Source organism: Periophthalmus magnuspinnatus, chromosome 16 (genome assembly GCF_009829125.3).
Source record: "Periophthalmus magnuspinnatus isolate fPerMag1 chromosome 16, fPerMag1.2.pri, whole genome shotgun sequence".
Taxonomy (NCBI): Eukaryota; Metazoa; Chordata; class Actinopteri; order Gobiiformes; family Gobiidae; genus Periophthalmus; species Periophthalmus magnuspinnatus.
In genome coordinates this window covers 2,815,656-2,877,597 of record NC_047141.1, presented here as the reverse complement: position 1 = coordinate 2,877,597, position 61,942 = coordinate 2,815,656, and the positions used below count along the sequence as shown (strand labels likewise).

Genomic DNA, 61,942 nt, shown 5'->3' with positions numbered 1-61,942 from the left:
ATACACAGCGGCTCCGTCAAAGCTGTGTAAAAAGCACCGCGCTGCATTGATCACTGGTCTGTGGCCCTCCGCTTTGAATATGTTTTGAGATGTGGCCCTCGATCAAAAAAGTTTGGACACCTCTGCCCTAGATGGAAGGAGTTACATTTAGTTCTGGTGTAGTTCCAGTGTAGACCCGGTTTAGACCTGGTTTGGACCTGGTTTAGTCCTGGTTTAGTCCTGGTTTAGACTTGGTTCAGTCCTGGTTCAGTCCTGGTTCAGTCCTGGTTTAATCCTGGTTTAGAACTGGTTTAGAACTGGTTTAGTCCAGGTTAAGATCTGGTTTAGGCCTGATTTAGTCCTAAATTAGACCTGGTTTACTCCTTGTATAGTTTTGGTTTAGTCCTGGATTAGACCTGGTTTAGTCCTGGTTTAGACCTGGTTTAGTCCTGGTTTAAACCTTGTTTAGTCCTGGTGTATTCCTGGTGTGGTCCAGGTTTAGACCTGGTTTTACACCTGGTTTAGTCCTAGTTTAGTCCTGATTTAGACTCAGTGTAGTCTTGGTTTAGTCCTGGTTTAGACCAGGTTTAGACCTGGTTTACTCCTGGTTTGGACCTGGTTTAGTCCCGGCGTAGACACGGTTTAGATCCGGTTTAGTCCTGGTTTAGTCCTGGTTTAGTCCTGGTTTAGTCCTGGTTTAGTCCTGGCATAGTCCTGGTTTAGACCTGGTTTAGTCCCGGCGTAGACACGGTTTAGATCCAGTTAAGCCCTGGTTTAGTCCTGGTTTCAACCTGGTTTAGTCCTGGTTTAGACCTGGTTTAGATCCGGTTTAGTCTTGGTTTAGTCCATTGTCAGAGGTGGGCAGTTACATTCACTCAGTTAATTTTACGTGAGTAGCTTTTTAAATAAATTGTACTTTTCTATCATTTGACTTTTACTCCTACTTGAGTAATATTTGATTGAAGTAACAGTAATCCTACTTGAGTACTACGTTTCACAAAGAGTCATTTCTTGGACCACTACTTTTCAGTACTTTTACTTGAGAAATATTGCAGTAACATTACTCTCCCGTCACAGAACTGCACAGATTAGTCTGTTCTTTGGGTCAGAAAATCTCAAAATACAATGTGTCCTACACTTTTTTGTTTTGTTTTTATCTCAAATGTTGCTGTGGACTATGAGACTGTGAGACTGTGAGACTGTGGACTGAGACTGTGGACTGAGACTGTGAACTATGAAACTGTGAGACAGGACTATGAAACTGTGAGACTGTGAGACTGAGATTGTGAGACTGTGACACTGTGGACTATGAGACTGTGAGACTGGACTGTAAGACTGTGGACTGTGAGACTGTGAGACTGTGGACTGTGGACTGTGGACTGTGGACTTTGAGACTGCAAGACTGTGGACTTAGACTGTAAGACTGTGAGACTGGTTGTAGACTCTGGCTGTTGTGTACTCCGTGATTGTGGACTCTGTGAACTCTGTCGATTCTCTGGTTATGGACTCTGGGCCTGTGGAGTCTGGACTCTGTGGTTGTGGACTCTGTTGCTGGACTCTGTGGACTCTATAGACTCTGTGGTTGTGGACTCTGTTGCTGGACTCTTTGGACTCTGTGGCTGGACTATGTGGACTCTGGTCTCTGTGCTTGTGGACTCTTGTGCACTCAGTGAAGTCTGTGGCTGGACTCTAGTCTCTGTGGACTCTGTGGACTCAGGGGTTGTGGTTTCTGTGGACTCTGTTGACTCAGGGGTTGTGGTTTCTGTGGACTCTGTGGCTAGACTCTGAGTCTGTGGTTATGGTCTCTGTGGCTTGGCGTTCTGTCTGTGGTTGTGGACTCTGCGGTTGTGGTCTCTGTGGCTGGACTCTGTGGACACTGTGGTTGTGGTCTTTGTGGCCTCTGTGTACTCTGTGGCTGGTCTCTGAGCCTCTGTGGACTATGTGGCCTCTGTGGCTTCTGTGGACTATGTGGACTCTGTGGCTGGACTCTGTGGACTCTGTGGCCTTTGTGGACTCTGTGGACTCTGTGGCTGGTCTCTGTGTCTGGCCTCTGTGGACTCTGTGGCCTCTGTGGACTCTGTGGCTGGTCTCTGTGGACTCTGTGGCCTCTGTGGACTCTGTGGCTGGACTCTGTGGTTGTGGTCTTTGCGGCCTCTGTGGCCTCTGTGGACTCTGTGGCTGGTCTCTGTAACCTCTGTGGACTCTGTGGCTGGTCTCTGTGGCCTCTGTGGCTGGTCTCTGTGGCTGGTCTCTGTGGACTCTGTGGCTAGTCTCTGTGGACTCTGTGGCCTCTGTGGACTCTGTGGCCTCTGTGGCTGGTCTCTGTAGCTGGACTCTGTGGCCTCTGATGCCTCTGTGGACTCTGTGGCCTCTGTGGACTCTGTGGCTGGTCTTTGTGGCCTCTGTGGTCTCTCTGGCTGGTCTCTGTGTCTGGCCTCTGTGGACTCTGTGGCCTCTGTAGACTCTGTGGCTGGTCTCTGTGGCCTCTGTGACTGGTCTATGTGGACTCTGTGGCTTGGCATTCTGTCTGTGGTTTTGGACTCTGTGGACTCTGTGGTTGTGGTCTCTGTAGACTCTGTGGCTGGACTCTGCGGTTGTGGTCTCTGTGTACCATGTGGTTGTGGACTCTGTGGCTGGACTCTGTGGACTCTGTGGCTGGACCCTGTGGTCTCTGTGAGACTGGCTGGACTCTGTGGCTGGACTCTATGGTTGTGGTCTTTGTGGCCTCTGTGGCCTCTGTGTACTCTGTGGCTGGTCTCTGTGGCCTCTGTGGACTATGTGGCCTCTGTGGCTTCTGTGGACTATGTGGACTCTGTGGCTGGACTCTGTGGACTCTGTGGCCTTTGTGGACTCTGTGGACTCTGTGGCTGGTCTCTGTGTCTGGCCTCTGTGGACTCTGTGGCCTCTGTGGACTCTGTGGCTGGTCTCTGTGGACTCTGTGGCCTCTGTGGACTCTGTGGCTGGACTCTGTGGTTGTGGTCTTTGCGGCCTCTGTGGCCTCTGTGGACTCTGTGGCTGGTCTCTGTAACCTCTGTGGACTCTGTGGCTGGTCTCTGTGGCCTCTGTGGCTGGTCTCTGTGGCTGGTCTCTGTGGACTCTGTGGCTAGTCTCTGTGGACTCTGTGGCCTCTGTGGACTCTGTGGCCTCTGTGGCTGGTCTCTGTAGCTGGACTCTGTGGCCTCTGATGCCTCTGTGGACTCTGTGGCCTCTGTGGACTCTGTGGCTGGTCTTTGTGGCCTCTGTGGTCTCTCTGGCTGGTCTCTGTGTCTGGCCTCTGTGGACTCTGTGGCCTCTGTAGACTCTGTGGCTGGTCTCTGTGGCCTCTGTGACTGGTCTATGTGGACTCTGTGGCTTGGCATTCTGTCTGTGGTTTTGGACTCTGTGGACTCTGTGGTTGTGGTCTCTGTAGACTCTGTGGCTGGACTCTGCGGTTGTGGTCTCTGTGTACCATGTGGTTGTGGACTCTGTGGCTGGACTCTGTGGACTCTGTGGCTGGACCCTGTGGTCTCTGTGAGACTGGCTGGACTCTGTGGCTGGACTCTATGGTTGTGGTCTTTGTGGCCTCTGTGGACTCTGTGGACTCTGTGGCTGGTCTCTGTGGCCTCTGTGGACTATGTGGCCTCTGTGGCTTCTGTGGACTATGTGGACTCTGTGGCTGGACTCTGTGGACTGTGTGGCCTTTGTGGACTCTGTGGCTGGTCTCTGTGTCTGGCCTCTGTGGCCTCTGTAGGCTCTGTGGCTGGTCTCTGTAACCTCTGTGGACTCTGTGGCTGGTCTCTGTGGCCTCTGAGGCTGGTCTCTGTGGACTCTGTGGCTAGTCTCTGTGGACTCTGTGGCCTTTGTGGACTCTGTGGCTGGTCTCTGTGTCTGGCCTCTGTGGACTCTATGGCCTCTGTAGACTCTGCGGCTGGTCTCTGTGGACTCTGTGGACTCTGTGTCCTCTGTGGACTCTGTGGCTGGACTCTGTGGACTCTGTGGTTGTGGTCTTTGTGGCCTCTGTGGCCTCTGTGGCTGGTCTCTGTGTCTGGCCTCTGTGGACTCTGTGGCCTCTGTAGACTCTGCGGCTGGTCTCTGTGGACTCTGTGGACTCTGTGGCCTCTGTGGACTCTGTGGCTGGACTCTGTGGACTCTGTGGTTGTGGTCTTTGTGGCCTTTGTGGACTCTGTGGCTGGTCTCTGTGGCCTCTGTGGACTCTGTGGCTGGTCTCTGTGTCTGGCCTCTGTGGACTCTGTGGCCTCTGTAGACTCTGTGGCTGGACTCTGCGGTTGTGGTCTCTGTGGACCCTGTGGTTGTGGACTCTGTGGCTGGACTCTGTGGACTCTGTGGCTGGACCCTGTGGTCTCTGTGAGACTGGCTGGACTCTGTGGCTGGACTCTATGGTTGTGGTCTTTGTGGCCTCTGTGGACTCTGGGCTTGGTCTCTGTGGCTGGTTTCTATGGCCTCTGTGGACGATGTGGCCTCTGTGGCTTCTGTGGACTATGTGGACTCTGTGGCTGGACTCTGTGGACTGTGTGGCCTTTGTGGACTCTGTGGCTGGTCTCTGTGTCTGGCCTCTGTGGCCTCTGTGGCCTCTGTAGGCTCTGTGGCTGGTCTCTGTAACCTCTGTGGACTCTGTGGCTGGTCTCTGTGGCCTCTGTGGACTCTGTGGCTAGTCTCTGTGGACTCTGTGGCCTTTGTGGACTCTGTGGCTGGTCTCTGTGTCTGGCCTCTGTGGACTCTGTGGCCTCTGTAGACTCTGCGGCTGGTCTCTGTGGCCTCTGTGGACTCTGTGGACTCTGTGGCTGGACTCTGTGGCCTCTGTGGACTCTGTGGCCTCTGTGGCTGGACTCTGTGGACTCTGTGGTTGTGGTCTTTGTGGCCTCTGTGGCCTCTGTGGCTGGTCTCTGTGGCCTCTGTGGCTGGTCTCTGTGTCTGGCCTCTGTGGACTCTGTGGCCTCTGTAGACTCTGCGGCTGGTCTCTGTGGACTCTCTGGCTGGACTCTGTGGCCTCTGTAGACTCTGTGGCTGGACTCTGTGGACTCTGTGGTTGTGGTCTTTGTGGCCTCTGTGGACTCAGTGGCTGGTCTCTGTGGCCTGTGTGGACTCTGTGGCTGGTCCCTGTGTCTGGCCTTTGTGGACTCTGTGGCCTCTGTGGACTCTGTGGCTGGTCTCTGTGGCCTCTGTGGACTCTGTGGCTGGTCTCTGTAGACTCTGTGGCTGGTCTCTGTGGTCTCTGTGGACTCTGTGGCTGGATTCTGTGGCCTCTGTGGCTGGTCTCTGTAGCTGGACTCTGTGGCCTCTGTGGTCTCTGTGGACTCTGTGGCCTCTGTGGCCTCTGTGGCTGGTCTCTGTGGCCTCTGTGGCTGGTCTCTGTGTCTGGCCTCTGTGGACTCTGTGGCCTCTGTAGACTCTGTGGCAGGTCTCTGTGGACTCTCTGGCTGGACTCTGTGGCCTCTGTGGACTCTGTGGCTGGACTCTGTGGACTCTGTGGTTGTGGTCTTTGTGGCCTCTGTGGACTCTGTGGCTGGTCTCTGTGGCCTCTGTGGACTCTGTGGCTGGTCCCTGTGTCTGGCCTCTGTGGACTCTGTGGCCTCTGTGGACTCTGTGGCCTCTGTGGCTGGTCTCTGTAGACTCTGTGGCTGGTCTCTGTGGCTGGTCTCTGTGGACTCTGTGGTCTCTGTGGACTCTGTGGCCTCTGTGGCTGGACTCTGTGGACTCTGTGGCCTCTGTGGCTGGTCTCTGTAGCTGGACTCTGTGGCCTCTGTGGTCTCTGTGGACTCTGTGGCCTCTGTGGACTCTGTGGCTGGACTCTGTGGTTGTGGTCTTTGTGGACTCTGTGGCTGGTCTCTGTGTCTGGCCTCTGTGGACTCTGTGGCTGGACTCTGTGGACTCTGTAGACTCTGTGGCTGGTCTCTGTGGCTGGTCTCTGTGAACTCTGTGGTCTCTGTGGAGTCTGTGGCCTCTGTGGACTCTGTGGCCTCTGTGGCTGGTCTCTGTAGCTGGACTCTGTGGCCTCTGATGCCTCTGTGGACTCTGTGGCCTCTGTGGACTCTGTGGCTGGTCTTTGTGGCCTCTGTGGTCTCTCTGGCTGGTCTCTGTGTCTGGCCTCTGTGGACTCTGTGGCCTCTGTAGACTCTGTGGCTGGTCTCTGTGGCCTCTGTGGACTCTGTGACTGGTCTCTGTGGACTCTGTTTCTTGGCATTCTGTCTGTGGTTTTGGACTCTGTGGACTCTGTGGTTGTGGTCTCTGTAGACTCTGTGGCTGGACTCTGCGGTTGTGGTCTCTGTGTACCCTGTGGTTGTGGACTCTGTGGCTGGACTCTGTGGACTCTGTGGCTGGACCCTGTGGTCTCTGTGAGACTGGCTGGACTCTGTGGCTGGACTCTATGGTTGTGGTCTTTGTGGTCTCTGTGGACTCTGTGGCTGGTCTCTGTGGCCTCTGTGGACTATGTGGCCTCTGTGGCTTCTGTGGACTATGTGGACTCTGTGGCTGGACTCTGTGGACTGTGTGGCCTTTGTGGACTCTGTGGCTGGTCTCTGTGTCTGGCCTCTGTGGCCTCTGTAGGCTCTGTGGCTGGTCTCTGTAACCTCTGTGGACTCTGTGGCTGGTCTCTGTGGCCTCTGTGGACTCTGTGGCTAGTCTCTGTGGACTCTGTGGCCTTTGTGGACTCTGTGGCTGGTCTCTGTGTCTGGCCTCTGTGGACTCTGTGGCCTCTGTAGACTCTGTGGACTCTGTGGCTGGACTCTGTGGCCTCTGTGGCTGGACTCTGTGGACTCTGTGGTTGTGGTCTTTGTGGCCTCTGTGGCCTCTGTGGCTGGTCTCTGTGGCCTCTGTGGCTGGTCTCTGTGTCTGGCCTCTGTGGACTCTGTGGCCTCTGTAGACTCTGCGGCTGGTCTCTGTGGACTCTCTGGCTGGACTCTGTGGCCTCTGTGGCCTCTGTAGACTCTGTGGCTGGACTCTGTGGACTCTGTGGTTGTGGTCTTTGTGGCCTCTGTGGACTCAGTGGCTGGTCTCTGTGGCCTGTGTGGACTCTGTGGCTGGTCCCTGTGTCTGGCCTCTGTGGACTCTGTGGCCTCTGTGGACTCTGTGGCCTCTGTGGACTCTGTGGCTGGTCTCTGTGGCCTCTGTGGACTCTGTGGCTGGTCCCTGTGTCTGGCCTCTGTGGACTCTGTGGCCTCTGTGGCTGGTCTCTGTAGACTCTGTGGCTGGTCTCTGTGGCTGGTCTCTGTGGACTCTGTGGTCTCTGTGGACTCTGTGGCTGGACTCTGTGGCCTCTGTGGCTGGTCTCTGTAGCTGGACTCTGTGGCCTCTGTGGTCTCTGTGGCCTCTGTGGCCTCTGTGGCTGGTCTCTGTGGCCTCTGTGGCTGGTCTCTGTGTCTGGCCTCTGTGGACTCTGTGGCCTCTGTAGACTCTGTGGCTGGTCTCTGTGGACTCTCTGGCTGGACTCTGTGGCCTCTGTGGACTCTGTGGCTGGACTCTGTGGACTCTGTGGTTGTGGTCTTTGTGGCCTCTGTGGACTCTGTGGCTGGTCTCTGTGGCCTCTGTGGACTCTGTGGCTGGTCCCTGTGTCTGGCCTCTGTGGACTCTGTGGCCTCTGTGGACTCTGTGGCCTCTGTGGCTGGTCTCTGTAGACTCTGTGGCTGGTCTCTGTGGCTGGTCTCTGTGGACTCTGTGGTCTCTGTGGACTCTGTGGCCTCTGTGGCCTCTGTGGACTCTGTGGCTGGACTCTGTGGCCTCTGTGGCTGGTCTCTGTAGCTGGACTCTGTGGCCTCTGTGGTCTCTGTGGACTCTGTGGCCTCTGTTGACTCTGTGGCTGGACTCTGTGGTTGTGGTCTTTGTGGACTCTGTGGCTGGTCTCTGTGTCTGGCCTCTGTGGACTCTGTGGCCTCTGTGGACTCTGTGGCTGGACTCTGTGGACTCTGTAGACTCTGTGGCTGGTCTCTGTGGCTGGTCTCTGTGGACTCTGTGGTCTCTGTGGAGTCTGTGGCCTCTGTGGACTCTGTGGCCTCTGTGGCTGGTCTCTGTAGCTGGACTCTGTGGCCTCTGATGCCTCTGTGGACTCTGTGGACTCTGTGGCTGGTCTTTGTGGCCTCTGTGGTCTCTCTGGCTGGTCTCTGTGTCTGGCCTCTGTGGACTCTGTGGCCTCTGTAGACTCTGTGGCTGGTCTCTGTGGCCTCTGTGGACTCTGTGACTGGTCTCTGTGGACTCTGTGGCTTGGCATTCTGTCTGTGGTTTTGGACTCTGTGGACTCTGTGGTTGTGGTCTCTGTAGACTCTGTGGCTGGACTCTGCGGTTGTGGTCTCTGTGTACCCTGTGGTTGTGGACTCTGTGGCTGGACTCTGTGGACTCTGTGGCTGGACCCTGTGGTCTCTGTGAGACTGGCTGGACTCTGTGGCTGGACTCTATGGTTGTGGTCTTTGTGGCCTCTGTGGACTCTGTGGCTGGTCTCTGTGGCCTCTGTGGACTATGTGGCCTCTGTGGCTTCTGTGGACTATGTGGACTCTGTGGCTGGACTCTGTGGACTGTGTGGCCTTTGTGGACTCTGTGGCTGGTCTCTGTGTCTGGCCTCTGTGGCCTCTGTAGGCTCTGTGGCTGGTCTCTGTAACCTCTGTGGACTCTGTGGCTGGTCTCTGTGGCCTCTGAGGCTGGTCTCTGTGGACTCTGTGGCTAGTCTCTGTGGACTCTGTGGCCTTTGTGGACTCTGTGGCTGGTCTCTGTGTCTGGCCTCTGTGGACTCTGTGGCCTCTGTAGACTCTGCGGCTGGTCTCTGTGGACTCTGTGGCCTCTGTGGACTCTGTGGCCTCTGTGGACTCTGTGGCTGGACTCTGTGGACTCTGTGGTTGTGGTCTTTGTGGCCTCTGTGGCCTCTGTGGCTGGTCTCTGTGGCCTCTGTGGACTCTGTGGCTGGTCTCTGTGTCTGGCCTCTGTGGACTCTGTGGCCTCTGTAGACTCTGCGGCTGGTCTCTGTGGACTCTGTGGCCTCTGTGGACTCTGTGGCCTCTGTGGACTCTGTGGCTGGACTCTGTGGACTCTGTGGTTGTGGTCTTTGTGGCCTTTGTGGACTCTGTGGCTGGTCTCTGTGGACTCTGTGGACTCTGTGGCTGGTCTCTGTGTCTGGCCTCTGTGGACTCTGTGGCCTCTGTGGACTCTGTGGCTTCTGTAGACTCTGTGGACTCTGTGGCTGGTCTCTGTGGACTCTGTGGCCTCTGTGGACTCTGTGGCTTCTGTAGACTCTGTGGCTGGTCTCTGTGGACTCTGTGGACTCTGTGGCCTCTGTGGCCTCTGTGGACTCTGTGGCTTCTGTAGACTCTGTGGACTCTGTGGCTGGTCTCTGTGGCTGATCTCTGTGGCTGGTCTCTGTGGCCTCTGTGTACTCTGTGGCCTCTGTGGACTCTGTGGTTGTGGTCTTTGTGGCCTCTGTGGCCTCTGTGGCTGGTCTCTGCGGCCTCTGTGGACTCTGTGGCCTCTGTGGCTTGGCTCTGAGTCTGTGGGATGTGACTGGCTTTAAGACCCGGTGGCTGCACAAACCGGGAGCCAGTCGGACCATTAGCCGATGCAGCGCAGTCCCAAAGCGCACAACGAACTCTCTCCTCCACGAAGTTCAGCGGCTCCTGTTTCGAAGCAAATCCCGCTGCCTCCATCTGACCCTGGACCCGGGACCGGACGAGCCGCAGCCAGACCGCGGACAGAACCAGAGCCCACGTGTTTTTTGTGTGTTTTGAATCTCCTAGTCATTTTTGGCACGCGTAAAGGCGAAACGTGCCCTGGATAGATGGGGTGAGGGGGATACACACAGAGGGAGACTTTTTTTTTCCAACTTCAAACGCGGATTTACTGGAAAACCTTATCTCATCTCTCATAAGTTCTTATTCCCTTCAAGTGTTCTTACTTTTCCCAAGTTCCCACGCGGTTTCTTGGAGTAAAACGGGATGTACCTCTTGCCAAGACACTAAGGATTTGAGGATCGTAGTGGAAGTGGTTGGCCGGCTCTCCGTGTTTTCTCATGCGGTGGAGGAGTCACTTTTCCCGCAGGACGCTCGGACCAGCCGCCCCTCATAGACCCAGCTTTGTTCGGACCCTCCACGAAAACAACGCACCGTTCTGGCCGCTCGTTTGCACACCACTTGGCCGTGCGCCTTTTGGGAATAGCGCATTGGATACTGACGCAAGTTTGGATGAATATATTGCGAACAAATTTATGGAATCTGAAAACAGTTTTTAAAGTTTTTAGAGAATATTTTTGCGTGGGATGCTCATAAGAACTCACACCCGGACTTGGAAATACACAGGTGGGATATGAATTTGTTTGTTTTGAGAAATACTTCAGATCGGGACAGGCGCCAGTAATCTGTCAGTTACGTGGAATTCTAAAGGGAAATATCCACGTTGAAGGTAGGCTACATATCCCCGATAATCCCGCTATATTTAGGCTAAACAGAACTGAAACTGAGCGCATAGTAAACACTGAAGCCCACAGTGAAGCCCCGTGTAACTCTGAGTTTTAAATCAGCGCATAGTAAACACTGAAGCCCCGTGTAACTCTGAGTTTTAAATCAGCGCACAGTAAACACTCAAGCCCCGTGTAGCTCTGCGTTTTAAATCCGCGCTTTAGTAAACACTGAAGCCCACACTGGAGCCCACACTGAAGCCCCGTGCAGCTCTGAGTTTTAAGTGCTCGTAAAACTGCGTAAAACCTGCTTTCCTTTTACGAGCGTTTTAATCTGTCTACAAACTGTTGAGTGCACGTCTGAGGGAGAAAAAGAACGAAACGCGGTCGTTCTCGGTTCGTTGGTTAATACTTGGCTGTTTGGTGAACGCTCCCTGGCGCAGATTCGGCTCTTGGCTCCGGTCGTTCTCCAGCGCGCCCCCGGGTTGGATCAAAAGTGTCCGATTGCAGCACATTCTCGCCGCATGTTGTAATAATGCGCCTGGCCTGCGCCGCTGGAGGATCTGCGGCTCTGCGGCTCTGGACTGAGCCACAGCGCGGCCACAGCGGCCGGACTGTGGCTCTGAGAGGACACACAGAGGACAGAGAGGACAGAGAGACAAAAGAGGAGAGAGAGAGGACACAGAGAGAGGACACGCAGAGAGGACACGCAGAGAGGACAGAGAGAGAAAGGAGAGAGAGAGGACACAGAGAGAGGACACGCAGAGAGGACAGAGAGAAAGGAGAGAGAGAGGACACAGAGAGAGGACACAGAGAGAGGACACGCAGAGAGGACACGCAGAGAGGACAGAGAGAGAAAGGACGCAGAGAGGACACAGAGAGAGGGAGGATACACAGAGAGGACAGAGAGAGGGCACAGAGAGAGCAGACATACAGAGGACAGTGAGGACAGAGAGAGGACACACAGAGAGCGGACACAGAAAGGACACACAGAGAAGGGACAGAGAGAGGACACAGAGAAGACACAGCAGCCAGACTATGACTCTGAGAGGACACACAGAGAAAGGACACAAAGAGAGGACACAGAGAGGGGACATAGAGAAGACACAGAGAGAAGGGAAAGAGAGAGGACACACAGAGAGAGGACACAGAGAGGACAGAGCGGCCGGACTGTGACTCTTAAAAGGACACAAAGAGGACACATGAGAGGACACAGAGAAGACACACAGAAGACACACAGAGAGAAGACACAGAGAGGGCACAGAGAGAGGACAGAGAGGACACATAGAGAGAGGACACATGAGAGGACACATGAGAGGACACATGAGAGGGGAGGCAGGGTCTGTTTAAAACTTTTAAAAACATTAGTGTTACTCTGAATGCCAGAGCCACCACACTGTTATGTTGTACAGAGAAACAGTAATAGTAATATACAGTACAGAGTAAAAGTACTCTTACTCGAGTAAAAGTCATAGTTCCTCTTCCCTCTGTGAGTATGAAGTGACTGGAGCTTTATGTAACAATATGAAATAATCTGAACATTTGCGTTTCAGTTCGCTGTAATCTAGTCTCAGCGCAAGAATCTGAAGACGACATGACTGCTCTTATAAAACTCTTTTCATTTCACACAGTTCATTAGTTTAATAACAGCACGTAGCCACAGCTGCCTGGGGGCATAGTGACAGGAACGTGGTTGTCAGTCTGTGCCCACAGTCCCTGGGAAGACCCCCAAACACAGTGACGTTTGGATTCTTGTAAAGCGCTGATGGATGTAGCGGCTGTGCACTGGCCCGAGCTGGGACCAGGCCAGACCAGTCCGTTTGATGAAACCTGCTCAGATCTACTGCTTTAAAAAGTCACAAAATGAACCGGATCATTTCTGTCTGACCTGGTCCATCACTAAAGAGCCAAACTAGACTTCTCCTCGTAGAATCAGCGGGAGCATCTGGCTGGACCTGGCTCTCGCTCTCCTGTTTTATTTACGCAACCTCATCCTCATTTTCACACTGTCCTCATTCTTTCACATTATCGTCTTTCTTCTAACTGATGTTTTGTGTTTCCTCTGTTCACAGTGAAGATGACTCCGAGTCTCCATCTCGTCCTGTTCGTTCTGGACCTCCTTGCTCTCTCTGCTGCCCTCTCCACCTGCAGCACACTGGACATGGACGAGTTTAAGAAGAAGCGTATCGAGGCCATCAAGGGTCAGATCCTGAGCAAACTGAAGCTGAGCCACCCCCCCGAGGAGTACCCCGAACCCGAGGAGGTGTCGAGGGATGTGGTGGCCATCTACAACAGCACCCGTGACCTGCTGCTGGAGAAGGCCAACGAGAGAGCGGCCACGTGTGAGAGGCAGAGGAGCGAGGAAGAGTACTACGCCAAAGAGGTTCACAAGATCGATATGCTGCCATTCTACCCCGCCGAGAGTGAGTACTGACACTTATATTTTCATTTACACCGGTACACGCCCACTAACGTACACGCCTACTCTGACGTACACGCCCACTGTGACACGCCCACCTTGACGTACACACTCACTGTGATGTACACACTTCCTTCTCCAGTTTTATTTTCTTAATCGGTGCTCAGAGTTGCATAGTCATTTTGATACCTTTTGGTTTCGGTTGCTTGTGTGATGTGCAGCTGCCCAGAGGGGGCGCTGACAGCTGGGCCTTCACAGTTTTAACAATGGTTTTACAGCCAGAGATCCGGTCCGAGGCCATGGTTCTCGACCGGAAAAGGTGGTTTGCTCTTTCCGGGTGGGTGGTGAGTCTCTGCCCCAAGTGGAGGAGTTCAAGTATCTCGGGGTCTTGTTCACGAGTGAGGGAAGGATGGAGCGGGAGATTGACAGTTGGATCGGTGCAGCGTCTGCAGTGATGCGGTTGCTGTATCGGTCCGTCGTGGTGAAGAAGGAGCTGAGCCGGAAGGCGAAGCTCTCGATTTACCGGTCAATCTACGTTCCTACCCTCACCTATGGTCATGAGCTCTGAGTAATGACCGAAAGGACAAGATCGCGGATACAAGCGGCCGAAATGGGTTTCCTCCGCAGGGTGGCCGGGCGCACCCTTAGAGATAGGGTGAGGAGCTCGGTCACACAGGAGGAGCTCGGAGTAGAGCCGCTGCTCCTACAAGTTGAGAGGAGCCAGCTGAGGTGGCTCAGGCATCTGCTCAGGATGCCTCCTGGACGCCTCCCTAGGGAGGTATTCTGGGCATGTCCCACCGGGAGGAGGCCCCGGGGAAGACCCAGGACACGCTGGAGGGACTATGTCTCTCGGCTGGCCTGGGAACGCCTTGGGGTCCCACCGGAGGAGCTGGAGGACGTGTCTGGGGTGAGGGAAGTCTGGGAGTCCCTGCTTAGACTGCTGCCCCCGCGACCTGGCCCCGGATAAGCAGAAGAAAATGGATGGATGGTTTTACAGGCACACCTGACCTGTCCAGAGCCTTGACCTGCAGATCGACACATAGAGGTGTTTCTTATGCATTATGGAGGTACAAATAAGGGTGTCATGGAACACTTTCTGATTGGATATCTGATGGATAATCATCTTGAAATGAAACACACATATTTTGAACTGTATTTAGAAGAGCAGTAGTGCTGGCAGCATGTAAAGGCACTTACCTTTTATATAAATGAGGCTGCTGGCACAGAATGGCAGTCTCTGCCAGGCAGCCCCAGGGCAGCTGTGGCAGCATTGGCAGCTCACCATCACGTGTGGAGAGTGTTTTATATGAAAATAAGTGTTATCACAGTGTTTCTGGCCTTGGATAAAGCTGAGAGTCAGAGGTAAAGTTATAGACTGGATGTGTCTGTATCTGAGTAATAATAAGTGACAAGAAAGTATAGTGACAGTATAGTGGGAGTATAGTGACAGTATAGTGGGAGTATAGTGACAGTATAGTGACAGTATAGTGAGTGTATAGTGGGAGTATAGTGACAGTGTAGTGAGAGTGTAGTGACAGCGTTTTGAGAGTATAGTGAGAGTATTGTGACAGTATAGTGGGAGTATATATATATATATATATTTATATATATATATATATATATATATATATATATATATATATATATATATATATATATATATATATATATCCACCCTGAGACCAAAGCGTTAATTATCAAGAGGCTGAAGACCAGATCCATTGCTGAGGTGGCTTACACCTTCAGTGTGTCTCAGCGTCAAGTACAAAGAATAAGAAAAAGATCTAAAAGGCTTGAGATGTTTTTGACAAGCCCAGGTCCGGCAGACCCCGCAAGACAACTGCTCGGGAGGTACATTTGTTGATTCGAAAATCTAAGGCCAGCCCCTTTTCTACTGCAGCAGAGCTCCACCAGGCCTGGTCACCTCAAGTCCCTGTGTCAACCAGAACAGTTTGTAGAATTCTGTGTCGAAATGGCCTCCATGGTCGAATCAGTGCACAGAAACCAGCACTAAACAAAAGGCAATTAAAAAAACGTGTGGCATTTGCCAAGGCCCACAGCCTGCTAAAAGGATGGACACTGGAAAAGTGGCAGAAGGTGGATTTCTCAGATGAATCCTCGGTTGAATTACATCACAGCCACCGCAAATATTGCAGGAGACCTACTGGAGCCCGCATGGATCCAAGATTCACCCAGAAAACAGTTTGGTGGCGGAAAAATCATGGTCTGGCGTTACATCCAGTATGGGGGTGTGCGGGACATTTGCAAGGTGGAAGGCAATATCAATAGCCTAAAATATCAAGAAGTATTAGCCACCTCTTACATTCCCAACCATAAAAGGGGTCAAATTTTGCAGCAGGATGGTGCTCCATCGCTTACTTCTATCTCTACATCAAAGTTCCTCAAGGCGAAGAAGATCAAGGTGCTCCGGGACTGGCCCAGTCACCAGACATGAACATCATTGAGCATGTCTGGGGTAGAATGAAAGAGGAAGCATGGAAGGCAAAACCAAACAATCTTGATGAACTCTGGGAGGCAGACTGCTTTCTTTGCTATTCCTGATGACTTCATCAACAAATTGTATGAATCATTGTCGAACCACATGGATGCAGTCCTTCAAGCTCATGGAAGTCATACAAGATATTTAATATGGATCTCACAGCACCACTACTTAATTCACTGATGTTATGCAACATATTTTTGCATTTGAAGTAAATTATTTGTTCAGTTTTCTGTAGGCGACAAAACTTTTGTCTTGCCAAAATCTGACCTTTCTGTGTTCATTAAATGATCAATCTTTCTTCAGTGAAGCAAATTTATTTTACTATATTGAGCATAATTTGGAGGGTTTTAGCTTTTATATGAGACATTTCTAAGACCAATCAATTAATTTAAAGTCAGGTTATAAGCTTTTGTTTCTACAAAATGGATAAGAGACAAGACTTTTGTCAGGGACTGTAGTAGCAGCAGCAGCAGTAGTAGTAGTAGTAGTAGTAGTAGTAGTAGTAGTAGTAGTAGCAGTAGCAGTAGTAGCATCAGTAGTAATAATATTAGTACACAGTCAAAATATCACTCAGGATGTATAAATGTAATAAGCATGTTGTGGCAGATGGAGCAGAGGATGCAGATGAGCACAAGAGGGGTTCAGATGATGCAGAGGAGAAGATGCAGAGGAGGGGGTCAGAGGAGAAGAGCAGAGGGTTAGAGAAGCGTATCGATAGAAGAGCAGAGGAGGGGGGTCAGAGGAGCAGAGGAGGGGGTCAGAGGAGCAGAGGGTCAAAAGATGCAGAGGAGGGGGTCAGAGGATGCAGAGGGTCAGAGGAGCAGAGGGGGGGTCAAAGGAACATAGGAGCAGAGGAGGGGGTCAGAGGAGCAGAGGGTCAGAGAATCAGTTCTTGTTGACTCCAGTTAAACAGTAGCCTGGTTTGTTTTGAGGCCCAGTGTGAAGCGCACACACTGAGGTCACCAGTGTTTGTCTTTGTTTTGGAAATTCCATCCCATCATGCTTTGCTGCACAGGGACTGAGTCCAGGAGGAAATGGGAAACTACTCAGGCGCCACTCAGCAAGTCACATTTTCTTTAGAGACGCTCACAGTATTTTCAAAATCCTGATTCAGCTCAGAGGGAGGGCATCTGACACACAGGGAGGGCATCTGACACACAGAGAGGGCCTGGTTTAGACCCGGTTTAGTCCCGCTTTGGTCCTGGTTTTGGCCCTGGTTTAGTCCTGCTTTGGTCCTGGTTTTGGCCCTGGTTTAGTCCTGCTTTGGTCCTGGTTTTGGCCCTGGTTTAGTCCTGCTTTGGTCCTGGTTTTGGTCCTGGTTTAGTCCTGCTTTGGTCCTGGTTTTGGTCCTGGTTTAGTCCTGCTTTGGTCCTGGTTTTGGTCCTGGTTTAGTCCTGCTTTGGTCCTGGTTTTGGTCCTGGTTTAGTCCTGCTTTGGTCCTGGTTTTGGTCCTGGTTTAGTCCTGCTTTGGTCCTGGCTTTGGCCCTGGTTTAGTCCTGCTTTGGTCCTGGTTTTGGCCCTGGTGTAGTCCTGCTTTGGTCCTGGTTTTGGCCCTGGTTTAGTCCTGCTTTGGTCCTGGTTTTGGTCCTGGTTTAGTCCTGCTTTGGTCCTGGTTTTGGTCCTGGTTTAGTCCTGCTTTGGTCCTGGTTTTGGTCCTGGTTTAGTCCTGCTTTGGTCCTGGTTTTGGTCCTGGTTTAGTCCTGCTTTGGTCCTGGTTTTGGTCCTGGTTTAGTCCTGCTTTGGTCCTGGTTTTGGTCCTGGTTTAGTCCTGCTTTAGTCCTGCTTTGGTCCTGGTTTAGTCCTGCTTTAGAATGGATAGAGCCACTGCACCAGAAAGATACGAACATTCATAACAGACAAATCAGTCACCTTCTTTCCTTGAAGTCGCTCCCGCTAGCGTTAGCAAGAGGTTTGATTGACAGCATTGCTAAGCGCCCGCTCCCTGCTAAACCAGGGTACAGGCGGGAAGGGGTGTTACCTTCAACAGCCTCACTCCTGATTGGCTCTTTGGTTGCTATGATACTCGCGGTAATACATAAATAACTGCTAGCCTAGAAAAGCTTCATTTGGAGCTGAAGCTGTGGTGACATCACACTCACTTAGTCCACTTCTTCACACAGTCTTTGTACTGAAGTTAAGAGAATTAAACATAAATAAAAAACTGACTTCACTAAAATGCATCTCAGTAACTCTGAAGCTATGGTTTTAGCCTCATTCTCACTGCTTCAGTCTCACTGGGTTTACAAACAGACTCTGTATTTAAAGGTGAATTGCATGACTTTCTGGAGCTTCAGCTTGACTAGAATGTACCTCTGTGTGACTGTGCCATCAAGTTTATCTCCATGGAGACAAGCAGGTGGTGACAGGTCAAGTTACAGATCTGTGGAAGGGCGAGCCAGCTATACTAAGAGCACAAAAAAATAAAATACCTGTAAATGAAAGAGAAAGAGTTTAAAGATGTGTGACCTGAAACAAACCTTGTTTAGTCCTGGTTTAGACCTGGTTTAGTCCTGATATAGACCTGGTTTAGACCTGGTTTAGTCCTGGTTTAGTCCTGGTTTAGTCCTGGTATAGGCCTGATGTAGACCCGGTTTAGTCCGGGATTAGTCCTGGTTTACACCTAGTTTAGTCCTGGTTTAGTCCTAGTTTAATCCTGGTTTAGTCCTGGTTCAGTCCTGGTTTAGTTCTGGTTTAATCCTGGTTTAGTCCTGGTTTAGTCCTTGTTTAGACCTGCTTTAGTCCTGGGCCTATCCTGGGCCCATGAAACAAAAACTGGCACAAAGTTCATCTTCTTCTGTCAGATTAAACAGTGATTTTTAAAAGTGTGTTCTACACTTTCATCAGACAGTGGAGCCATGATTTAGCTCCAGAGACGTGACCGCTGTCAGGTCAAAGGTCATTCCAGAGTAACCGTTGAAAACTTCAACATTTGTGGATCATAAGTTTAGACATTTCTTTCTAAAATAGTAGATCTGCCCTACCCTTCATCTGAAACTCTGAAACGGCCGTGTGAAACTCGTGTGATGAAGACTAAACCATCTTGATGAAGACTAAACCCACCTGATAAAGACTAAACCCATGTGATGAAGACTAAACCTGCGTGATGAAGCCTAAACCCGTGTGACGAAGACTAAACCTGCGTGATGAAGACTAAATTTGCGTGATGAAGACTAAACCCACTTGATGAAGACTAAACCCGTGTGATGAAGACTAAACCCACCTAATGTATAGTAAACTCGTGTGAAGGCAAAACCTGCCCGATGAAGACTAAACCCGTGTGATGAAGACTGAAACTGCATGATGAAGACTAAACCCACTTGATGAAGACTAAACCCACTTGATGAAGGCTAAACCCACTTGATGAAGACTAAACCCACTTGATGAAGACTAAACCCACTTGATGAAGACTAAACCCACCCGATGAAGACTAAACCCACCTTAAGAAGACTAAACCCGTGTGATGAAGACTGAAACTGCATGATGAAGACTAAACCCGTGTGATGAAGACTAAACCCGTGTGATGAAGACTAAACCCGTGTGATGAAGACTAAACCCGTGTGATGAAGACTAAACCCGCGTGATGAAGACTATAGTGGTTTTAAGCTCATCCTCGGAGCATCAGGGTGATCCGTTCCTCGGAGCCTGAGGGAATTTCCACTCTTCCCACAGAAAAACATTAGTCTGAAAAATGTGCTGATGTGTCCCGTTCATTTCACTGCACATGTAGTAAAGCATAGTGTTAGCATTAGCAACACGCACAAGCTAACGTTATGTGTCCATAGACTGTATCTATACAGGGACATAGCTAATCTGCTAGCCATTCCAAACAGGAAGTGAGCATCTGGCTTTATGTAAAAACTGTGTCCCCTCTCTCTGTACCTGCTGCTGTCAGACTCATTTTGGTCTTAAATGTTCGTATTAACCCTCTACATGATCCTGGGGTTTTGATTTCACTATTGTGTCTGTAAATCAAGATATGAACATTAATAACAGACACATCTTTATCTGGAATATTCCACTGTATGAGCTGAAGTCCTCTTGAGTTTGTTCAGTTACAGGTATTTTTATTGTGAGCATGCTCACCTCTCCACAGATCTGACCTGAAACCTGGTCTGGCAAGGTCATCTGCTTGTTACTATGGAAATACATAAATTTAATGCCACACTGCGGAACATTAAAGTCTAACATCTCCGTGGAGACGAGCAGAGTGGACCCGTCACCAGGTTAAACTTCAGTAGTGTAGTTTAACATGTAGTTTCTGTATTTGCTGTTTAAGTTTTACAAACTTGGAAACTTTAAACTAAATAATTTTTAAATAATAGGTGCACCTCCCCACACACCTGACTCGTAACTGGGCCTAGTATCAGCTTACTGGTCTCCAAGGAGATGGATACTCAATCCCACGGAACCTTCAGGCAAAGCAACAGCATCTCCATGGACACAAGCCGAAGTTACACAGTTGGGCTTTAATTTAAAGGTAAATCATGTAAATGTTCTGAGAGTCCTGTCCACCACCTGCTGTTCTCTAGATGTTTGATCACTTTGTCTGAAATGTTCCACAGTATGGCATTAAACCCTTTTATCTCCATGGAGACAAGCAGGTGACATGTCAGATCTGTGGAGAACCCCAGTAACCCCAAACAGAGAGATATGTTTAATACTGTGGAACATTTCAGGCAAAATGATAACATCTCCGTGGAAACATGTTACCTGGTGGAGCTTTTGACTCATGTTTTGTTGTGTTGCTGCCCCGGAGGTGCGAGGGCGTCCGGGCGTGAGTGAGCCACAGAGACACAGACACAGTGTGGCCTCTTTAGATATGAATCCAACTGGACTCAAGCCAAATGAACTGAGCCAAGTATTCACAGGTTATAAATAAGACTCAGGCATGTACGGCGAGCGCAGAGGGACAAAACTCAAACACACAAAAGACCCAGGCACGTACAGCGAGTGCAGAGGGACAAAACTCAAACAGGCAAAAGACCCAGGCAGGTACAGCGAGTGCAGAGGGACAAAACTCAAACAGGCAAAAGACCCAGGCAGGTACAGCGAGTGCAGAGGGACAAAAGTCAAACGCACAAAAGACCCAGGCAGGTATGGTAAGCGCAAAGGGACAAAACGCAAACAGGCAAAAGACTCAGGCAGGTACAGCGAACAGGCCAAAGGCTGAGGAAAAACACCGAGGCACGTACGGTGAGTGCAGAGTGACAAAACTCAAACACACAACAGACCTAGGCATGTACGGCAACACCAGAGGGACAAAACTCAAACAAACAGAACTTCACAGGGTCTCATTATGACTGTAGTTTGTGGGACACGTCCTGAATGTTTAGCTTTACATCAGGTAAGAGGCAGTTTGAAGAAACGTCACTGTGACGATACTGGTTCAAATGAGGATTGAGTTTCGATACCAGTTTTAGTATCGATTAGGATCTGAGTTTCGATACTATTTTCTTGAGTTCATCTTTGCATAAATTCTACACACGTCATTCGGAAGTCTCTGGCTCCTCACTGAGTCTCCGGCTCCTCACAGAGTCTATGGCTCCTAACAGAGTCTCCGGCTCCTCACCTAGCTTTCTGGCTCCTCACAGAGTCTCCAGCTCCTCACTAAGTCTCCGGCTCCTCACAGAGTCTATAGCTCCTCATAGAGTCTCTGGCTCCTCACCTAGCTTTCTGGCTCCTCACAGAGTCTCCAGCTCCTCACTAAGTCTCCGGCTCCTCACAGAGTCTATGGCTCCTCACTGAACTCTGGCTCCTCACAGAGTCTATGGCTCCTCACTGAGTCTCCAGCTCTTCACTAAGTCTCTGGCTTCTCACAGGATCTATGGCTCCTAACAGAGTCTATGGCTCCTCACCTAGCTTTCTGGCTCCTCACAGAGTCTCCAGCTCCTCACTAAGTCTCCAGCTCCTCACAGAGTCTATGGCTTCTCACTGAACTCTGGCTCCTCACAGAGTCTATGGCTCCTCACTGAACTCTGGCTCCTCACAGAGTCTATGGCTCCTCACTGAACTCTGGCTTCTCACAGAATCTATGGCTCCTCACTGAACTCCAGCTCCTCACTGAACTCCAGCTCCTCGCAGAGTCTATGGCTCCTTACTGAACTCCGGCTCCTCACAGAGTCTATGGCTCCTCACTGAGTCTCCAGCTCTTCACTAAGTCTCCGACTTCTCACAGAATCTATGGCTCCTCACTGAACTCCAGCTCCTTGCAGAGTCTATGGCTCCTCACTGAATTCCGGCTCCTCACAGAGTCTATGGCTCCTCACAGAGTATAACTCCTCATAGAGTCTCCGTCTCCTCACCTAGCTTTCCGGCTCCTCGCAGAGGCTATGTCCCCTCACTGAGTCTCTGGCTCCTCTCTGAGTCTCCTGCTCCTCACTGAGTCTCTGGCTCCTCATTGAATCAAAGCTCAGAGTCACTGGTCAGTGCACGCAGCTGATGCATTATGGAGACAGTCCTGGTGGCTTTTTTTTTCTTGTGTTATCTGGCAACCTCCTACTCCAGTCTGTTTTTCTCGTGTTATCTGGCAACCCCCTGCTCCAGTCTGTTTTCTCGTGTTATCTGGCAACCCCCTGCTCAAGTCTGTGTGAAACGGAGGTGTGGAGCTGGAGCATAGAGCGGCGCCAGGAAGTCCCAAGGGGCCAAAGACAGGGCCACAGGAAGCACAGGGAGAATGCCACACAGAGATATGAGCATGCTAGCATCACTATTAGCTTTGTGTGGCTAACTGTGTGTCGTGTTCTCAGGCTTCAGATCACGAGGTTCATTAAAATAAGCTCATGTTTTTGGATTTTAGGTTTGTCACTGTTGAAAGTTTTGATAAAAACACTGGCTTAGTTTAAAATGTTTGAACAGCTCAGTAATATTCATTATATGTAAATTTACATTCCACAGCTCCAAGATCGCTCTGGTTCCATTCACTTTTCCTGTAGAGTTTTTGAAACATTTTAATAGTTCAAAAGCATCACGGAAGGTAACTAGCTACGTGTTAACCAGCTATGTTCTAACCTGCTACGTGCTAACCAGCAACATGCTAACCAGCTCTGTTCTCATTAATACCCATAGCGCCGTAGTTTTAAATGAAGGTGCATTTGTTCCAAAAAGTTTGAATGCGTAAATGTTGAATTGTACACTCGCAAATAAAAAAAAAAAGAAAAGAAAAAACGTACACTTTCACAAAATAAAAATTCCAGGTGTAGCTTTTTTTTTAAATATATATTTGCAAAGTTTAATGCTTTAGTATGGGGCATTCCAGGTAGAGCAATAACATCTCCATGGAGACAAGCAGGTAGCAGACTCATTCCCAAAAATTGGGACAAAGCCAAGTTTAAACCAGGTCTAAACAAGGTCCAAACCAGGTCTAAACCAGGTCTAAACCAGGTCTAAACAAGGTCCAAACCAGGTCTAAACCAGGTCTAAACCAGAGCTAAACCAGGACAAAACCAAGACTAAACCAAGACTAAACTAGGCCTAAACCACATCTAAACCAGGTCTCGGTCTAAAGCAGGTCTAAACCAGGTCTAAACCAGGTCTAAACCAGGTTTAAACCAGGTCCAGGCCGTGTTCGCTCACAGTAGCTGGAGCTTGTGTTTGACGTGCTTTGTGCAGTGGGTGAGACTCTGGGGCCCAGTGAAGCAGTGGCACCGCGAGGCCCCTGCTCCACATGGAAAATTCCACCTCACTCCAGCGATTAGACCCATCCCTCCCCAGTCTCCAGCAAATAGACATATCCCACTCCATTACTGTCAGTAGAAGAGTACAGGTTCTGGCCAAGTTTGGATTTGAGCTTTAGTCCTGAAGTAGACCTGGTTTAGTCCTGATGTAGACCTGGCTTAGTCCTGACAGAGACCATGTTTAGTCCTGACGTGGACCCGGTTTATTCCTGACATGGTCCCAGTTTAGTCTTGACGTAGACCCGGTTTAGTCCTGACACAGGCCTGGTTTAGTCCCGACGTAGACCTAGTTTAGTCCTGATGTTGACCCGGTTTAGTTCTGGTTTAGCCCTGGTTTGGTCCCAATGTAGACCTGCCTTAGTCCTAACGTAGACCCTGTTTAGTCCCAATGTAGACCTGGTTTAGTCCTGATGTAGGCCCAGTTTAGTGCTAATGTAGACCTGGTTTAGTCCTAACGTAGACCTGGTTTAGTCCTGACACAGACCAGGTTTAGTTCTGACGTAAACCTGGTTTAGTCCTCGTGTAGATCCGGTTTAGTCCTTATATAGACCTGGTTCAGTCCTGGTTTAGACCTGGTTTAGTCCTGATGTAGACCCAGTTTAGTCCTGATGTAGACCCAGTTTAGTCCTGATGTAGACCCAGTTTAGTCCTTATGTAGACCTGGTTTAGTCCTGGTTTAGTCCTTATGTAGACTCGGTTTAGTCCTGGTTTAGTCCTCGTTTAGTACTTATGTAGAAACAGTTTAGTCCTATTTTAGTTCCATTTTAGTCCTGGTTTAGTTCTGATTTAGTCCTGGTTTAGTCCTGGTTTTGTTCTGAACAGAAGTATATATTGTACCCTGTGAAAAACATGGAGCCCCATGAAGCTGTAAAGCTTATTCAATGGGGTCTATCACCCTGTGCAAAACACACCATTTGATGGCTTGGCAGGTTGTTGTGTTTTACTTTTGCCATTAGAGTTTGACACACTGTCAACTGGACATATCATTGTAGGCATGAAGATGTTTGGCTGCTTGTCCAAGCCGCTTCTTCAGTTCTGGTCAGATTATTGCTGGACACTACCTTATATCTGTCCGAAAGGAGACCCTAACTACACTGAGACTGGAAACAGCTATTGTCTCCAGTTTCAACCTTAATGACCCTATTCACCCTTAATGGCCCTCCTATTGTTATTTTTGTTTGCTTTGGGTCTAAGGATGGAGTTATAGATGGGGGAGAGATTATGCCTAAGGCCCCCATTGCTGTTAAAGGATTGCCTTTCCTCACAAAAATGGCTTCTTTAACTCCCCTCTCTATACATTTCTTTTGTCTGGCTCAGATGTGTTTGTAGGTTTCAAATAGACCGGAATCTCAAACTGTCTGAAAATTCTCTGAAGTTTTTCAGACAGTGTAAGGAATAGTTACACCTTTCCTTCAAGGTTCAGATTCCCTGTTGTCCTGTTTTTTTCTCTCTTAGATCTATTGAAGGCCCATTTTGGATATCACCTGGCCAAGAGGGCTTTCTCCACATGTTGTTCCTCCTTCACTTTTCCCTGTGTTTGTGGCCACCACTTGAGCTCTGTGTTACAGAGTACAGATAACTCTGAGTTTGTGAATCAAACAGCAGGTATTGCTCAGTGTGTGTGGGCTTCCTGAAGACTTCTACCTGGAGACACACATCCTCCCCTATAGTTATTGCACATTCTAAGAAGGCCAGTTTTGTTCTCCTTGGCCTCTTCTCGTGTGAACTTGATGTTTGAATCTACGGCATTAATATGTGCAGTAAAGGGTTCCAGATCTTGAAATTTAATTTTAGTCTAGTTGTTATCCATGTATCAATACCTGTGTGTGGGTGGGACTACCTGGAAATGAGGCCAATGCCTCCTGTTCAAATAGTTCTATGTATAAATTAGCCATAATAGGAGAGACCGGTGAGCCCATGGCACAGCCGTGGATTCTCATGTAGAAGTTCCCGTTAAACTGGAAATATGCGCTATTTAGACAAATTTCCATCAGTTTGCAGATTTGGTCTGGTGTCAGTTTCGTTCTCTTTTAGCTTAGTATCCTGCAGTAGTCTCCTCTTTGCAGCCTCCACTGCCACAGCTGTGAGGATACAAGTGAAAAGAGAGGTCACAGCAAAGGAAACCATGGTCTCATCTCAGTCAAATTGGAGATGCTTGATTTTGCTCACAAATTCTGCGGTGTTCTCAATATGGTGCTCCATGTTGTTCACCAGAGGAGTCTGTGCTACATACAACCCCACTTCCAATGAAGTTAAAAAAATAAATAAAATACAGAATACAATGATTTGCAAATCCTTTTCAACCTATATTAAACTGAATAAACTACAAAGACATGATATTTAATGTTCAAACTGATAAACTTTATTGTTTTTATGCAAATATTCACTCATTTTCAATTTGATGCCTGCAACACGTTCCAATAAAGCTGGGACAGGGGCAACAAAACAATGAGAAAGTTGAGGAATTCTTAAAATACACCTGTTTGGAACATTCCACAGGTGAACAGGTTCATTGGAAACAGGTGAGTGTCATGATTGGGTATAAAAGGAGCATCCCCGAAGGGCTCAGTCATTCACAAGCAAGGATGGAGCAAGGTTCACCACTTTGTGAACAACTGCATGAGCAAATAGTCCAACAGTCTAAGAATAACATTTCTCAACGTACAATTGCAAGGAATTTAGGGATTTCATCATCTACAGCCCATAATATCCTCAAAAGATTCAGAGAATCTGGAGAAATCTCTACACGTAAGCAGCAAGGCTGAAAACCAACATTGAATGCCCGTGACCTTCGACCCCTCAGGTGGTACTGTATTAAAAACAGACATGAATGTGTAAAGGATATTACCACATGGGCTCAAGAATACTTCAAGAAACCATTGTCAGTTAACACAGTTCATTGCTACATCTCCAAGTGCAAGTTAAAACTGTACCATGCAAGGCAAAAGCCATATATCAACAACACCCAGAAACACCGCCAACTTTTCTGGGCCCGAGCTCACCTGAGATGGACTGACACAAAGTGGAAAAGTGTGCTGTGGTCTGACGAGTCCAGGTTTTTGGAAATCACATCGTGTCCTGTGGGCCAAAGAGGAAAAGGACCATCCGGACTGTTATCAGCACAAACTTCAAAAGCATGTGTGATGGTCCGGGGGCGTGTTAGTGCCTCTGTGATGGTCCGGGGGCGTGTTAGTGCCTCTGTGATGGTCCGGGGGCGTGTTAGTGCCTCTGTGATTGTCCGGGGGCGTGTTAGTGCCTCTGTGATGGTCCGGGGGTGTGTTAGTGCCTCTGTGATGGTCCGGGGGTGTGTTAGTGCCTCTGTGATGGTCCGGGGGTGTGTTAGTGTCTCTGTGATTGTCCGGGGGCGTGTTAGTGCCTCTGTGATGGTCCGGGGGTGTGTTAGTGCCTCTGTGATGGTCCGGGGGTGTGTTAGTGCCCATGGGGAACTTACACATCTGTGAAGACACCATTAATGCTGAAAGGTACATACAGGTTTTGGAGCAACATATGCGTATTTCAGCAATAGGTATTTCAGCAAGGCAATGCCAAGCCACATTCTGCACGTGTTACAATAGCGTGGCTTTCTACTAAAAGAGTGCAGGTACTAGACTGGCCTGCCTGCAGTCCAGACCTGTCTCCCATTGAAAATGTGTGGTGCATTATGAAGCACAAAATACGACAACGGAGACCCCGGACTGCTGAGCAACTGAAGTTGTACATTCAGTAAGAATGGGAAAGTTTTCCTCCTGTAAAGCTTCAACAATTAGTGTCCTCAGGTCCCAAAGATTTATTGATTGTTGTTAAAAAGAAAGGTGATGTAACACAGTGGTAAACATGCCCCTGTCCCAGCTTTATTAGAACGCGTTGCAAACATGGTTTAGACCTTATGTGGTCCTGGTTTACTTCTGGTTTAGTCCTGGTTTAGTCCTGGTTTAGTCCAGGTTTAGTCCTGGTTTAGTCCTGGTTTAGTGCTGTTTGGACCTGATTTAATCCAGGTTCAATCCCGGTCTTAGTCCTGGTTTAGTCCTGGTTTAGTCCTGGTTCAGTCCCGGTTTAGTCCTGGTTTAGTCCCGGTCCAGGTCTTGCTGACTGGACAGACTTGGGTCCCTCTGTAGCTCTGCACTTCCCCCAAATATTTACACTGAGCCACTGTGTGCACTTCACAGCACCCTGACAGAGAGAGGAGGAGGAGGAGGAGGAGGAGGAGGAGGAAAGGAAAGAAGGTGAAAATGAGATTAGAGGGAAAGAGATTCCTGGTTTAGTCCTGGTTTACTCCTCAGAGTGTGAGATGGTTCATGTGACTCTAACATGTGGGAGATGTTCTTTGGTGCTGGTCCATGGAGAGACTTGTTCACACAGAGCTGCTTTAAAGTCTATTCTCTGAGCCACAGGAGCCAGAGACCTGAGCCACAGGACACATGTGTGAAGTACTTCCTGGTTCTAGTCAGGACCTGAGCAGCAGTGTTCTGGATGCACTGTTCTGTCTTAAGGCTCGTTTGGAGAGGCCAGTGAGCAGGACGTTACAGTCGTCTAACCTACTGGAGACAAATGCAGGATAAGTCTCTCCAAGTCTGGTTTTGACAGTTTACCTTTGATTTTTGCAATGGTTTTAGGTGGTAAAAAGCTTCAGATGCTAATTTGATGTGGCTGTTAAAGTTCAAGTCTGAGTCCATTATTACCTCTAGATTTCTAGCCTGATTTGAAGGTTTTAGAGAGACTGGAGGTGACTGCTGACACTTTCTCTATGTTTCTGTGGCCAAAGATGATGACTTCAGTCTTGTCTGAGTTTATCTGGAGAAAGTTGTTTCACATCCACACACTGATCTGTTGGATGCAGTGAGTGAATCCACTGGTCCATATTCACCTGCTGCAGTGAGACATAGATCTGACTGTCGTCTGCAGAGTTGTGGTAGGACACATTATTGCTGTGTTTTAACTGGCCTAATGGCAGATGTAGAGATTGAACAACAGGGGTCCCACAATTGACCCCTGGGGCACCCCACAGGTCAGGGACATTTTATCTGAGACACATTTTCCAATTTCAACAAAGTGCTCCCTGTTTTACATAGGACTTTTTCATTATTTAATACTTTTAGAGTGTTCTTTTCTTTTTAGATTTTGAAAATGTTTGGACCCAGTTTAAAGGTGCACTGTGTAACTTTTCAGATGAGTGGTCCACTGCCTTCTTGTCCCCTTTAAGATGCTTTTGCACAGTGTTGCATCAAATGTATACTTTCTCATATACAATTTCTTATGTTTGTTTGACATGGGTTCTCACTGTGAGCCACCCCGCCTCTCCACAGATCTGGCTTGTAATTTGGGTCTGGTGGTGTTACCTGGTTGTCTCATAGAGATATTTCCATTTAATGCCATACTGTGGAAAATTCTGGCTTGGACTTTGTTTTTGTGAGATTTAGACTTGTTTCAGACCTGTTCACTTGTCTTTCAGTCCTGGTTTAGTCCTGGTTTAGTCCTTGTTTACTCCTTGTTTACTCCTGGTTTAGTTCGGGTTCAGTCCTGGTTTAGATCTGGTTTAGTCCTGGTCCAGTTCTGGTTTAGTTCTTTAATTTCTTTTCTCTGGGTCTTGTTTGGTTTTAATGAAAAGTGGCGTCTGAAGTCCGTCTCATGTTTTTTTTTCAAACCCCAACAGTGAGAGCTCTGTGAACGAGAGATTAGAGAGAGGAGAGAGGGGGGGATGGAGAGAGGGGAGGAGGAGAGAAGGAGGAGGAGAGAAGGAGGAGAAGACAGGGAGGAAGAGAGAAGGGGGGGGGGGAAGGAGAAAGGGAGGAGGCAGGAGAAAGAAGCAGTGATAGGGGAGAGGAGTAGAAGAGGAGGTAATGTTTTTAAATGAGTGCTGTTTTGACCTTTTGACACAGAACTTGAGTCCCTCAGTTGTATCTGTGTAAATGTTGTACTTTGTATTCTGTTCCCAAGTGGACTAAACCAGGACTAAACCAGGTCTTAACAGGACTAAACCAGGTCTTAACAGGACTAAACCAGGACTAAACCAGGACTAAACCAGGACTAAATCAGGACTAAACTAGAACTAAACCAGGACTAAACCAGGACTAAACTAGGACTAATCCTGGACTAGACCTGGTTTGGTCCTGGTTTATTCCTGATTAAACCAGGACTAAACCAAGACTGAAACAGTTTTGATACTCTTTGATACTTTGATAATGATTTTATATTGAGAACAACAGCGCCTCCTTCAGGTTCTGTGTCTTCTCCCACTGGTTCTGCGTCTCCTCCCTCCAGTTCTGTCTCCCTCTGGTTCTGTGTCTCCTCTTTCTGCTTCTGCGTCTCCTCCCTATGGTTCTGATTCCCTCTGGTTCTGTGTCTCCTCCCTCTGTTTGTGCATCTTGTCCCTCTGCATTTCCTCCCTGTGGTTCTGATTCCCTCTGTTTGTTTATCCCTCTGGTTCTGCATCTCCTCCCTCTGGTTCTGCGTCTCCTCCCTCTGGTTCTGCGTCTCCTCCCTCTGGTTCTGCGTCTCCTCCCTCTGGTTCTGCATCTCCTCCCTCTGGTTCTGTGTCTCCTCCCTCTGGTTCTGTCCCTTTAGAACCTCCAGCTGCTCGTCCCAAACTGTGGTGAGTGAGGAGGAGGAGGAAGAGGAGGACATGAGGAGGAGAGGAGGACTAGAAGGAGGAGGAGAGGAGGAGAGGAGGACAGGAGGAGGAGGAAAAGAGGAGGATGGAGGTAGGAGGAGGGGGAAGGAGGAGGAAGTCTGCTGGTTGTTAGCTTCACCGCTGTGGTCTCTGAGAGTTGTGAAAAGCTCTTATAAACTCATCATGGTGAATCATTAGGAGGCTCTGAGTGTAAAACTGTTGTGTTTTTCACCTTTTCAAGTTCAATATATAAAGTCATTTATTTGATTATTATTTTAAAAATGTGTCAACAACAACAACAGCAGCAACAACAACAGCCACACAACAGCAAAACAATAACAACAGCACAATAACACAACATCAGCACAACAATAACAACCACAACAACAGCACAACAATAACAACACAAGAACAAAACAATAACGACACGACATCAACTCAACAACAATAACAACAACAACGCCACAACATCAGCACAATAATAACACAACCGCAACAGGACAACAATAACAACACAACAACAACATGACAAAAACACAACACGACAACTACACAATCACAGTACAACAACAACAACAACACAACAACAGCACATCTGTGTTCACTCAAACGTGATATTTAGGGAGAGATCAATGAACCTGAACCTGAAAAAACAGGTACAGTCCCAAGCAAAACTAAACCAGGACTGAACCAGGACTAAACCGGGACTAAACCAGGACTGAACCAGGACTAAATCAGGACTGAACCAGGACTGAACCAGGATTAAACCAGGACTAAACCAGGACTAAACCAGGACTGAACCAGGAATAAATCAGAACTAAACCAGGACTGAATCAGGACTAAATCAGGACTAAATCAGGACTAAACCAGTTCTAAACCAGGACTAACGCAGGACTAAAGCAGAACTAAAGCCAGGACTAAAGCCCAGACTAAAACCCGGATTACAGCCCGGATTAAAGACAAAATAATCCGGGACTTGAACCAGGAATTAAATCAGGCCTGAACTAGGTCTAACTCAAGTCTAACCCAGGAGTAACCCAGGTCTTAACCTAGGTCTAAACCAATTCTAAACCTGGTCTGTGTGTATAGAGCTGTACTTGGGCCTGGTTTAAGTCTTGGTTGAAGTCCTGGTTTAGTCCATGTCTGAGTCCCGGTTTAGTCCAGGTCTGGGTCCTGGTTTAGTCCAGGTCTAACCCAGGTCTGTGTGGAGTGTACTGGGGCTGGTCTGATGTGGGTACGTGGCACTTTGTATCTGAAGAATTCCAGGCTGTGTGTTTGGAGCCGGAGCTGAAGGTGCCGTTTTCAGTGAGTGGAAAACATCACAGAAAAGATGAGTTTTTTATAATTCTACAAAAATAAACTGACTGATTCTTAAAACCTGAGGCAAAATGTAAAAATGTGCTTGCGATGAATCTAGTCCCTCATTCAAACATGGATTTTCGTTTTATTTGTATGTATATTTAAGCTTGACTGCTTCAGACCTGGTTCAGTTCATGTTTATCCCTGGTTCAGGACTTTTTAATTTGACAATGCAGCATATCCTATTGATTACACACAGGACCGGTCAAAAGTCTGGGCACATTTTCTCATTCGATGTTTTTTTCTTTATTTTTATAACTTTTTACATGTTATACAGAAGACATCAAATATATGAAGTAGCTTTCAGCAATTAGTATTTTAAAGTTCTTTTTTGTTGTAGCACTCTGGGATTCGGTTTAATGAAGAGTGCATTATAAATAAAATAATAATAATAATAATTATAATAATAATTATTATTATTATTATTATTGTTGTTATTATTATTATTAATATGATTAATATCATAAGTAAGAAATATAGTGTATTATGGAGTAAAGAAAAAAACTTTAAATTACATTACAAAAAATATTCCATACTCAAATCCTCAAAATCTCCAATATTTAGTAGAGTAACTTTACTTTTTTCAAAAGGGTCTATTGTCCCAGATCTCAGGGTCCGGAACGTGGCATCAAAATCGTGTTGGACGCCTGTAGTCAGACTCCTTTGTATTTGACAAGTGTCTGTCCAGGGTGTCCGCTGTCCAGTTTGTCCATTGTTCATCCGTCGCTGTCTGCGAGTGCCATCGGATGTTTTGTTGTCTCTTTGTGAACGCTGCAGAGGAGGTTGTGGGCGTGGCTTTAGTGTACAGTTCACGTGGTGGATCCTCAGACTCAGAACAATGAGAACAATAGCAGGGTCGTTAAGGGTTGAATAGGGTAGTTTCTTCTGAAACTGGAGACAGTAGATGTTTACAGTTTCAGTGTAGTTAGCTCCTCCCTTCAGACAAATATAAGGCAGTGTCCAGCAGTAATCTGACCAGAACTGAAGAAGCAGCTTGGATGAGCAGCAGAACGTCTTCTCTCTTACATTGATTTGTCCAGTTGACAGATTTAAACTTTGTCTTTTGCTATTTACATGGTTCAGTTCTTGCCAAACGACAACATTAAGGCAAAAACATCCAAAGGCACTCGTAGACCACAATGGACGGATGCCCTGGAAATGTCCTGGATGTGTGTCAAGTGTTTTTCTCTGACGTGTGTCCGCGATGTCTGCCTCAAATGCAGCCGGACAGTATTTTAATCTTCAAATCCAATTCACTCTCCTCTAAACTATAACTTTGAGATTCAGGGTTTAACATTATGGTTGCTAGGGAACAGATATGGATTAAAGTTGTTAAGTGATGATGTCACTTCTGGGTCCAACCAGAAACTTCAGCTGATTTTTATCTTTGTTTTTGTTCCATCAAACCATAGACAGTTGCCTTTCAAATAACACAAGAGGACCAGTGTGTACGTCTCACTAACTGCTGGGCACCGCTAAGGCTAGCTTGGCCTAGCCTAGTTTGGCCTAGCCTAGCTCCTTACCTCCACCTCTCTCATACACTTTAGTTTAGAACTTCACCCACTGATTCCAAGACCTCTGTTGTATTTTTTGGCTGAAGAACAGTTTTCTCCCCTCTGCCGTTCGATCATGAACACGTTTAATAATATTTATCACTGATTCAATAAGATTTAATACGATCAAATACAAATTTGAATGGACATAATCAGCAGTTTGTGAAGTACCACCTCCACAAACAGAATCTCCTGTTTTATTCTGCATGAAAAACTGCCAATCATGTTTAGATCTGCACAAACATGTTCTGAAATGTCTGTGTGTCAGATGCCCTCCCTGTGTGTCAGATTTTTTATACTTTATTTTTTGCTTTTATTTGATCATATTTAGTTTCAAATGATTTGTTTAAGTCAGACGTGTTCTTCAAACTGTCCTGTTCAGATTTTTAACCATGTTCCACAGTGAAGCTTTAAATCAGACCTGTCCAAACTGTTGTGTTCAGATGTTTATCCATGTTCTAGTTGTTTCTTCTCATTGAGCCTCTGAAGTTCTATTTGGAATGATTCATGTTTGAGTAATCTATAATCTATTTTCAAGACGCCATTTTGCTGATCTACCCCCGTTTTCTCCTCCTCCTCATTTCTAAATCGGTGATACTCGTAGGATTGAGCAGCGTCGTGTCGTCATATTGGTATAAATGAAAAAAAAAAAGTGCTGCTCTAGTGATATGTGCAGCTGTCCATAGGGGGCGCCGACAACATGTGACGCTTTGCTGTGATGACGTTTACAGTGACGTCAGGCCCCATTGGACACTGCAGTTTTCTAATGTGTCATCGGACTTGTTTCTTTTATTAAGTCGTTTTAGTTGAATATTGTGATTTCGGGGTCAGAAATGAGAACCATAGAGACACAAACACAATAGGACTGATTTAAGTCTATTAATTTGAACCACATCCCTGAAGTACACAGTTATTTTGTTCACTGAAATAAAAACAAGATGCCATTGTGAATGACGCCCTCAGAATTCCTCTTGGTGCAGTCACACTCATCCTGGTTTGGTCCTAGTTTGGTCCTGGTTTGGTCCTGGTTTCATCTTGGTTTGCTTCTGATTTGGTCCTGATTTGGTCCTGGTTTGGTCCTGATTTGTTCTTGGTTTGGTCCTGATTTGGTCCTGGCTTGGTCCTGGCTTGGTCCTGGTTTGGTTCTGGTTTGGTCCTGATTTGTTCCTGGTTTGGTCCTGGTTTGGTCCTGGTTTGGTGCTGGTTTGGTCCTGATTTGGTCCTGGTTTGGTCCTGGTTTGGTCCTGGTTTGGTCCTGGTTTGGTCCTGATTTGGTCCTGGTTTGGTCCTGATTTGGTCCTGGTTTGGTCTGGTTTGGTCCTGATTTGTTCCTGGTTTGGTCCTGATTTGGTCCTGGTTTGGTGCTGGTTTGGTCCTGATTTGGTCCTGGTTTGGTCCTGGTTTGGTGCTGGTTTGGTCCTGATTTGGTCCTGGTTTGGTCCTGATTTGGTCCTGGTTTGGTCTGGTTTGTTCCTGGTTTGGTCCTGGTTTGGTCCTGGTTTGGTGCTGGTTTGGTCCTGGTTTGGTCCTGGTTTGGTCCTGGTTTGGTCCTGGTTTGGTGCTGGTTTAGTGTCAGTTTAGTCCTCATAAAGACTTCGGTTCTGTTCTTTGGTTTAGAGTAAACCTGGTTTAGTTCTTGTTAAATCCTGGTTTATAATCTGGGACATTTTACAAAGCCAGTTTAGACCAGTTTTGGTCCTGGTTTAGAGCCAGTTTAGTTTTGGTCTTCATTTTGTCCCAGTTACTCCAAAAGTCTCTGTGTGAAATACTCTGCCATTAACCGTGGAGTCTCAAAACCCCACGAACTCCTCTAGTTTAGTCCTGGTTTAGTCCTGGTCTAGTCCAGGTTAGGTTCCTAGTTTAGTTCCAGTTTTGCTAGGCTACAGCAGTCTCTCTACTTCAAGGGCATACGACAGGTTTTCATGTTTTTTTATTTCTGAATTGGTTTGGTGAGATGGTACCTGCGTTGAATATTTATCAAAGCTTTACATCAGGAAGTAGCATCAGGTAGGACCACTGAACTGTAATACAGAATCTCTCTGACTGTCACTAACACAGAAAACCCCAAAATGTAGAGACCATGTAATCAATATAATCAGCATTTTTCTGTCAGTTTAAACCATAGACTGTATATATAAATGCTAGCCGGAATGCGGCAGCTAGCAGGTTAGCTATGTCCATTTATATATACAGTCTATGAACTAGACCAGGGGTGGGCCACAATGGGTTCTAAAATTTGACAGAGTGAGGCGACAGTGGCCCCCAACCCGAAGGTCGGAGGATCGAGTCCCGCTCGGACCAAGTTCTGTCGTTGTGTCCTTAGGCAAGACACTTCACCCACATTGCCTAGTATGAAAGTGGTGTGTGCTCGAATGATAGGTGGTGGTCGGAGGGGCCGATGGTGCAGATTGGCAGCCTCGCTTCCGTCAGTCTGCCCTGAAGGAACCAGGAAGTAACATTATAAACCTTTGTAAAAAATATATATATTAGAATAATAAAATAAATAAATATTCTACTCTTATTACTTTATCAACTTTATTACAATGTTAAATATAATGTCAATAATTCACCATAATTCAGCCCCTGATAATTATGATTGAATAAGTGGCCGCTGAGGTCCTGAGAACTGCCGAGGTCCTGAGGGACACCGAGGTCCTGAGGGCCGCTGAGGTCTCTGATGCTGTTGTTCAGATTCAGTTTTCTTCACTTACGCAAGAGCTGGACCTCAGAGTGAGAGAGGCCCACGCCAAGACGATTGTGTAACTGATACAGACCCAACACAGTTAGATCTTTAGACCTGGTTTAGACCTGGTTTAGACCTGGTTTAGTCCTGGTTTAGTCCTGGATTAAACCTGGCTTAGTCCTGGTTTAGTCCTGGTTTAGTCCTGATTTAGTCCTGGTTTAGTCCTAGTTTAGTTCTGGTTCAGTCCTGATTTATTGCTGGTTTATTCCTGTTTAGTCCTGGTTTAGTCCTGGTTTAATTCTGGTTTAGTCCTGGTTTAGTCCTGCTTTAGTCCTGGTTTAGTTCTGGTGTAGACTTATTTTTTTGGTCCTCAGTCATAGTTTCTCCTGTAATCCATTCTTCCTCTGTATGAAATTGCATTAAAATCCCCCCCTTTTCCTCTTCCCCTCCTCCTCCTCTCCTTCTCCTCCTCCCCTCACCCCCGAGCCCTGCACCCTTGAACCTGGCACCCCTGAGCCCGTCACCCCCCGAGCCCTGAGCCCACCGCCCCCCAAACCCAGCACCCTCGAGCCCTGTGCCCTGTGCCCGGTGTGATGCACACAGACAGAAAACTTTACATCTACACGATAAACGATCATATTGAAACTAATCAAGATACAGAGATTAACTGCACAAAATAAGTAGAAGAATGATCCTGTTCTGGTCTGGTCCTGGTCTGGCCCTGGTCTGGCCCTTGTCTGGCCCTGGCCTGGTCCTGGTCAGGTCCTGGTCTGGTTCTGGTCCTCGTCTAGTCCTGGTCTGGTTTGGCCCTGATCTTATAGGAGAAGAACCCAAAGTAGGTCAAATATTTCTTTCATTTTCTCACAATTGAATTTCAGCTCTCGTTCCTTCGCTCTATTCACTGTCCCTCCTCCTCTCCCTTCTCTCCCTCCCTCCCCCTCCCTCCCTCCCTCTCCCTCCCTCTCCTTCCTCTTCTCCCTCCTCCTCTCCCTCCTTCTCCTCACCTGGAGTGGTTTTAAATGTCATCCATACATGTTTGAGTAATCCAGCGATCTCTCCCGGGCCCTGTTAAAACCCTCACACGACAATTCTCCATAAATATACAAAAACATGGTACAAACTGTACACATCGACTGGACAAACCTGATGTGATGTGCAGTAGTTTTATTAGTTGGATGCAGCTGAGTGTGTTGTGATGGTGCTCTGAAGGGGGAGTGAGAGAGGCAGTTATAGCGGCTAATCTGCAACAAGAGAAATTTTTATCTGGAAATCTGAACGCGAAACCAAAGAGCCAATCAGGTAATGGCCCGGCCCTGATTTGTCTGTTATTGTGTGCTCAGTCGGGCCGGCTCAGTTAAACTTGACTCAGCTGGGTCGGCTCATTTGGGTCGGCTCATTTGGGATCCAGACACATAAATGGCTGTAGAAGTTTTGCCACAGCAGTTGTTTGAAATGTCTGAGCAATGTGTCCTTCAGGTCAGAGGTCATGGCTGCAGAGGTGCATTATGAGGTTGATTGTGTTACCTCGACGACAGAGCGTCCATTCACAGTCCAGACGACACATTAGTGCTGTTAATGGGCCCGACAGCTCAGGGTCTGTGCGACTCTGTTTACACAGTTAAACAAAGATGTAGCAGTCCTAAACCAGGACTAAACCAGGACCAAACCAGGACCAAACCAGGACTAAACCAGGACCAAACCAGAACTAAACCAGGACTGAACCAGGACTAAACCAGGACTAAACCAGGACTAAACCAGGACTAAACCAGAACCAAACCAGGACTAAACCAGGACTAAACCAGGACTAAACCAGGTCTGAACCAGGACTGAACCAGGACCAAACCAGGACCAAACCAGGACTAAACCAGGACTGAACCAGGACTAAACCAGGACTAAACCAGGACTAAACCAGAACCAAACCAGGACTAAACCAGGACTAAACCAGGACTAAACCAGGACTGAACCAGGACTAAACCAGGACTAAACCAGGACTAAACCAGAACCAAACCAGGACTAAACCAGGACTAAACCAGGACTAAACCAGGTCTGAACCAGGACTGAACCAGGACCAAACCAGGACCAAACCAGGACTAAACCAGGACTGAACCAGGACTAAACCAGGACTAAACCAGGACTAAACCAGAACCAAACCAGGACTAAACCAGGACTAAACCAGGACTAAACCAGGTCTGAACCAGGACTGAACCAGGACCAAACCAGGACCAAACCAGGACTGAACCAGGACTAAACCAGGACTAAACCAGAACCAAACCAGGACTAAACCAGGACTAAACCAGGACTAAACCAGGACCAAACCAGGACCGAACCAGGACCGAACCAGGACTAAACCAGGACCAAACCAGGACTAAACCAGGTCTAAACCAGGACTGAACCAGGACCAAACCAGGAGAGACAGCTGACTCATGACAGAGGGGTTCTCAAGCTATGCCCCCCGTCCACACTGGTGTACGGCTCTTAAACGGTAAACGGTCACATTTTTATACATCGCTTTTCCACCTTCAACGCTCAAAGCTTTTTACATCATGAAACCATTGGGACATTCGCACACGAGGGGGGTTAAGTTCTTAAGTTCCGCGCCGACAGTATTTATCTGTGGAGGCTTTAATCAAACCGCCAACCTGTGGGATCTGGCCGTTCTACCTGTGATGTTTATGTTCATAGCGGGATTTGACCCACTAACCTTCAGATCAGTGGACAAACGCTCTACTCACTGAGCCACTGTCGCCCTTACGGTGGTTCTTATGGTTCATGTTCCTTCATATAGAACAGAGGGCAGACATTTCGCGATTAAAAGAGCTTCAGTTTTCTTCATGCTACTCAGCGCTAACTCCTGAGCGTGAATCAAAATCAGTTAAAAGTCCCAAGAGGTAGAGCAGTACGACACAAACGGGTCAGTGCGAGGGGAGGAACAGCCCTCAGCACAAAAGTGTTCCTCCTCTGTACCCTCTCTTTTGTAGCATTTCACAGCCAGCCCCGGGGAGATCTCTAGATTACTGAAACATGCCTGGGTGACGTCTGAAACCTCTGCAGACGTGTTTCTGATGAAGAACATGTGAGAAACATAGAACGCCCCGTCTTTAACTCAGTGATATTTAAATGTGGGTTTGTGGGTCAGACGTCTGCAGACGACGGGGACTTTCCATCAGACTCAGTTTGGGGGAATCGTCAGAGTGAAGCCAACACAGAAAACATGATATAGTTTTTCTCCTCCCCCCTTTACCCGTCTGCTACATCCCTCCTTCTTTCATGACTATGTTTATAATGATGTCTCTCTGTATCTTTCACAAGTATAAGACACATAGACAAGTATACACCTATGGACCACTATGAACCTACTGGACTAAACCAGGACTAAACCAGGACTAAACAAGGACTAAACCAGGACTAAACCAGGACTAAACCAGGACTAAACCAGGACTAAACCAGGTCTAAACCAGGACTAAACCAGGTCTAAACCAGGACTAAACAAGGACTAAACAAGGTCTAAACCAGGACTAAACAAGGACTAAACAAGGACTAAACCAGGACTAAACCAGGACTAAACCAGGTCTAAACCAGGACTAAACCAGGTCTAAACCAGGACTAAACCAGGACTAAACAAGGACTAAACCAGGACTAAACCAGGTCTAAACCAGGACTAAACCAAGACTAAACCAGGACTAAACCAGGACTAAACCAGGTCTAAACCAGGACTAAACCAGGTCTAAACCAGGACTAAACAAGGACTAAACAAGGACTAAACCAGGACTAAACCAGGACTAAACCAGGTCTAAACCAGGACTAAACCAGGTCTAAACCAGGACTAAACCAGGACTAAACCAGGACTAAACCAGGACTAAACAAGGACTAAACCAGGACTAAACCAGGACTAAACCAAGACTAATCTAGGACTAAACCAGGACTAAACCAGGACTAAACCAGGACTAAACCTGGACTAAACCAGGACTAAACCAGGACTAAACCAGGACTAAACCAGGACTAAACCTGGACTAAACCAGGACTAAACCAGGACTAAACTAGGACTAAACCTGGACTAAACCAGGACTAAATCTGGACTAAACTAGGACTAAACCAGGACTAAACAGGACCACGGACCACTATGAACCTACTGGACTAAACCAGTACTAAACCAGGACTAAACCAGGACTAAACCAGTACTAAACCAGGACTAAACCAGGACTAAACCAGGACTAAACCAGGACTAAACCTGGACTAAACCAGGACTAAACCTGAACTAAACTAGGACTAAACCAGGACTAAACAGGACCATGGACCACTATGAACCTACTGGACTAAACCAGGACTAAACCAGGACTAAACTAGGACTAAACCAGGACTAAACCTGGACTAAACTAGGACTAAACCAGGACTAAACCTGGACTAAACTAGGACTAAACCAGGACTAAACAGGACCATGGACCACTATGAACCTACTGGACACTGAGGGATTACACAGATATAACACACATGGGAATAGAACACAAAGTACAGTGGTCCCTCGTTTATCGTGGGGGTTACGTTCTAAAAATAACCCAGAATAGGCGACTTTTCTCACATTTCTCTCTTGTTTAATTCATTAATAGTGACTCGTGTGTATTTCACAGGTCCTTTGTACAACATTTAATGAGGAAAATTGCAATATCTAAAGAAAGAGTGTTTTTATGATTGTTATGATTGTTATTGGTATCAGTATCGAGTATTGAGTCTATTTCTTAGTATCAAAATCGAGTTTGAAATTTTAGTCGAGTCCCAGAGTCTGATTCCGGAGTCTGATTCCTGAGTCCGATTCCTGAGTCCGATTCCTGAGTCCAATTCCTGAGTCTGATTTTTGAGTCTGATTTTTGAGTCTGATTTTTGAGTCCGATTCCTGAGTCCGATTCCTGAGTCCGATTCCTGAGTCCGATTCCTGAGTCCGATTCCTGAGTCTGATTCCTGAGTCTGGTCCTCGAGTCCTGCTGCGTAGGATTTTCTCAGCTCCTTCACAAATACCAGTCTCTGTCTGCAGTGAACTACAGATGGACTTCTTCTCGTGTTTTGTAGATTCTGTTTTGACTTTATTTCATTTTTCTCCTGAGAAAACTTTAAAGTACTTTATGTGTGTTTTCTGGCTGCGGGTTTCAAATCATCTCATAACTATGGACATGTGCTTTGGCTGAAATGTTCCACACTTTAGCTTTTGTATTAGGCCACTGGTGTCATTAATGTTGAATGTCTGAAGTGTTCAGTGCAGTAGCCTTATTTCAATTATTATACTACTACTACTACTACTACTGCTGCTATTAGTACTGCTACTACTACTGCTACTACTACTACTACTATTACTACTACTACTACTGCTGCTATTAGTACTGCTACTACTACTGCTACTACTACTACTACTACTACTGCTGCTACTACTACTACTACTACTGCTACTACTACTGCTACTACTAATACTACTACTACTACTGCTGCTATTAGTACTGCTACTACTATTACTACTGCTACTACTACTACTATTACTACTGCTACTACTACTACTACAATTACGGCTACTGCTATTACTACTCTATTGCTACTTCGGGGCGACAGTAGCTCAGTTGGTACAGTGTTTGTCCACTGATCCGAAGGTTGGAAGGTTCAAATCCCGCTCTCGACATCATTGCGGTCATCAGCGGTCAGATCCACTGATCCATAGGTTGGCGGTGCGATTCCAACTCACACAGTTGTGTCCTTGGGCAAGACACTTAACCCACCTTGCCCTCAGTGTCTGCGTACACTGGTGTGTGAATGTGTGTGTGAATGGGTGAGTGGTTCCTTGTTGTAAAGCTCTTTGAGTGCCTTGAAGGTAGAAAAGCGCTATAGAAAAATGTGACCATTTACCATTTACTACTGCTACAATTACTGCTACTGCTATGACTGCTACTACTAGCAGCAGAAGTACTGCAGTATCAGTAGTGTTTTGAATGTGTGCAGTGTTGTGTGTACAGTGGTCCATTCATAGCCCTCTGTGTAAACACGACTCTACGGTGGCCTGCAGGGGTCACTCTGACCAACAGGAAGTCCACCTGACAGCTGGAGTCGGTCTTTAGAATTTTAGTCATGAATTTGAGTTGTTTTGGTTGACTTACTTCAGAATCAGATCTGGATCGATACTGAAACTAGTATCGAAACTTGATACTCATTATCACCGGTATCGATACTAAGAAATTGTCTAAAGAAAGAGTGTTTTATCATCATAGTATCGGGATCAGTATTGAATACTGAGTCTATTCCTTAATATCGAAATCAATACTATTTATGCAATCTAGCGCCACCTGCAGCTCATAAATGGTCTCCTCTGGCACCTGAGCCGCTGCTGCTACCGGAGCTTTAAGAGGCTCAAAAATAGAGCGGAGTTTGAGCTGACGTAAAGAAAACATCAGACCAGGAATTTCCCAGTTCCTCCCAAATGTTCAATGTTGATGTTGGACTGAAGCAGGCGCAGAAGAAAGTGCTCTGGTTTAAATGTGACTAAAGAGGAGACGACGGGAGCCGCAGGAGCCACGGGAGAGCCACAGGAGCCAGAGGAGAGTCACAGGAGCCACAAGAGCCACAGGAGCCAGAGGAGCCAGAGGAGCCAGAGCCAGAGGAACCAGAGGAGAAGTGCCACAGGAGCCACGGGAGCAGAGCCAGAGGAGAGGAAATGTGACTAAAGAGAAGACAGGAGCCACAGGAGCCATAAGAGCCAGAGGAGAGGAGCCAGAAGAAAGGAGCCAGAAGAGAGGAAAGTGCTCTCGTTTAAATGTGACTAAAGAGGAGAGCAGAAGAGCCAAAGGAGCCAGGGGAGCCACAGGAGCCAGGGGAGCTACAGGAGCCAGAGGAGAGCCAGAGGAGAGCCAGAGGAGTCACAGGAGCCAGAGCAGCCAGAGGAGAGGAGCCAAAGGAGAGGAGTTGTGTGTTATCCCAGATGGACACCTCCCTGAGGAGGAGTTCATGTGCATAGTTCATTGTCGTAGTGTCTGTTTCACAGTGTTCAGATGACCACCTGAAAACCTTTCTACCTTAAAGCCCAACTACGTAACATGTGACCTTTGAGTCTGTAATGATTAAATATGTATTTTGGGGTGTCTGTTGTCGCCCTCTGGTATCTCTACCCAAAGACAGTTCTCCTGGAAGCCCTGACTCCTGTTTATATTTGGTTTTCTGTTTTGTCTGTGATGACAGTGACAGTGTCATGAGGGAGCTGAAGGGGTGCTCTGTCTATATTCAGTAGACAAATGACCTGTTTGTGTTCCTCTCTCCTCAGACGTGATTTCTCCGACTCTGTTAAACCCATATTACCGCCGGCTCTCCTTCGACGTGTCGTCCATGGAGAAGAACGCCTCAAACCTCGTCAAAGCAGAACTCAGGATCTTCAGACTCCAGAACCCAGGAGCCAGGGTCCCCGAGCAGCGCATAGAACTGTACCAGGTAGGACCGACGACAGGGCTAGCATGAGCCAACAACAGAGCTAGCATGAGCTAACACAACTGTACCAGGTAGGACCGACGACAGGGCTAGCATGAGCCGACAACAGAGCTAGCATGAGCCAACAACAGAGCTAGCATGAGCTAACACAACTGGACCAGGTAGGACCGACGACAGGGCTAGCATGAGCCGACAACAGAGCTAGCATGAGCCAACAACAGAGCTAGCATGAGCTAACACAACTGTACCAGGTAGGACCGGCAACAGAGCTAGCATGAGCCAACAAAAGAGCTAGCATGAGCTAACACAACTGTACCAGGTAAGACCGGCGACAGAGCTAACAGAACTGTACCAGGTAGGACCGATGACAGAGCTAGCATGAGCTGACGACAGACCTAGCATGAGCTGATAACAGAGCTAGCATGAGCTAACAGAACTGTACCAGGTAGGACTGATGACAGAGCTAGCATGAGTGGACTATATAGACTGTATGTATACATGCACATAGCTAACTCGCTTGCCGCCACATTCTGAATAGGATCAAGATATGAAGTCTGTGTAGACCCTCAGTCGTCCAGGTCTGATCCATAGCAAACAACGAAGTTAAATCTGTCAACTGGACTAATCTTGTAGGAGTGAAGACATTTCGCTGCTCATCCAAGTCGCTTCTTCAGTTCTGAGATCAAGATATGAACATTAATAACAAAAATTCAGGTGCCTTCTCTCCCTGAGGTCGCTCCTGCTAGAGTTAGCAACAGGTTTGATTGATAACATTGCTGCTGATTTAGCGTTACCTTCAACAGCCTCGCTTCAGATTAGCTCTTTGGTTGCTATGATACTCGCAATTGGAATTCCAAATATGGAACTGTGCTTCCAATTAGCCTCTATAACTGCTAGCCTTGATGAGCTTCATTTGAAGCCGAACGCCGTGGGTCACACTCACTCACACTCACTCAGTCCATTTCTTTACACAGTCTACGGCTGATCATCCAAATGATTCTAGTGAAGGTGTGTGGAGTTTAAAAACACAGTGGAGCACTTCCTGTATTACCACATTATGACATCACAAGTTGGAACAGAATGTTTTCAGTTTGAGAGAAGAACTCAGCCTTGCCAGCCTATGCAGGGTTTGTGTGTTAAACATGTGTGAATGAAACAAAACACAACTCCAGATCTGTTTATGATGAGGAAACATTAGAGCAGAGATCAGAGAGCAGTGCGTTATGGGACGTTTAATAAAGTGCAGGTATTTTTCACAGAGCAGCTGCTGTGTGGTCCCTCACACTCATGTACTGTGATGTTACAGTGTGGAGACGTTGTTTGCAGTACCACTCGGCCCTGCGTACTGCGTTTGACAGTTAGCATAAACAGCCTGTAAAGCACTCACCACGACATGCTAACGGCTAGCACTGATCTGTATCTGTGCGGATGGGGCGTCCCAGTACGAGGATTAGCACCTCATCTGGATCTACACCACAATGTTTAGGTCCCGTCTCCGGCGGGTCGAGGGCTGAGGGATGAGGGCCATTTTTTGTCAAGTGCTCAAAATATTATAGTTTTTAGTGTCAAAGAAAAAACATACAGTACTATCTCTAGACATGTTTCACTAAACACAGCTCAAGATTAGTGTTGTCACGATACTAAAATTTCAAACTTGATTTCGATACTAAGGAATAAGACTTGATACTGATTTTGATACCACGATAATATTCAGTAAAGGTTCATTTCTGTCAATGGGACAATGAGGATCTTGTTTCAATACTCGTTTTAATATCGATTAGAATCAGATTTTCGACACTTTTGACAGCTCTATTGTGGACATGCCAAACAAATGAACAGTAAATTTCCATCTAGACAGGTCACTACTGGAGGTTAAGAGCTTGAAGTGCAAACTGTTGTTGTGTCTCTGGGCAAGACACTTCAGTTTGTATCACAAATCACGTAGGCTGCAGATTCTGAAGTACCACCTCCATTTGTCCAGATCTAAATTAGTTTTGTTGTTTTGTTTTTCGTCTCAGATCCTGTCGCACAAAGCGCTAGCGTCTCCCACACAGAGATACATCGACAGTCGAGTGGTGCGGACACAGACCGAGGGCGAGTGGCTCTCCTTTGACGTCACCGAGGTCGTCAGCGAGTGGCTCAATCACAGAGGTGTGTCTAACCTGTCAACTACTGCACCTGTCAGAATGTTACCTCTGTAAACTACAAAGAAAAAAAGTAACTGCTAACTATGTTTTTATATTTTAAAATCTTCAAAGTCTTCTCTCTTTGCTTTGTCAAAATATTTAGGAGTTATTTGACTTTCCTTTGCTTATAACTTTGTATAACTCTATGTATCGTGCTTCATTGTGTCTCTTTTGTGTCTCTTTTGTGCAGACAGGAACAGTGGCTTTAAGCTCAGCCTGCACTGCCCCTGTTGCACCTTTGTTCCGTCCAATAACCTCATCATCCCCAACAAGAGCGAGGAGCTGGAGGCACGCTTCGCAGGTCTGGAGTCTGAGATATTTACACTATTCTACTGACAACTGTGTCTCAATTTTTCAGGATTCAAAATCAGCTCTTATGAGATTTTAATCATGTTATAACCATCTTCTGTCATCATTAGCTAGCTCAAAGTTGTATTGTGATTGATTCAGCCACCAGCCCTTCCCCACCTCACCTGGCCCCTTCTCTCTCCTAGCTCCTCCCTCCTCCCTTCACCTGGTCTCTCCCCTCACATGGCCCTTCCTCTGGCCCCTTCTGTCTCCTAGCTCCTTCCCCTGGCCCCTCCCCTGGCCCTTCCCTGGCCCTGCCTCTCTCTTAGCTCCTCCCACTTCTCCTCACCTGACCCCTCTGCTCACCTGAAAACACCTGTTTGAATGATCCAGACTCTTAACAAATTATTGATTTTCCTCAGGTATTGACGACAGCATTGTGCCTCGGGAGGACCTCAAAGTGTTTAAAAAGCGCAGACACAGTGCTCGGGCTCCTCACCTGCTCCTGATGCTCCTGCCCTCCTACAGACTGGAGTCCCAGACGCAGCATAAACCCTACAGGGCCAAGAGGGCTCTGGACGCAGCCTACTGCTCCAGGTACTACCCCCTGTATAACAAAACTGTCCAAGAGATCACCAGTCACCAGTCTGAGTTCATCTACATGCTGCCTCGAAGTGTTACTGACTAATTTTCTAAAGTCTGTGCTCAACAGTTTACTATCACAACTTGCTTGCATAGTTAACATGTCACTTCAATAGGAACATTCCCAAGAGCTTTGAAAACTGCGGTTATCAAGCCTCTCCTAAAGAAGAGCAGTCTTGATGCCACAATACTGAACAACTACCAACCAATCCCAAATCTGCCGTTTTTAGGCAAAGTTTTTGAAAAACTTTTCTACCAACAGCTTGTTAACTTTCTCCAAATGAACAACTCCTTTGATGTTTTCCAGTCAGGTTTTAGACCCACCACAGCACTGAGACTGCTCTTATCAAGGTGACGAATGACATCCACCTGAACACTGATGCAGGCAAAGTCTCAGCAAAGTCTTGATCCTGTTAGATCTGAGTGCTGCCTTTGACACTCATGGGATCCTCTTACAGAGACTAGAGGACTGGGAGGGCATCTCTGGTACTGCACTAAACTGGTTCAAGTCCTATTTAGAAAACAGGGAGTACTTTGTTGAAATTGTAAAATGTGTCTCACATAAAATGTCCCTGACCTGTCCCTGACCTACGCCCTTCGAGACAACTGTTGTTGTGATTTTGGGCATTACAAAAATAAAATGAATTGAATTGAACCTGTGGAGTGCCCCATGGGGTCAATCCTGGGACCCCTGTTGTTCAATTTCTGCATGCTGCAATTAGGCCAGTTAATATACAGCAATAATGTGTCCTACCACAAAAAAGAGACCAGAGCCATGAAATATGTCTTCAACAATGACTCATATCTCAGTCCTGCTGTGACACTCCTCTGTGAGTTTATGGATTAAACAACAGTGTGGAGCAGCGAGGACAACAGGAGATGAGGATGACAGGAGACGAGACTTCAGGACTTTTGTCTGTCACAGACTGAAGCTGGCAAACCGCCAACCTTCAGATCAGTGGACAAATGCTCTACCAACTGAGCCATTGTCATCCTTTGATAGACAACAGAATCATTTTACTAATACAGTGAGATGAATCTTCCTAAACTATCATTAGTCAGTCGTGTTGATCATGGCTGGACATGTAACAGGACACAGATCATGTTCTTCTGTTGTGTAACTGGACACAGATCATGTTCTTCTGTTGTGTAACTGGACACAAATGATGTTCTTCTGTTGTAGGAACGTCCAGGACAACTGCTGCCTGCGCTCGCTCTACATTGACTTTAAGAAGGACTTGGGCTGGAGGTGGATCCATGAACCCAAAGGCTACGAGGCAAACTTCTGCGCTGGAGCCTGTCCATATCTGTGGAGCGCCGACACGCAGCACAGTAAAGTGAGTATGACCACTGCAACTGTCGAGTACTGACCACAACACTTGTCAAGCACTGACATATTGAAGATTACCTCATGGTTTTCAGTATGTCCAGGTGCCTCTTGGGACTTCCTGGTATAAATAGTACATTACTCCAAAACTTAGCATCGCAGCAAAAACCACCAGCTACTGTGGTCTTGTCCTTCAAAATTCTAAGGTGCATTCAAACCGTGTTGTCAGGGCGTTGAGTTTACAAGTCTATGGTTCTATGATGGAGACACATCTATTTATTCCTGTGTTTCTACGGCGCGTTTTTAACCATCTGAGCAGCATGAATCTAGTGTTGACACGGTGCGTCTTGAGCGTTCCCCGTTGGATGCTCTGTTCAAAGCATCAGATGCCACAGTTGAAAAGCTGAACTTTTTGCCATCAACCAATCAGAGACTACGCTCCAGTAACATAGCAACGTCATCATTCAGAAAAAGTAGAAAGACATCAGTTACAAACTAGTGACAACTTAATTATGTTGGATGCACTGGCTAGCATAAAGTCTAGTCATGGACCCAGATATGAGCCGATCATTTCCATTGATGGGTTTTATGTAATAAATTCACTAAGCCAGTCTCTCCACCTGAGCTGCAGCATTCACAAAGAGACAAAACAAAATATCCAAAGGCACTCTCAGACCACAATGGATGCCTTGGATGCCCTCAACATCCTGGAGGCGTATTTTTCTTGGATGTGGCCACGGCGTCCAATATTTGTTTATTGTTTTTAAAGTCTCTACTTGATTTTACTGTCTTAAAACCATGAACTACACACATGAACTACCACATGAAGACTATCTAATTTTGACCTCAAGAGCTGCTTATGCAGTACTGGGACAAGACCATAGACTGTATGTACAAATGGACATAGCTAACATGCTAGCAGCTGTATTCCAAATAGGAAGTGATCATGGGCGCACTTCCAGCTCCACTGACTGTGTCCCCTCTCTCTGTAACTGCTGCTGTCAGACTTGTCATTTCGGTCTTAAAATGTTCCTATTAACCCGCTCTACATGATCTTGAGGGTTTCAATTTACTGTTGTGTCTGTAAATCAAGATATGAACATTAATAACAGACAAATCAGGCGCCTTCTTTCTTTAAGGTCCTACTAGCTTTAGCAACAGGTTTGACTGACAACATTGCAAAGCACCCAGTCCCTGCTAAACCAGCGGTGCAGACAAGAAGGACTGTTACTGGCTCTTTGGTTGCTATGATACTCGCGGTCAGAATTCCAAGTGTGAAACTCTGCTCCAAATTGGTCCCTGTAACTGCTTTAACATGTTCTACCTCATCCTGTTCGTAACTCCTCCTCTTTTGCTGTTCAGGTTTTAGGTTTGTACAACACGATAAACCCTGAGGCATCTGCGTCTCCCTGCTGCGTGTCCCAGGACCTGGAGCCCCTCACCATCCTCTATTACATCGGCAAAACACCAAAGATCGAACAGCTGTCCAACATGAAAGTCAAGTCCTGCAAGTGCAGCTAGGACCGCCGCAAACTGGACCCAAGACTGGACTAAACAAAAACTGGACTAAACCAAGACTGGACTAAATCAAGACTGGGCTAAAGGACACCTAGACTAAACCAAGACTGGACTAACCCAAAAATGCCAACCAAGACTGAACCTAACACTGGACCCAAGACTGGAATAACCCAAGACTGGACTAAGCCAAGATTGGACTAAACCAAGGCTGAACCTATGTCTGGACTAATCCAACACTGGACTAACCCAAGACTGGACTAAACTAAGATGGGACTAAACCAAGACTGAACCTAAGATCGAACCCAAGACTGGACTAACCCAAGACTCAACTAAATCAAGACTGAACCCAAGACTGGACTAAACCAAGACTTGACTAACCCAAGACTGAACCTATGACTGGTGCCAAGACTGGACCAACACAAGACTAGACTAACCCAAGACTAGACTACACCTAGACTTAAATAAATCTAGACTGGAGTAAACCCAAGACTGGACTAAAGCCAAAACTGGACTAAAGCCAAAGCTGAACTAAACCAAAGTTTGGATTAAACCAAACCTGGACTAAACCCGGATCATACCTGGACTCCAGTCTGGTCTTTCACGGCGAGGTCTGCATCTGCTCTGTTGATCCAAATGTACTTTTGCTGCAGCTGTTTTGAAGTCCTAAATATATGTTTTCATGACAACATTTTGGACATCTGCTCAAACATCGGTCTGGAGAAGCTCGTGTACAGTTTTGTCGTTCATCTTGTTTATTTTGATCATTTTGTTGAAGTTTAAAGGCCCTCTCGCAGACTCTCACAGACACATCAGACTCCGAAGCATGGCTAACACTGGAACATACGTCTATGTGAATCCATCCCATAATGTCATCCCTCAATGTTCGTCCACACTTTCACTTTGTACATTTTTCCCTTTAAGCCTAATGTTTTGTTTCATTTTTATTTAATTTTCAAGTCCTTATTCAGTAAATGTTCTAAATAGTGCCCCCTACAGTCTAGTCTGAGTTTTAGCATGTACATATGTCTTTAAATCTCCTCTTCCTCAACACATACACTGCAAAGAAGACCGTTTTGTTTTTCTTACCTTGCCTTAGTTAAATTGACTTCAGTGAGTTGATCTTATTTTTTAAAATATTTATTTATTTGAACTAAAATGTCAAGTTTAAAGATATTACTTTTATTACGCCTACCAGCATATTAAGGTAAGGTTAGGTTAAATTACTTAAACTTAGAATTCCAGCCTGTTCATATCTTTTTTTTGCCATGTATCCACTATCCTCTAAAAAATATGATCTCAAATAAAAGTTTAATGTCAGCATTTCCATTTAAACAGCTCATGGTCATGTTCATACATTTTAAGATTAAAGTGGAACTAAACGTGTGTATATGTGTATATGGTGTTTGATAGCGTTTTCTACTGTTCCTGCTGTTCATTTTAGTTTAAACTCTGTAAATTTGCAGATTTCTGGTCAAAAATACTTAAATCCTGGCTCCAGTGGCCTCTGCAATTTCAAGTAGTTTGTGACATCACACAGTACTGCTCTGATTACATCCAGGTGTTTCTGATTACAAACACCTGGCTGCAGGAGTAGAGTTTGAAGTGTGGATACCTGATCTTCCCTTTGCTCTGTTTGCAATGTGGTTGTGGGCGGAGTTAGGTGTTTAGTCCCACTTTAACTTGAAATCCAAACATGAAAAAAATCTCTTATTATATTTGATGCAAAAATGCAACATGTTTTTTTGTTTTTGTTTTTGTTTTTGTTTTTATTTATATGCTGGTGTAAATGGACAGAAGAGATTAGCTACATTTAAAGTCCCATAATGCAGTGCTCTCTGATCTGTTCTAATGTTGTTTCCTCGTGTCAAACAGACCTAGAGTTGTGTTTCATGACATCACAAGGTGGAACGGAGCATTTTGAGCTTTGGAGATGTTACAGACTAATAATAAAGTTTTACTCAAACATGTGTGAATGAAACAAAACTCAACTCCAGGTCTGTTTTTGAGGGAACAGATTTAGAACATGGATTAAAGCTACAAGAGTCAGTTTTGTGTCATATAGCACCTTTAAGACTTTAAACTGAGTTAGATCGACTGAACGAGGGGGCTGTGCTTTATTTTACATTTTCATTTAATAGATAGCGGCTAAACTTTAAATAACAGGAGGCCGTTGTGGGAGGTAAGGACAAATGAAATGGATTTTAGTTCATTTTAGTTAAGTTAATCCATATTCTTATATTAAAGTGGACGTTGTAGTGAAATGTTTCTCTGATTCTCTTTGGAGAGAGTTTGTTTCAAAGGTACTGAAGGTGTTCTGAAGGTTTACTGAACGTGTACAACCATGTCATTCTTGAAAGTATAAAACTAATCAGATTTTTTTTTTTTTTTTTTATTATTTTTGTCCCAATCCAAAAACAAACTGAATCTACGATCGTGAACTGTGGAACACACTGCGAAACAAAACCAACACTTCACATTTCAAACATCTTCAGCTGAACCAAACAACTTCACACAAAAGTCAACACAAAACAGATCTACAGATAACAGACTGAATGTAATAAAACGACTTCAGTCACAGACACATTTTTTTTATCCCATTACTTCATACTTAATGAAGTGAGGTCCTGAAGAAGTGAAAAGCTCACATCCTCAGTTTTGATCTTTTTCCGGTTTGATTTCTACATCCTTCAGTCTGGTTCTTTTTGCAGTGTGTTCCTTTGTTCATTTCTCGTTTTATGTTTTTCTTTGAGTAAATCGTGTTGACTTTGTTGGACAGGGCCAGTTTCTGTGGATCAAACCAAACAAACAGAGCTGTTTTTATGTTTTTATGTTTAAAATATTGTTTCTGTTTGTGATGCACTGTAAAAACGCTCCACAGTGAGTCCGTGTACAGGGGGCGCTCTGGTCTCCTTGTGTTTGACGCTTCAGGACTCAAATGAAACTTAAAAATGAAAAACTTTCTAAACTAAAAGATTTCTTATGGATCAATTTAAATCCACATATTTGTTTTTACATTGCATTAAAGCTACAGTATGTAACTTTCTGGAGGTGGCACATCACCTGCATGGTTCCATGGAAATAGAAAGTTAAACCCATACTACGGAACATTCTACATGGACATAGAGAAGCTTTATGCCATATTGTAGAATATAGGAGCAGCATTTCCATGGAAACAAACAGGAGGAAGCCAAATGAGAGTCAGGTTTGTGGAGATGCAAGCCCTCTAGGAGCAAAGACACATGCTTTTTTGTGTTTTTCAGTTCAATAAAAACATCCCTAATGAAAAAAAAAAAATATAAATATGAATATACTTAAGTCTATTTTTTGGCAAAAAAGTTACATACTGTGGCTTTAAATAACAGTTTTAAGTCCAGATTTCATTCTGGACTAGATTTATTCCTTCTTATTTCAATCTTTGTCAAGATTTCAGTGTTGAAACAAACCTTGACCTGAGATCCAGATCCAGGTTCCTGTGAGTCTGAGATCCAGAACCAGGTCCCTGTGAGTCTCAGATCCAGATCCAGGTCCCTGTGAGTCTCAGATCCAGAACCAGGTCCCTGTGAGTCTCAGATCCAGATCCAGGTCCCTGTGAGTCTCAGATCCAGGTCCCTGTGAGTCTCAGATCCAGGTCCCTGTGAGTCTCAGATCCAGATCCAGGTCCCTGTGAGTCTCAGGTCCAGATCCAGGTCCCTGTGAGTCTCAGATCCAGATCCAGGTTCCTGTGAGTCTCAGATCCAGAACCAGGTCCCTGTGAGTCTCAGATCCAGATCCAGGTCCCTGTGAGTCTCAGATCCAGATCCAGGCCCCTGTGAGTCTCAGATCCAGATCCAGGTTCCTGTGAGTCTCAGATCCAGAACCAGGTCCCTGTGAGTCTCAGATCCAGATCCAGGTCCCTGTGAGTCTCAGATCCAGATCCAGGCCCCTGTGAGTCTCAGATCCAGATCCAGGTCCCTGTGAGTCTCAGATCCAGATCCAGGTCCCTGTGAGTCTCAGATCCAGATGCTCGTTCACTGTCCAGTGGGTTTCACTCTGAGGCTGCGTGTTTTTGCAATGTGCTGTTTGTATCACAGTATCGTCCAGGACTCTGGTGGAAATAAATTATTTAAGTTTTACATCACACCTGTTTCTTGTTTTGTTCATTTGTTTGTTCATAACTAAAATAAAAGAAAGATTATTGCTGTCCACGTGCAGAACAGGGGGCGGAGACAGGAGATAAGTGAAAACAGACATTTACTGAGCACTCGAGCCTTTATAGCAGGAACATACACGATCACTCAATCCACGTCCTCCTCAAACGCTGCTTTAGTTTGTACGTTAACTGGACGTGAGCTATCTGTGATGTGCGGTTCCTGCGGGAGGCGCCGTTCACCCCCTGCAGCCCTAGTGAGGTCACAGATGAGAGCATGAGTAACAAGACTCCTCCATTTTCAAAGACCAGCTTTACATTACACTCCAAAATTGAGGAAGAAACAGTGAATTGTTCAGATTGGATTGTTGACTTTATAAACCACATGCAAACACAAAATCTTTACATTCCCCCCAAAAAATAAAAAAAATAAAAACACCTCCTGACGCCTCTTTGCACACCCTACACCTTGAGTAATGACTGCTGTGGTAGATCTGGACCTCTATTGCTCTAGTGTTCAAGGCCAGCTCTCTCAAGCCTTGGGGCCTTGTTCTTGATGTACTTAAGGATCTTTGATGTTTCGTCCTGGACAGTGGCTCTCACACTCACTAGTCCCTCCTTCCTTATGTCTCGCGTACAATCTCTGGATGCTTGAAGATCTCATAACGCAAAGGCTTTTATAGAGAACTGGTGGTGCGTGGAAAGGGACCATGACACTGCAGAGACATAGTGGAGCAAAAACTTCAGCTCTGGTTTTCCAAAGCTTATGGCTGAGGAGGGCGCTTTGGACCTGCAAGACAGATCTGCCTTGGAGTGAGGGTGAGGCGGAGTGGGAGAAGAAGGAAGTCCACTACAAAATAGAGGTCATGGATTTATTGAAGGATGCAGGATCCATTTATATGTGTCTGAAGGGAAGAGCTAGCGACACTAAAACTAACACACAGTAGTTGTTTACAGTAAGGAGTATCTAAGTCCACTGGGGTATGAATTATAAAAATAGATTGAGGTGAATGTTTTCACCTTAGCTCCATCGACTCTGGCTCCAGTTCACTTTACATTGAAAACTATGGCCCCTGCTGCTCAGACTCATCATTCAACTCTACAGTGTGAACTCTACAGTGTGAACTCTACAGTGTGAACTCCACAGTGTGAACTCTACAGTGTGAACTCTATAGTGTGAACTCCACAGTGTGAACTCTACAGTGTGAACTCTATAATGTGAACTCTACAGTGTGAACTCTACAGTGTGAACTCTACAGTGTGAACTCTATAATGTGAACTCTACAGTGTGAACTCTACAGTGTGAACTCTATAATGTGAACTCTACAGTGTGAACTCCACAGTGTGAACTCTACAGTGTGAACTCTACAGTGTGAACTCTATAGTGTGAACTCTACAGTGTGAACTCTACAGTGTGAACTCTACAGTGTGAACTCCACAGTGTGAACTCTACAGTGTGAACTCTACAGTGTGAACTCTACAGTGTGAACTCTATAGTGTGAACTCTACAGTGTGAACTCTACAGTGTGAACTCTACAGTGTGAACTCTATAATGTGAACTCTACAGTGTGAACTCTACAGTGTGAACTCTATAATGTGAACTCTACAGTGTGAACTCCACAGTGTGAACTCTACAGTGTGAACTCTACAGTGTGAACTCTACAGTGTGAACTCTATAATGTGAACTCTACAGTGTGAACTCTATAATGTGAACTCTACAGTGTGAACTCTATAATGTGAACTCTACAGTGTGAACTCTACAGTGTGAACTCCACAGTGTGAACTCTACAGAGCAAGTGGACACCTGTCCACCGATGTGTCCTTGGGCAAGACACTTCACCCTCTTTGCCCCTAGTGTTTATGAATCCTGGAATGAATGAGTTTATTTGAAAGGAAGGAAAGGGAGGAAGAGAGGAGGAAAAGAGGAGCGAAGAGAGAGAAAAGAGAGGAGGAAGAGAGGGTGAAAGAGAGGAGGAAGAGAGAGGGATGAGTAGGAGGAAGGGAGGGAGATGAGGGAGAGGAAGGGAGGAGAGAAAGACAAATAAAATAACCTTAAAAGAGAGAGAGAGAGAGAGAGAGAGAGAGTGCAGGAAAGGGAGAAAGAGAGAAAAAAAAAAATATATATATATATATATATATATATATATATATATATATATATATATATATATATATATATATATATATATATAGAGAGAGAGAGAGAGAGAGAGAGAGAGAGAGAGAGAAAGGGGAAGAGGAGACAGCGACAGACAGAGAGAGAGGGAGTGAGAAAGAGGTGGAAGAGGAGAGTGAGGAGGAGGGAGACTCTTCCACCTCTACAACCACAGTCTGGTTTGGTCATTACCGGAGCAGAGCCAAAACTTCAAATCACTTCAGATGTTAACCCTTATGTGGCCGAACGAGGAGCTGAGACTGGGCGAGGAGCTGTGTCCGCTGGGTGGGGGTGGGGGGGCTCGGGGGGGCTCGGGGGGGTGGGGGCTCGGGGACTTGGGGCCTCGAGGGGCGGGGTCTCATGTTGAGCCGTTCTTAATGTTTTCATCAGGAGCTCCACAGATGGACAGATCGTTAGAGACTCCACAAAATGAGATTAAGAAACATTTTCATATTTTTATGTCGTTAAAAATGTCTTGTTTTATGAGGTTTAATGTGTGGGACGAAAATGACTACTACTGCTACTACTACTACTGCTACTACTACTACTGCTACTACTACTACTACTGCTACTACTACTACTACTACTACTGCTACTACTACTGCTACTACTACTACTACTGCTACTACTACTGCTACTGCTACTACTACTACTACTACTGCTACTACTACTACTGCTACTACTACTACTGCTACTACTACTACTACTGCTACTACTACTACTACTACTCTGCTATTACTACTACTACTACTACTGCTACTACTACTACTACTGCTACTACTGCTACTACTACTACTACTACTACTGCTACTACTGCTACTACTGCTACTACTACTACTACTACTACTACTACTACTGCTGCTACTACTACTACTGCTATGACTGCGACTACTATACTACTACTGCTATGACTGCTACTACTACTACTACTACTACTACTACTACTACTGCTCTCAGTCCCAGTCTCAGTCTCTGTGCCGGTCCCAGTCTTAATCCCGGTCTCAGTCCCAGTTTTAGTCCTGTCTCAGTTTCAGTCTTAGTCCTGGTCTCAGTCTCAGACCCAGTCTTAGTCCCGGTCCAGTAAAACCAAAAAAATCCTGATTTTGCCTCATTTCATTCAAAAGTGTGTAATACTCCCTACGACACAAACACACACTGTGCTCTGATGTCACACATGTCTGAGTCCTTCATATGTGTGATGTTCTGATGTTCTGATGTTCTGATGTTCTGATGTTCTCTATACTTTACAGACATCACGCTGGGGAGTCCTGCATTGGTGTCTATGGTGCAATGCTCAACAGTTACCAAGGTGACACAATGCACACTTTAGCAACCACTGCCGAATTAGCTTTAAGATCATCTGAAAACTCAAGAAAAAATCCCAAAGTGATCTAAAGATTGTGTTAAAATAAAGTTTAAATTAAAGGCTAACAAAGCCTCAAACAGTGCAGTGCATCCAGTTAGTATCACACCCCCAGGGAAAGTTGATGACATCAACTGCAGAGTATAAATATGCTGCCCTCCTCATCCCATCTGAAGGAGAGTTGCATGAAACAATAGTTGAAATCATTTCATATTGTCAACATGCATTTTTAGTCACATTAGACGAGGATGAGGAGCTTTTACTGAAGAGGGCTGTTACTCACAAGAATACTGCACAAATACTGTAGAGTACTGTTACTCACAATAATACTACACCAATACTACTGAAAGACTAGTAATAAAAGTACTCTGAAAAAGTCATTGGAATAAATAAGTGCATCCCCACATGGCGCTCCTCCTCGTTCTGGCCGGACTGCAGGTATCCTGGAAAGACGCCGTCCATGTGGAAATTTCAGGATAAAAATAGAAATAGTTGGAAGCGAAATGTCTCCAGATCGAATAAATAATGTGTTTTTGGCTCGTGGAGGATGGCTCGTGGAGGATGACTCGCTCCGACCGCATTTCACAGCGTTCCCACAGCGTTCCCACAGTGTTCTCACAGCGTTTGTACAGTGTTCACACAGTGTTCCCACAGCGTTCCCACAGCGTTCCCACAGCGTTCCCACAGCGTTCCCACAGTGTTCCCACAGCATTCCAACAGCATTCCCACAACATTCACCAGGATTTTTCCAGCTGAGGTGAGTTTTTTCCTTCTTTTCTTTGACATCTAGGAGGAGCCTTAATCACATGCTGAGAGGGCTAATGACATTTTGATTTGTTTGTTTAAAGGTACACTGTGTAACTTTTCAGGTGGAGTGTTGGCTACTTGCTTGTAAACATACTGTCATGGAGACATGCAGGTGACACCACCAAACCAAGTCACAGGTCAAACCAGTGCAAAAGCGAGCCCACTAACTGCAACAATAAATGTTTTTCCAAGGATTTTGAGCAATAAAACACCTGTAGTTGACTAAATGCAAGGTAATTTTAATGCCGTACCATGAAACATTCAAGGCAAAAGCAATATCATCTCCTTCATCGCCTGCTCTAAATGGCCACATGTACTTGAGCACATGTTGTATTTGAGTACACATGTTGTTGTTGTACTCGAGTACACATGTTGTACTTGAGTACACATGTTCAATCTTCTCCATGGACAATAATGGGCAGATCATTTAAAAATATATATATTTTAAAATATCAAATCTATTGTAGACAAACAACATAAAGGATTATGTGACTGAGGCTCGACAAACCATCTTTCTGTTTTTAATGTGTGTTTGTCAGATCAGAGCCTCATCAAATGGGAACCGGCTCTTCACTACAAGAATCGGTTCTTTTGGATATGAGCCCAAAAGCCCATAGTGAGACTGAGAGGAAAAGCAGAGAGGGGCTGTGTTATTGTCTAATTAGCCTGAGGTCGTTCTGGGCCTTGATGTTTAGGGTGCAGCTTGGGGTCATGTGTCTGGGTGCACTCAAACAGGAAATCAGGGGTCAAAGGTCATGTGTGTGCAGCTGAGGAAACACAGACTTTAAAATGACTCATTGTTTTTGTTTGAGACTCAGCTCTGTGACAAACTGCAGCCTATTGGACTTATCTCTCCCCTCAGAGCTGACGCATCAGAGCTGACACCTCAGACCTTACCCCTCAGATCTGACCCCTCAAATCTAACCCCTCAAATCTAACCCCTCAGATCTAACCCCTCCTATCTGACCTCTCTGAGCTGACCCCGTAGATCTGACCCTTGTTTTGTAACAGAGCATTTTCATTCAACAACAAACTCTGTTATTGGCATTCAGTTTATCTTGCCTGTTTCATGCCTCTGGTCTGTTTCATGCTGCTGGCCTGTTTCATGCCTCTGGCCTGTTTCATGCTTCTGGCCTGTTTTATGCTACTTGTTTCATGCCTGTGGCCTGTTTCATGCTGCCTGTTTCATGCAGCTGGCCTGTTTCATGCTGCTGGCTTGTTTCATTCTGGCCTGTTTTATGCCTCTGGCCTATTTCATGCTTCTGGCTTGTTTTATGGTGCCTTGTTTCATGCTTCTAGCCTCTTTCATGCTTCTGGCCTCTTTCATGCTTCTGGCCTGTTTCATGCTTCTGGCCCGTTTGATGCTTCTGGCCTTTTTAATGCTGCTGACCTGTTTCGTGCTGCTGGCCTGTTTCATGATGCTGGCCTGTTTCATGCTTCTGGCCCGTTTCATGCTGCTGGCCTGTTTCATGCCTCTGGTCCGTTTCATGCTGCTGGCTTGTTTCATGCTTCTGGCCCGTTTCATGCTGCTGGCCTGTTTCATGCTTCTGGTCTGTTTCATGCTGCTGGCCTGTTTCATGCCTCTGGTCCGTTTCATGCTGCTGGCTTGTTTCATGCTTCTGGCCCGTTTCATGCTGCTGGCCTGTTTCATGCCTCTGGTCTGTTTCATGCTGCTGGCCTGTTTCATGCCTCTGGTCTGTTTCATGCTGCTGGCTTGTTTCATGCTTCTGGCCCGTTTCATGCTGCTGGCCTGTTTCATGCCTCTGGTCTGTTTCATGCTGCTGGCCTGTTTCATGCCTCTGGTCTGTTTCATGCTGCTGGCCTGTTTCATGCCTCTGGTCTGTTTCATGCTGCTGGCCTCTTTCGTGCTTCTCTGCCCGTTTCATGCTTCTGGCCTTTTTAATGCTGCTGGCGTGTTTCATGCTGCTGGCCTGTTTCATGCCTCTGGTCTGTTTCGTGCTTCTGGCCTGTTTCATGCTTCTGGCCGGTTTCATGCTTCTGGCCTTTTTAATGCTGCTGGCCTGTTTCATGCCTCTGGTCTCTTCCATGCTTCTGGCCTGTTTCATGCTTCTGGCCGGTTTCATGCTTCTGGCTTGTTTTATGGTGCCTGTTTCTGGCTCCAAGCCTATTTCAAGCTTCTGGCCCATTTCATGCTGCCTTGTTTCATGCTTCTAGCCTCTTTCATGCTTCTGGCCTGTTTCATGCTTCTGGCCCGTTTGATGCTTCTGGCCCGTTTGATGCTTCTGGCCTGTTTCATGATGCTGGCCTGTTTCATGCTTCTGGCCCTTTTCATGCTGCTGGCCTGTTTCATGCCTCCGGTGTGTTTCATGCTGCTGGCCTGTTTCATGCCTCTGGTCTGTTTCATGCTGCTGGCCCGTTTCATGCTTCTGGCCTTTTTAATGCTGTTGGCCTGTTTCATGCTGCTGGCCTGTTTCATGCCTCTGTTGTGTTTCATGTTGCTGGCCTGTTTCATGCTGCTGGCCTGTTTCATGCCTCTGGTCTGTTTCATGCTACTGGCCTGATTCGTGCTTCTGGCCTGTTTCATGCTGCTGGCCTGTTTCATGCTGCTGGCCTTTTTAATGCTGCTGGCCTGTTTCATGCTGCTGGCCTTTTTAATGCTGCTGGCCTGTTTCATGCCTCTGGTCTGTTTCATGCTACTGGCCTGATTCGTGCTTCTGGCCTGTTTCATGCTGCTGGCCTGTTTCATGCTGCTGGCCTGTTTCATGCTGCTGGCCTGTTTCATGCTGCTGGCCTGTTTCATGCCTCTGTTGTGTTTCATGTTGCTGGCCTGTTTCAGGCTTCTGGCCTGTTTCATGCTTAAAGTTGAGTTTCTTGTAAATGTAGAAATAATGACACAGACCTCCATCTGTCAGAGGAGGACTGACCTTTGACCCCAAAACATGACCCCACAAGATGCAATCTGTCTCCAGATGTTAGCATTGAGATTAGCCACATCTGGATCTGAGCAGTCTCCAGTGTCCCAGGAATATGAGGCTGCTGTCAGTCTGAGAATATGCTTATGGAGTTTTTACTTTTTCAAATCTATTTTAAATGTGATTTGAAACTTATGTAGATGTACACAACAACAGAAACAACAAGACCCACAACAACAGCAGCAACAACAGCAATGGCAGCAACAACATCAACAACAACAGCAGCAACAGCAGCAACAGCAGCAACAACAATCTCAACAACAGCAACAGCATCATCAACAGCGCAACAATAACAATAGCAACTACCACCACAGCAACAACAGCAACAACAACAGCAGCAGCAAAACAACGGTAACAACAACCGCAAGAACAATAACAACAGTAGCAAAACAACAGTAACAACAATAACAAGAGCCGCACTAACAACATTAGCAGCAACAACACCAACAAAATCAGCAGCAACAACAACAGTAGCAGAAACAACAACAGAAACAACAACATCAACAGCAACAACAACAAAGAGACCTCAGAGTTGAAGAGAGAGGAGGAGAGAGAAAAGAGAAGATAGGGAGAGAGAGGAGGAGAGAGGAGGAGAAAGGTATCCAAAATCCTCTTTTTTATCTTGTGAATGTCCAGGAGTCAGACTGAATCCAAAGCTTGGTTGTAAAATGTCTTTAAAGTTTCAGATTTACACGGAGCCCAGTTCAACCTGACCCTGCTCTTGCTCCCGAACCTGTTCCTGAAACTGAATCTACTCTTGAACCTGCTCTTGCTCCTGAACCTGCTTCTGAACCTGCTCCTGCTCTTGCTCCTGAACCTGCTCTTGAATCTGTTCCTGCTCCTGAACCTGCTTCTGAACCCGCTTTTGAACCTGAACCTGCTCCTGAACCTACTCCTGAATCTTAGCCTGCTACTGAATCTTCTCCTGAACCTCCTCCTGAACCTCCTCCTGAACCTGCTCTTGAATCTGCTCCTGAACCTGAACCTGCTCCTGCAGCTGCTCCTGAATCTGCCCCTTAGCCTACTCCTGAACAGGAACTTCCTCCTGGACTTGCTACTGAATCTGCTCCTGAACCTCCTCCTGAACCTGCTATTGCTCCTGAACCTGCTCCTGAACCTGAACCTGAACCTGCTCTTGCTCCTGAATCTGTTCCTGCTTCTGAACCTGCCCCTGAACCTACTCCTTCTCCTGAACCTGCTCCTGCACCTACTCCTGCTCCTGAACCTGATCCTGAACCTGCTCCTGAATCTGCTCCTGAGCCTGCTCCTGAACCCGTTCCTGCTCCTGAACCTGCTCCTGAACCGGCTCCTGAACCTGCTCTGAACCTGCTTCTGCTCTTGTTCCTGAACCTGCTCCTGAACCTACTCCTGCTTCTGAACCTGATACTGAACCTGCTCCTGAATCTGCTCCTGAACCTGCTCCTGCTTCTGAACCTGCTTCTGCTCTTGTTCCTGAACCTGCTCCTGAACCTGCTTCTGAACCTGCTCCTGAACTTACTCCTGTTTCTGAACCTGATACTGAACCTGCTTCTGCTCTTGTTCCTGAACTTGCTTCTGAACCTGCTCCTGAACCTGCTCCTGAATCTGCTCCTGAACCTGCTCCTGCTCCTGAACCTGCTCCTGCTCCTGAACCTGCTCTTGCTCCTGAACCTGCTCCTGCTCCCGAAACTCTTCCTCTCTGTCCATGCTCAGCTCTTACATTCCATTAGTGTTTTTCCAAAGAGTCCGGAAGCTCAGTCTGGATAAGGTCTCTGCAGCCGGGAGAAAAAGGGCCAGAGAGGGAACAGGAGGTAAAGAGAAAAGGAGGAGGGAGGGAGAAGGAAGGGGAAAGGAGGTGAGAGGGGGAGAACACAGTCTACAAAAAAATCTGCTGGGAGAAAAAAAGGGTAAAGGGGGAAAAAGGCAGAGTGAAGGAGAGGAAGGGGAGAGAGGAGAGAGGGGAGAGAGGTTGGGAGAAGAAGAATAGAGGAAAGAAGGAGAGAGAGGGTGGGAGGAGGGTAGCGATA

At 46.6% G+C, this 61,942-nt stretch overlaps 1 protein-coding gene across 2 annotated transcripts; it reads left to right on the top strand.

The window, feature by feature from the left end:
• The first annotated feature begins 10,202 nt into the window (after positions 1-10,202).
• On the top strand, positions 10,203-52,665 carry tgfb2 (transforming growth factor, beta 2). Of its 2 annotated transcripts, none has more exons than XM_055227995.1 (8): positions 10,203-10,247; positions 12,418-12,768; positions 42,431-42,594; positions 44,610-44,742; positions 44,968-45,078; positions 45,488-45,662; positions 46,891-47,044; positions 48,397-52,665. In XM_055227995.1, the coding sequence occupies exons 1-8, from the start codon at positions 10,208-10,210 to the stop codon at positions 48,553-48,555; spliced, it is 1,287 nt and encodes a 428-aa protein (XP_055083970.1). In that variant the 5' UTR covers positions 10,203-10,207; the 3' UTR covers positions 48,556-52,665. The 2 variants fall into 2 exon arrangements, with proteins under 2 accessions (XP_055083970.1, XP_033836646.2); XM_033980755.2 differs by lacking the exon at positions 10,203-10,247 and adding an exon at positions 11,830-11,834 and having other exon boundaries at positions 48,397-49,589.
• Positions 52,666-61,942: the final 9,277 nt, after the last annotated feature.

Coding starts and splice junctions, on each gene's coding strand:
- tgfb2 (XM_055227995.1), top strand. CDS start 10,208: ATGCTCATAAGAACTCACACCCGGACTTGGAAATACACAG. Junction 12,769..42,430: donor GCCATTCTACCCCGCCGAGA/GTGAGTACTGAC, acceptor CTCTCTCCTCAG/ACGTGATTTCTCCGACTCTG. Junction 44,743..44,967: donor CGAGTGGCTCAATCACAGAG/GTGTGTCTAACC, acceptor TCTTTTGTGCAG/ACAGGAACAGTGGCTTTAAG.